The sequence below is a fragment of the Balaenoptera musculus genome, chromosome 10 (assembly GCF_009873245.2).
Source record: "Balaenoptera musculus isolate JJ_BM4_2016_0621 chromosome 10, mBalMus1.pri.v3, whole genome shotgun sequence".
NCBI lineage: Eukaryota > Metazoa > Chordata > Mammalia > Artiodactyla > Balaenopteridae > Balaenoptera > Balaenoptera musculus.
This window is the reverse complement of record NC_045794.1, coordinates 79365204-79437292: the sequence shown is the minus strand read 5'-3', so window position 1 is coordinate 79437292 and position 72089 is coordinate 79365204. Positions and strand designations below refer to the sequence as shown.

At 40.9% G+C, this 72089-nt stretch overlaps 1 protein-coding gene and 1 non-coding gene across 3 annotated transcripts; one reads left to right on the top strand and one right to left on the bottom strand.

Moving 5' to 3' along the window:
* Positions 1–42962: 42962 nt before the first annotated feature.
* On the bottom strand, positions 42963–43034 carry TRNAD-GUC. The gene has a single exon. It is a non-coding gene; the product is annotated as a tRNA-Asp (tRNA).
* A 359-nt stretch (positions 43035–43393) lies between these two features.
* LTA4H (leukotriene A4 hydrolase) lies at positions 43394–71282 on the top strand. Of its 2 annotated transcripts, XM_036865184.1 has the most exons (19): positions 43394–43713; positions 48085–48215; positions 49655–49775; positions 52084–52152; positions 54215–54319; positions 55984–56036; positions 58460–58532; positions 58804–58944; positions 59804–59827; positions 60325–60395; positions 60857–60968; positions 61523–61667; positions 62631–62734; positions 63172–63242; positions 65240–65294; positions 67006–67101; positions 69466–69548; positions 70203–70307; positions 70992–71282. In XM_036865184.1, exons 1-19 carry the CDS (start codon positions 43555–43557, stop codon positions 71107–71109), a joined length of 1836 nt encoding a protein of 611 aa, XP_036721079.1. In that variant the 5' UTR covers positions 43394–43554; the 3' UTR covers positions 71110–71282. The 2 variants fall into 2 exon arrangements, with proteins under 2 accessions (XP_036721079.1, XP_036721080.1); XM_036865185.1 differs by lacking the exon at positions 69466–69548 and having other exon boundaries at positions 43469–43713; positions 70992–71271.
* The last annotated feature ends 807 nt before the right edge of the window (positions 71283–72089 follow it).

Sequence of the window (72089 nt, the reverse complement as noted above, 5' to 3'; positions counted from 1 at the left end):
AAAGAGGAAACGGCTAACAACAGATGAAAAAATGTTCAACCTTTCCAATAAGCAAAGAAATTGGCCAATTTCTTGTTGGCCAAGATAATATTTTTGCCTATTAAATTGGCAAGAACAATCAAATAATAAATTCACTGCTGTTGATAAAGCAATGGAACTGGTATTTTCATGTATTATTAGCAACCAGCCTCACTGATTTATTTACAAGATATTTATTGGGTACCTACTATATACCAACCATTGTGCAATTTTCCAATATATACTCTAATCCATAATAAGGTTCAAAGTCTATGTATTGGTCAGGATAAACTAGGTTAGCTGTGGTAACAAAGTAACTCTGCAATCCTAGTAGATTACCATAACAAATTTGACATCTTGCTCATTCAACAAACCTACCCCAGATTGGGAGAGAGGTAGTATTTACATGTCACTTCCCTTCACATTTCATTGGCCAAAACTAGTCACACAGCCCTACTCAACAGCAAGAAGGCTAAGAAATGAAGTTTCCCACATGCCCAAAAGGAGAAGAGAAACAGATATTGGTAAATAGTATTAATATCTACCATAACCTTTGATCAAGAAATCTTACCACCTTACTGGAATAATCTAAAACAGTTAAAGAGCCACATTAAGAAAAAATGTTCATTGATGTCTTATTTATTATTTTGATAGATTGAAAGAATCTTAAATGTTGAATACTGAGGAAATAGATAATGGAACTATGGTTCATCCATATAATCAATTATTATGCAGTCATAAAAATGATAGTTAATGAAGAATATATATATATAATTATTATAAAATAGTAAGTAAAAATTAGGAAGTAAGTGAAATGGATAATGTGATTATACCACCATAAAAATATACCGAATAAAAAATATTCTAAACAAATACATTAAAATGTATTCATTTAACAAATACTCGTTCTACAAATACCTCCTAGATGTTAGGCTCTGTATATTCAGAGATTAAACATATGTACTGTTTGACCTGGAGATGCTACAGTCTTATAAGAATATTTAGGGTGGACTAAAAGAAACCCCTGTCTAAAATCAGAACAGTTATTCTAATAATTTTATGGTTACACCCAAGGATGAACTTTTATTCCATTTTGACTTGACATTTTACACACACACACACACGCACACACAAAATGAAATATTACTCAGACATAAAAAATCTTGCCATTTGCAATAACATGGATGTAACTAGAGGGTATTACGCTAAGTGAAATAAGGCAGCCAGAAAAAGACAAATAACATATGGTCTCACTTATAAGTGGAATCTAAAAAACAAAACAAAACAAAAACAGACTCATAGATACAGAGAAAATATTGGTGGTTGCCAGAGGGAAGGGGTGAGAGCTAAATAGGTAAAGGGGATTAAGAGGTACAAACCTCCAGTTATAAAATAACTAAGCCTTGAGAATGTAATATACAGCATAAGGAATATGGTCAATAATATTGTAACAGCTTTGTATGGGGTTACTAGACTTCATATGGTTACTAGACTTATCATGGAGAGCATTTCACAATGTATGCAAATATCTAATCACCAAGTAGTACACCTGAAACTAACATAATATTGTAGGTCAACTATATCTCAATATAAATAAATAAATAAATAAATAAGGTACAAATTAAGAGAAGGTAATCCATAAGAAAATATGTATTTTAACATTCAGGTACAACTACACTGGAAGTCAAAAACATCTCCATGAATTCCAAAAAACATTCACTATGAGATGGTACCACCCCACTGAAAACCACTGACCTTCACCGTCTGGTCTCTGACCTCAACACCAACTATCATGCACTTCACTCACTCTGCTCCAGCCATGCTTGTTCTCCCTACTGTTTCCAGACCGTGCAAGCCATGTTCCCATCTGGGGTCTTTGCCATTGCACTCTTTCTTCGTGGAGTGCTCACTCCCTCACTCCTTCAGGTCTTTGCTCAAGGGTCTCTCTCTCAGTGGAGACCATCCCTGACCACCCTCTTTCAAATACCAACCTCTCTCCCCACACAGCACTCCTGTCCACCCCCTCCCCGCCACTTAGTTTTCTCCATACCACTTATCATCTGACATACTAGGTATTTTACTTATATGATATTGTCTGTGTCTTCTCCATGAAGTCAGAGGTTTTTACTCTACTATATTCCCATTATATAAATGGGTATCTGAAACATCGTGGGTGTTTAATAAATATTTGCTGAATGCATGAAAACAATGAATGAGGGGTATACACTGAGCAATTGAATGGATTGCTACAGACTCTTAGCAATCACGGCACTGTTCCTGAATGAATCATTGCCTCCATGCCCCTGTACCTCACTCCTCCCCCAAACTTCTCTCCCACATGCTTTCCACTAGATACTTTCTCCATCCATCAGTTTAATGCTTGATCTGGCTTCCTTCAACCTTGGCATCATGTCTGGATTACGGATTTGTCTCACTCCTGGGTATGATCATATTGTGACAGCTTCCTGGCAACGCCCATCTTGTCCTCCTTTCACCTTCTGTCCTGTCTCCCTCCCCTCCACCTTCCCAAACACTCCATAGCTCTGTCCACAAATGTACTTCCCCTAATATGCCCATCCTTCCAGAGTAGGTTCAAATGCCTCCTTCTTCCTCAAGGAAGTTCCACCTTCCTTCCAACTTCCACCATTCAGAAGTTAGATTCATGCTCCAGAGATCTCATCATTATTTGTAACCCTTCTGCCCCCATTACAGCCTGTGCTGTGTAAAATCCTGGATTCACCTTATCCTTCCTGCCAGAGTTTAAATTAAGGGCAGGGAGTAAGTCTTACTTGCCTCTTGCTTCTCCCATGGAACATGGAAGACGGTCAATGAATATTCAGTGAGATAATTTATGTCAAGCCCTTATTACAGTTCCTGGCACAGGATGAATGTTCAGTCAATGCTGGCTGCTAATACTAGTTTGTACATGAGGAAGGCAGAGTTTGGTCCCACCCAGAGGAGAGGTACAATATTTGAGGTCCGCTAGGTGGGTTTTGAGAGGCTGTGATATGTCTGGGTCCTTATTTCTCACTCCTTGTGCCTCTTCCCACCTGTAGCAGGTACCCCAGCTTCCCTGGGCCACCCGAGTTTCCCGGCAGCTGTGGAAAGCTCCTGGGCCAGCTGACAGCTTCCCATCTCAAGTGCCTACGGATGTCTTCTTCTATGCCTGTCAACAGGAGCTTGCTAGGCTATTTGTAAACACAACCCATAGGTTGGGGAGAGGGTGCTTGATGCTCCTGGGGCCAACCATTAACCAACACAGATGGGGGTTGTTGGGGAGATGCCCCAGCCTCCTTGACTTCCAGAGGGACAGTTCTGAAGCATGTTCCACCTTGTTTCTCAGAAGGTCCCCACTGGGATTAAGTTGCCCCTGACAGTAACCTACTTTTGGGTTTTCTCTCTTCTCTGACCTACCTCCCCTACTTCCTTCAGTGTGCCTTCTGGATCACTCCCCCCAAAGCTACATATGCACTCAAGTCCTGCTATGGGGGAAACCACCACCACTCAACATTTCTGAAGGAATGGCTGCCCAACCCCTTAGTCTGACAAAGCCGGAAATGCCTCGCATCCTGACACTCCTTCCCTGTGGTCTATCAGCACCAGCTCCCTGGCACCAGACACATCAGTGGGCGGGGGGTGGGGGCAAGGAATCCTTGGGTTATCTGCAGAGATGAAAAGTGGAGGCAGGAGGTACATGTCAAGTTTACGCTAGGTTTGACTCTACCCTTATAGAAATTGCCCCCAGGAAATGGTTGCAGTGACCTACCATTAAAAAAATAAAATTAAAAAAACCCACAAAAAAACCACCTTACTCTCACTCTCAGATGTGATCAAGCACTTAGACCTCTGTAAGGACACATCTGTACATTATGGAGACCCTCATGCTATGAAGATACAAAGGACTCCCTGGTTTGTGGCTCAGTTTTCTTGGTGTTGTATGTGTTTGTCAAAGAGGCGGTCATGTGTTCACCAAAGCCCGGTCCTTCTCACTGAGCCCATGGCTAGATTATATCCCTCAGCCACCTCTGTGTTAGATGTGGACGTGACTGAGCTATGTCCAGTGGAATGTGAACAGAAGTGATGAGTGTCACTTCCAGGACTGGCCATTAAAACCCTCCCATCCGGGCTTCCCTGGTGGCGCAGTGGTTAAGAATCTGCCTGCTAATGCAGGGGACACGGGTTCGAGCCCTGGTCTGGGAGGATCCCACATGCCGCGGAGCAACTAGGCCCGTGAGCCACAACTACTGAGCCTGCGCGTCTGGAGCCTGTGCTCCGCAACAAGAGAGGCCGCGATAACGAGAGGCCCGCACACCGCGATGAAGAGTGGCCCCCGCTTGCCACAACTAGAGAAAGCCCTCGCACATAAATGAAGACCCAACACAGCCAAAAATAAATAAATAAATAAATTAATTAAAAAAAAAAAAAAACCCTCCCATCCTCTGTGTCTTTACTGATCTACTGACTGGAAGCAAAGGACTCCATGCCCCCAGGGCATGGCAGGACTCCAAGTGGCAGTAGCCTGAGAGCCTGAAGCACCATGTAGAGGATGCCTACACCGGCTTGACTGTGAGAAGAAAAAGCTTTCATTGGATTAAGCTACTGAAATTCCAGTGTTTGTTATAGCATCTAGTTACGCCAACCAATGCACAATTGGCAACTAGAAGTGGCATACTGCCATAACAAAAACCTAAAATAATATGGCATTGGCTTAGCAGTTCAGTGGTAATTGGTGAGGAAAGTGACATAAAATGCTGGAAAGAAGGAGACTTGTTTTTATAAAGTGGCAAAACATCTGGTAAAACTGTTGTCTTCAGTGGCAGACAGCATGCCTACTGAGCCTTTAGTTTCAGGGGAGGCGGTTAGGAAGAGTCAGAGTAATAGGGTGTGTCGACCCTTCCCAGGGCGGGGACTAGGGTGAGGTGAGTGAGGCACCTAGGGCCCAAGATTAAGGAGGCAGCTACTTGCACGACTCTGCTCTTAGCAAGGAATTACAGGAAAGAGGTGAGTTCAGGAAATATTGGCTGGTTTTCAAAAGAAGTAAAAGAGGCTTGAGAATCCAGAAACACAGGATCGCAAGGTTTATAAAAGCCTACTACTACTTCTGGATCCCACATGGTAAGATTATTTGAGAGGCAAAGGCCCTTTCTGATTCAGACCTACTAACAAAGATCTGAGTAAGAATGTGATTTTCCCATTTGCCTATTATTTCAGATGCTCTCAAGACAGGCACTCAAGAGAGAGGCATGCATGAGAAAGCAAATAAACAGATGAAACTTGAAAATTAGGTACAGGAAAAAACTTTGGGTATGAACCTCTGCTCATGGAATTGTTGAGAAGCAAAGATTAGAGCTTTCTAAGTTTTTAGGGAATTATATTGCCAAAGAAAAAATGAGCTTAGATTTAAAGGCCTTTGACAGTTAGAACCTGGAACCAAACCTTGAGTCTCCAAACTTGCTCAAGGAAGAAGTGGGCTTCAAAAGCTGTGCAGCCCTCTAAGAGGATGGGCTCCCCAGTGCCCCACAGGCTCCTAGGTGGCCGCGGAGGATAACAGTTAAGGAAGAGCCTTCCAGAGCACAGAGGTGGACCACAGAGAGCAAAGGACAGGAAACTCTTCCTGGAGGGACAAATCAGGGCGCAATAAGAAGGGTGCAGCCAAGGAACTTACTCCTACTCCTAGGACAGGGTCATCACATAATGTCGTCATATCAGGACTCCACCATCGCCAGGTATGTGTGCTGTGTGTCTCCATTCTTCCCTTTCCAAATGGGCATGTGAATCACTTTATCCCATCCTTGCCCAACACCTTATATTGGGTATGAATGGAGTAGAGATGGCAGCTTGTCCTTTCAATTCAGAGGTCAGTGGACAATGAGGTGAACACCCCAATCTTGATGGAAAAAGCCACATATCGCCCAGAAATCCTGGATTTTTAGCTGAATGTGATAACTGTAAAGGACATTGGGTTGTCTCCTTTGGGGAGGGGATGAGTGTTTCGTCTGTGTGGGAAGAAGGGTTAGGTGAGTCAGGTTATTTGGTAATCAAAGGGCAAACTGTGGCAGATAAACAGTTCACCAAAACTATTTCCTGTTTTACCTGGAAACACAGCCAGACCATATTTCTTAAACACTTGCAGTTAGATGAGGCCACGTGTCTGAATTCTGCCAGATGTCATAGCAGAAGATGTGCACTGCTTTCCGGTCTCACCAACGGAAAATGAAAAATCCTCCTTTTTTTGTTTTCCAGTTGCTGGCTGGAAGAGAAGGACTTTGGGGCTCTTAGGGTATCAGAAAGCTACAAGATGAAAGGAGTTTGGGTCCCTGAACCTCCTACCAAACACCTGCAGAGGAGTTACATGGGATGAGAAATAACCATCTCTTGGATTAAGCAAGTAAAATGTTAGGGTTTCTTTGTTACAGAAACTATCATTGTCCTCATACAACTTATCTTATAGATTTGTTATCAGGATTGAGTGAGTTAATATGAAAAATGGTGCCTGGTGCCAAACATATGAAAAAAGGTGCTATATAAGTCTTGGCTACTCTCATTCACTTGAGAACAGGCAAAAATTTGTCATAGACTATGGCTTGGCAAAGAGCAGCTGCAGCAATGGAAAGCAACATAATTCAGCATAGTATTCCAGCTTTAATTGGAAAGTCTTGGAGTCTATAAGAGCCAGACCCTAATCTGGGGGCACATTCGGGTATTTATAATACCTAGTCTAATCCATCTCCTGAGCCAACCCTAATTTCCACTCCTGTAGTGCCACGTAAGTTTGAAAGCCAAAAAACTATTTACTTTAGAATCCCTCAAACAAACCCAGGACAATGTGTGTTATGCAAATATCCAGGTAAGTTAAAGCACTTAACTTCACAGAACTAAAAGAAAGGTGAACACTTTCGATACTGCCTGCCACTGCAGCAGAAAATGGAAATCCATTTCTACCCGTAGCTGCCGAACTTGCTGAGTTTGGTCCCTTACCAATCTAAGAAAAAAGGTAAGGCATGCCATAATTTCTTTGAACACATTCTAAAAGGAAAGTCAATTACTGACACATTTTGCTTACATTCTGAAACAAGTTTTTAAGGTAAAACTTGCTATTTCATATCAGAATTTGTAGCTTTGTGATATTTTGAGAAGTTTCATTTCATTCAGTTTGACAGATACTTACTTATTTTTTTTTTTTTTTTTTTTTTTAATTTTATTTATTTATTTATTTATGGCTGTGTTGGGTCCTCGTTTCTGTGTGAGGGCTTTCTCTAGTTGTGGCAAGTGGGGGCCACTCTTCATCGCGGTGCACGGGCCTCTCACCACCGCAGCCTCACTTGTTGCGGAGCACAGGCTCCAGACGTGCAGGCTCAGTAACTGTGGCTTACGGGCCCAGCTGCTCTGCGGCATGTGGGATCTTCCCAGACCAGGGCTCGAACCCGTGTCCCCTGCATTGGCAGGCAGACTCTCAACCACTGCGCCACCAGGGAAGCCCCAGATACTTACTTATTAAGGGCCTAGTATGTACATGGCTGTTCTTATGCATTTCTGCAAAATGCTGTGATAATTACAGAATATATTGTTTTTAATATACAATATGCTTACAAGTGCTATAAGGAATGTTGTACCATGTGAATAAGCAGAAACGGAACCATTACAGAAGGAAGAAACTACTGACATAAGAAACAAGAACAATGTTGAAGTCCTGTGGTCTTATCAACCAATGACAGCTATTTGTGGATCTAAAATTATTTGAATAATCAGACCCCAAGGTATTGACTTAAAGACTCCAGTTCTATGAAAGGACAAGATTACTGTCAGCATTCAAGGCCTTCTGTAGATCTTTGGACAACCTCTCCCAATTCACCCAGCCATCAGCTCTGTTCTGGTTTATTTACTGCCCTTTCCAGTTAGGATTTCAAGGTCAGAGATGAGGACCACTTCAAAACATCATGACCCCTCGACTTCCTACCACACTCCCCTTCCCAATTCAAGTAACAGTCAAAGTCATTCATTGTCCTCTTCTCCTGTTTAGGTTTCAGAAATATAAATGACCTAGACCTTTGCAACGTAAGTGAATGACAAAAGATTACTAGCCTTACTAAAGAATTCCTACTAATCAATAAGAAAATGAAAATATTCCTAAAATATGTAAAAGACACAAACAGCAAACTCACAAAACAACACAATTAGTGAATAAACATTTGAAAAAACTTGACTTTACTGGTAATCATATTAATATAAGCTAAAATAACAGATATGATCTTTCTCTTCTCAAAAAGAAAAAATTTAGAAGAGGAAAATATATAGTACTATGAGGGAGTTCAGAAATGGGCACTTTTATAGATTGCGGAAGAAATATAAATTAGCACAAAATTTTTAGAGGTCAATGTGGCTATATAAAGCAAATGAATTTAAATAGCACATGTCTATGACATAACTTTTCTTCACCTAAGAATTTTTTTCTAGGAAACGGTCATGGCTATGAGAAAACTTTAGTTAGAAAGAGGATTATTGCAGAGTTGTTTATCTTTGTTAAAAGTTGGAAATATAGGTACACCTCAGAGACATTGCAGGTTCGGTTCCAGACCACCACAGCAAAGCAAATATAGCAATAAAGTGAGTCACATGAATTTTTTGGTTTCTCAGTGCATATAAAAGTTATGTTTACACTATGTTGTAGTCTATTATGTATGCAACAGCACTGTCTTAAAAAAATGTACATACCTTAATTGAAAGATACTTTATTGCTAAAAAATTCTAACCATCATCTGAGCCTTTAGCGAGTTATAATCTTCTTGCAATAGTAATATCAAAGATCACGGATCACAGATCACCATAACAAATACAATAATGAAAAAGTTTGAAATACTGTGAGAATTACCAAAATGTGACACAGAGACAAGACATGAGCAAATGACATTGATAATGACATGGAAAAATGACATTGATAAACTTGTTTGATGCAGGGTCGCCAAAAACTTTTAATTTGTAAAAATAAAAAAAGAAGTATCTGTGAAGCTCAATAAAGCAAAGCACAATAAAACAAGGTATCCCTCTAAATTAAATGTCCAACAAGATCAAATAAATAAATGAAGCTATGTCATTTTACAGACTACCATGCAACCACTCAGAATAATGTTGTAGTAGAATATGCAGTGACCAGAAAGATGTTCATGGTACATTACTAAGAGAGGGAGAAAGCAGAGTAAAAGAGATGCACATAAGTATCTGATTTGTATGTGTGATTGTGTGTGTGTTTCTAGCTATGTTTTGGGGAAGGATGTTCCCCAAAAGTTAACTGGTTATCCTTGGGTATTAGGATAGGCTCATTGATATTACCTTATTTAATTCTCACTACAACCCTATGAGTTAGGTTCTATGTTCTCCTCTTTTGCTGTTAAGGAAACCAAAGAGAGGTTTAGAAACTTCCCCAAGATCACACAGCATGTAAGAGGCAGAGCTAAGCTCAGATTGTTTGACCCTAAAACCTGCATTATTGTTGTATGAAGGAAGATGCAGTGAGTTATCTGTGATACTAAACTTATTCAATATAAATAATAAGTACTATACTATTTGAGATCAGCTCCTTCCTGCCTTTTTGAGATTAAAATAACCATTCTTTAATGAAAAGATAGAGATTATAAATAGTAACTTTCATTTTTTAATATCTTTAGTTAGGACAATTAAAAGTTGATAACCTGATGTCAATTCTTTCCCTTCTATTTTTAATTGCACTGGTACTGAAATTCAAAAGTTAGGGAGCCATGGATGAGTACAGGGGGTCAGTATCTGTGAACCTCATGAAACTAAATGTAAAATGATGGTTATATAGCTACATGCTTTTTTCTGGGGAGAGTCTCCATAGCTTCCTGGCTGATTCTCAGATGCACCCAGATTGAATAGATTAAGAGCCTCTATTTGATTTTTTCACCTTTCATAATCCAACACACACTTCCACCAGGCCATGGCATCTCATCCCCCTCCCTTTTCTGAGACCATCCTTCATGAATTATCTTCTCTCTTTCCTCTCCCTCCCCTTTATACTTTCCATCTCTTTCTTTCTTCTGGTGCCTTCTCATTATCCTACAACTATTCTCTAGTCTCCCTAATTCTTAAAAAAATCTCCCTGAGATCCTACCTCTCCCTTAAAGTATCCTCCATCTCTTCATACAACAAGAACATACTAAGTATCTACGCAGTATTCAACCCCTGGAAACATAATCATGAACAAGACAGACAAGGTCTCTGTCCGTATAGAAAATCATCTTTAGAAGAAGATATAAAAGAATTACCTTATCAGTTAAGAATATTTTGAGCTATAAGAATTGGAAACCCCACTACGTATGGCTTAAACTCTTCTCACATGACAGGAAGTCCAAAGATAGGCAGTTGTTGGCATCAGTTGCCACCAAGGACCCAAGCTCTTTCTATTTTTCTGCTCTGGCATCTTTAGCATGTTGACTTTTTTTTTTTTTTTTTTTTTTTTTTTTTTTTTTTAAATTTATTTATTTTTGGCTGCATTGGGTCTTCGTTGTTGCGTGTGGGCTTTCTCTAGTTGCAGCGAGTGGGGGCCACTCCTCATTGTGGTGACTTCTCTTGTCGTGGAGCACTGGCTCTAGGTGTGCAAACTCAGTAGTTGTGGCGCACAGGCTCAGTAGTTGTGGCTCGTGGGCTCTAGGTGCACGGACTCAGTAGTTGTGGCGCACGGGCTTAGTTGCTCTGCAGCATGTGGGATCTTCCCGGACCAGGGCTCGAACTCGTGTCCCCTGCATTGGCAGGCGAATTCTTAACCACTGCACCACCAGGGAAGCCCCACATGTTGACTTTTTAATACCGTGCTTGTCACTCATAGTCACAAGAGGCCACAGCAGCTCCAGGATTCCACTTTCAAGGTAGAAAGAAGAAGGAAACAATAGAACAACAGTGTCTATCTCTCTTGTGAGGAAAGCAAACGCCTTCCCCCAAACATACCAGACTTCCTTCTGTTTCATTGCTAGGAGGGAGACAGGAAAATAGGCCTCTGACATTCCTGCATCTGCCTGGAAGCAGCAAGTATGAAAGAGGCTGAGAGTGGCTGTGGGATAGCCCAGAACGGTGTCATCCAAAATGCATAACTGAACAAATAAATACAACAACTTAAAAAACAACAAGGGCTTGATGCCCCACTCCTTAAGTGTGGGCTGTGCATGCTGACTTCCTTCCATTCCTATCAAAATGAGGGGAAATGAGTAATTTTACAGAGAACCTGACAAGCACTACCTCAGGCAGGTGATCAAAGTCAACATCAACATTCATAAACCAAACCAGATCATAAGTCATAATGTGATGAAAATGACACTTACCTCCATGGTCTTTCTCCCCAGAATCCAGAACCCCAGAATGATCATGAGAAAAACACCAGACAAATCTCAATTGAGGAACATTCTACATAATACCTGATGTGTACTCCTCAAAACTGTCAAGGTAAAAAAACAGAACAAAAAAAAAAACAACTGTCAAGGTCATCAAAAACATTATCACAGCCAAGAAGAGAACTAAATGTACTGTGGTATCCTAGATTGAATCCTGGAACAGAAAAAGGACATTAGGTCAAGATGTATCAATACTGGTCCATTTATCATGACAAATGTTCTACACGAAAGATGTTAATAATACGGGAAATTGGGGACAGGAGCAGGAGTAAAGGGAACTCTTTGTACTATCTTTGGAATTTTTCTGTAAATCTAAAACTATCCTAAAAAATAAAGTTTTCTTTTAAAGTAATAAAGGCTATAAGTAAATAAAATAGGGTAATGGGAGAGAGGAGGGTAGGAGGGCGACTTTAGAAGGATGGTCTGACAAAATCTCTAAGGAGGTAACATTTATGCCAAGACCCGAATGCTTCAGATAAGCTGGCTATGTGAAGATTGGGGCGAAGAGCATTTCAGGCAGAGGGAATGGCAAACTGAAAGCCTGAAGAAGTTTAAGGAAGAAAGAAGACCCAAAGTAAGTGAAAGGGAAAGGTCAGGTGATGAAGTTGGGTGGGCAGACAAGACTGATGGAGTCTGCAACCTCCTCAGGTCGAGTTTTGCAATCGACAGCATACAAATATTAAATAATAATAATAACTGTATTGGTCTCCTATTGCAGCCATAACAAATTACCATATAAGTCAAATTAGTGGTTTAAAATAACCCAGATTTATCCTCTTGCAGTACTGTAGGTCAGAAATCAGACGCGAGTCTCACTGGGCTAAAATCAAGGTGTAATGGGGCTCTGTTCCCTCTGGAGGCTCCAGGGGAGAATCTCTTGCCTGTCCTTTTCCAGTGTCTAGAGGTCGCCTGCATTCCCTGGCTCATGGCCCCTTTCTCCACCTTCAAAGCCAGTGATCCCAGCATTCCAACCTCTGTTTCCATCATCACATCTGCCTCTGCCTCTGCCTCCCTCTTTCACTTATATGAACCCTTATGATAACATTGAGCCAAACTGGATAACCCAGGAAAATCTCCTCATTGTAAGACCTTAATCACACCTGCAAAGTCCCTTTTGCCATGTAGTGCTCACATGTTGCAAGAATTCAGATGGCCATATGATCATCTCAATAGATGTAGAAAAAGCTTTTGACAAAATTCAACACCCATTTATGATAAAAACCCTCCAGAAAGTAGGCATAGAGGGAACTTACCTCAACATAATAAAGGCCATATATGACAAACCCACAGCCAACATCATTCTCAATGGTGAAAAAGTGAAAGCATTTCCACTAAGATCAGAAACAAGACAAGGTTGCCCACTCTCACCACTATTATTCAACATAGTTTTGGAAGTTTTAGCCATAGCAATCAGAGAAGAAAAAGAAATAAAAGGAATCCAAATCAGAAAAGAAGAAGTAAAGCTGTCACTGTTTGCAGATGACATGATACCATACATAGAGAATCCTAAAGACTCTACCAGAAAACTACTAGAGCTAATCAATGAATTTGGTAAAGTAGCAGGATACAAAATTAATGCACAGAAATCTCTTGCATTCCTATACACTAAGGATGAAAAATCTGAAAGAGATATTAAGGAAACACTCCCATTTACCACTGCACCAAAAAGAATAAAATACCTAGGAATAAACCTACCTAAGGAGACAAAAGACCTGTATGCAGAAAGCTATAAGACACTGATGAAAGAAATTAAAGATGATACAAACAGATGGAGAGATATACTATGTTCTTGGATTGGAAGAATCAACATTGTGAAAATGACTATACTACCCAAAGCAATCTACAGATTCAGTGCAATCCTTATCAAACTGCCAATGGCATTTTTCACAGAACTAGAACAAAAATTTTCACAATTTGTATAGAAACACAAAAGACCCCAAATAACCAAAGCAATCTTGAGAAAGAAAAACGGAGCTGGAGGAGTCAGGCTCCCTGACTTCAGACTATATTACAAAGCTATAGTAATCAAGACAGGATGGTAGTGGCACAAAAACAGAAATATAGATCAATAGAATAGGATAGAAAGCCCAGAGATAAACCCACGCACATATGGTCACCTTATTTTTGATAAGGGAGGCAAGAATATACAATGGAGAAAAGATAGCCTCTTCAATAAATGGTGCTGGGAAAACTGGACAGCTACATGCAAAAGAATGAAATTAGAACACTCCCTAACACCGTACACAAAAATAAACTCAAAATGGATTAGAGACCTAAAGTTAAAGTTTTATAGGCCAGACACTATCAAACTCTTAGAGGAAAACATAGGCAGAACACTCTATGACATAAATCACAGCAAGATCCTTTTTGACCCACCTCCTAGAGAAATGGAAATAAAAACAGTAATAAACAAATGGGACCTAATGAAACTTAAAAGCTTTTGCACAGCAAAGGAAACCATAAAAAAGATGAAAAGACAACCCTCACAATGGGAGAAAATATTTGCAAATGAAGCAACTGACAAAGGATTAATCTCCAAAATTTACAAGCAGCTCATGCAGCTCAATGTCAAAAAAACAAACAACCCAATCCAAAAATGGGCAGAAGACCTAAATAGACATTTCTCCAAAGAAGATATACAGATTGCCAACAGACACATGAAAGAATGCTCAACATCACTAATCATTAGAGAAATGCAAGTCAAAACTACAACGAGGTATCACCTCACACCGGTCAGAATGGCCATCATCAAAAAATCTACAAACAATAAATGCTGGAGAGGGTGTGGAGAAAAGGGAACCCTCTTGCACTGTTGGTGGGAATGTAAATTGATAGAGCCACTATGGAGAACAGTATCACGGTTCCTTAAAAAACTAAAAATAGAATTACCATATGACCCAGCAATCCCACTACTGGGCATATACCCTGAGAAAACCATAATTCAAAAAGAGTCATGTACCACAATGTTCACTGCAGCTCTATTTACAATAGCCAGGACATGGAAGCACCCTAAGTGTCCATCAACAGATGAATGGATAAAGAAGATGTGGCATATATATACAATGGAATATTCCTCAGCCATAAAAAGAAACGAAACTGAGTTATTTGTAGTGAGGTGGATGGACCTAGAGTCTGTCATACAAAGTGAAGTAAGTCAGAAAGAGAAAAACAAGTACCATATGCTAACACATATACATGGAATCTAAAAAAAAAAAAGATGGTTCTGAAGAACCTAGGGGGAGGACAGTAATAAAGACTCAGATGTAGAGAATGGACTTGAGGACACGGGGAGGGGGAAGGGTAAGCTGGGACGAAGTAAGGGAGTGGCATGGACTTACATATACTACCAAATGTAAAACAGATAGCTAGGGGGAAGCAGCTGCAGAGCACAGGGAGATCAGCTCGGTGCTTTGTGACCACCTAGAGGGGTGGGATAGGGAGGGTGAGAGGGAGATGCAAGAGGGAGGAGATATGGGGATATATGTATATGTATAGCTGATTCACTTTGTTATAAAGCAGAAACTAATACACCATTGTAAAGCAATTATACTCCAATAAAGATGTGAAAAAAATAAATAAATAAATACCTTAAAAAAAAGAATTCAGATGGAACGTATTTGGGGGGCCATTGCTGAACCCATAATAATAACAACAACAACAACACAATTCAACCCATGACATTGCTTTTATGGAGATTATCGCTTAGGAAGGAGCTGTATGGTAAATGTATCATCATACAATTAAGTATGAAAATACCATTTGTGGTAAATGTTCTAATGGTAACAAGAAGAATAAGAAATTCTAGGGCTTCCCTGGTGGTGCAGTCGTTAAGAATCCGCCTGCCAATGCAGGGGACACAGGTTCAAGCCCTGGTCTGGGAAGATCCCACATGCTGCGGAGCAACTAAGCCCGTGTGCCACAACTACTGAGCCTGCGCTCTAGAGCCCGTGAGCCACAACTACTGAGCCCACGTGCCACAACTACTGAAGCCGGCGTGCCTAGAGCCTGTGCTCCACAGCAAGAGAAGCCACCACACTGAGAAGCCCGCACACCACAACGAAGAGCAGCCCCCGCTCGCCGCAACTAGAGAAAGCCCGCGCGCAGCAAGGAAGACCCAATGCAGCTGAAAATAAATAAATAAATAAATAAATAAATAAATAAATAAATAAATAGAAAGAAAGAAAGAAAGAAATCAACTCCTAAAAAAAAAAAAAAAAATTCTAACAGGAGAAGCTGACCTAAGGTTGAAGGAGGTGTTCAGCAAAAATTTCTGAGGAAGGGACACTTAAACTGAAGCCTGAAAATTCTCCAGGCTGGAGCCTTCCTGGGCAGGGGCATGACAGATAGGGAGCCCCGGGCTGAGGAGAAACTTGACAAGAGGCACATAAAAGACCCTCCACAAAGGCTGGCTAGAGAAAAGCTGAGAAGAAATAGTCTCTCTTGTATCACTTCAGAAATCTGAATTGTGTTGAGTAGGAGATTCAGCTACTCCGGAGGAGCCTCTGAAAGAAGGAAGGTCTGTCTTATCATCAGGTTCTCCTACTATTTAAGGGGTTGTTTTGTGTAGTCGTTTTAAGGACCATGTTGAGTAAGTCAAATTTCACTTACACTCTTCTCCCCTCGGGATCTGGCTGAGGCCGACGGGTGTTGTGTCTGACTGGGCAGATGTGATAGAGTCACTTCCAGTGTGAAACATTTGAGAAAAGCATGTTGTATTGAAGAGATTTCTGGATTAGTGGAAATCGATGCAAGTGTAGGATTTCAGTCGGTGCTGTTGGAATTACTGTGAGTTTTCAGCACAACACCGTTCCGTGAGCAAACCTCTGAAAGTATGCTTTTATACTTTCCACCCACCCCCCTCAAAAGTCTCCAAAACTCAGCTACCCTAAAGGGAGTTAAGACTTCCTGAAGCAGGAGACAAAGCATTGAGTGTTAGGAACCGCTAGGCCAGGTTCGGATTACCTACGACGGCGACTGGGTCACAGTCTGTGGCCTGTATTTTCAGAGCTATGTGGAGAGAAGGCACGGCCGTTGGCCCTGGAAAGGCTGTGCTGGGCCTGGGTGTGGTGGGAAGTCACCCTCCCTCTTTGGGGACAAAGTGTCCCACCCTAAGCCGGATGGTGGCATATCACAATTCGGCCTCCCAATTTCACCCACTGGCCCCCGTTTTCCATATCATCTGAGGTCAGAGAGACCCCAGCCAACAGACACGACCGCACAGCCTCGCAGGAAGCGAAAGCTGCAAGCATAAGGCTGGGCCGCCCCCGTGCACGGCCCGGAGGGGCTGTCTGTGCACCTGGCCGGGGCCGCTTCCGGGCCAGCGTCCAGGTCTGCTCCTGAGGCCCAGGTGCTGTTGGAGTTCGCCCACCACCCCTCCTGCGTCACACTTTCCAGGAAGGGGCGGGTGGGGACGGGTGGTAGGTGGGGACATTGTCGGCAGTGAATGTTGGTGGGTTTTTTTTGAGCCAGGGCCAAAGCATTGTGTGTTTCAGGGGTCTGGCCAACTGCCTCCATGAGGGAGACATCCTTGACAAGACTGGTGCCCCAGGCTGCAGCAGATTTGTTTGAACTTCGCAGGGGAGGCTGGCACGGGTGTGAGCTCCATCATGAGAGCCAAGCCTTTTTTTTTTTTTTTTTTCTCCTTCAGTCTTCAAGCAAATGAAGCACTGGGGCTGAATGGTGGACTTGATGAAGTGGGAGGGTGCTGTTTATTACCAGTCTTGCCAGCCATTTGCAGGGGTTAGAAGCCGACAGAGATTTCTTCTCTTGCTAGTGTCCAGTACTGGGGTCTAGGTCTGAGCCGAGGCAACTCAGACTGTTGTCCAGCTTGGCTGTCCAGCTTGCATTCAGGAGAGCATCACTAGGCTGTGCTGAGTTCCTAACAATTTATAAGAACTTTCCACCGTGGTTAGACTTCCTCCTGACATCACCTAGCGCTCATGGCCTAAGCATAACCAAGGAGGACAAAAGCAGGAGGAGAGTGTCAAAATCCAGGGTGCCCAACTTGCAGCAACTTTCTGGGAAGTTTTCCACCAGAAACGGGTTGGGCCAGCGCAGAGCACTTCTTACGGAGCTGGGTTGCTGCTTAGAAGTGGGTTGAGCTTGACCCTCTTCACATTCCACCTGATCACAGCTTATTTCCATTTGGAAGGTTCGTTGCTGCAGGCGGCTTCCACCTGGTGCAAATCCGTAGGGGCTATTGCGGCCACCGGCAGGGTATCAACAAGCAAAACCAGCCGCCAGCCATTTGTTACAAATTTGAGGCTCCTGGTACTTGAAGCTGCATAATCACTGGGGAGCCTGAGCTGGTGGGGAGATTGCGTGTCCCTGGAGGAGACTGTCCATTCTCTGAACACACAGCCTGGGTCGTCTGTAATCCCATCAGTTGGATTTAGCAGATTTAGCAAATAAAAATGCAGAACATGCCATTAAATTTGAAATTCAAATAAATAATGAGCACCTTTTTTTTCTTTTTAGTATAATTATGTCCCAAATACTGCACTGGAGATACTTACACTTAAAAAGTGTTTTTTCTTGATCTGAAATTCAAATTTGACGGACACCCTGTATCTTCTCTGGCAACTTGAACCCAGATGCAGGATACCTCCAGAAGCTTCCACTGAAGGCAGAAGTGGAAGGCAATCCTCTGTGAATTCTGCCTTCTTTATTTGATAATTAGCCTTTAAACTCTTCTAGGGGCTGGTTCTCAGACTCCAGAAGTGTTTGTTTATGGGATGAAAGATTTAATGTAGGGAACCCTAATGGCCGGTTATCACCAACCCAAAGGGACTCTTCACAAAAAAGAAATGCTGTTGTCATTCTATAATAATGAAACCTTCAGGTAGCATTATCTCAACAGCAAGCTGATGCCTTAGTGACGAAACACGCAGCCCTTTCTACACCACGGGGAATATGCATGCCTGGCAGGCAGCCGGCTGTGTTTTCTCTGCTCTCCTTGCCCTCTTAGCCTCTGCCTTGGAGCCTGAGAAAGGCAAGTCCCACTCGCTCCCTGCAACGTAGCTCCCCGTTCCTCCATTTACAGTATTTCCCTGAACCTGTTTGCCCAGAGAATGTGGGCCAATATTTGGTGGGAAAAGCAATTTAATTTTTTATTGAGGTGAAATTCACATGACACAAAACTAGTCTTTTTAAAGTGTACAACTCAGTGGTATTTAGTATATTCACAATACTCTGCAACCACCACCTCTATCTGGTTCCAAAGCATTTTCATCACCCCAAAAGAAAACCCCAGACCCATTAAACAACCTTGGCAACTTACTTTTGGTCTCTTCAAAGACGGTGCGCTTCCCCCGTGAGGCTTGGGTGAGGGGAAGGAGGGAAATGCAGGAACCGGCTTACAAGCCTCCTTGCACGCTTTTAATTGGCTTGCGCAATGGAAGGCTTCACAATTAAAGGGCTCTAGAGAGACAGGTGTGAGGATGAATGTGTCTCCAGGTGATGGAAGAGGGTGCACATTAGGCCAGGGCTCACCAGGTAGGAGGCAGGAGCTGCCAGGCTGTGAATCAATTGGGAAAGGAGTCACTGGGCACCAAAGGGTGTCTTGCGAAAGGTGTAGACCTGCTTCTTGGGGAGAAGGGGAAGGGAAGGCTTCCCAGGAAGGTGCCCAACTTCCGGGTTCAGTGGGAGCAAATGAATCACTCTGGGGAGGTACCGGGCCTCCCCTTGGCCAGTGACCGCTTTGAGGTTTCCTGATTTACAGAGGGAGTTAGTTCCTTCTCAAAGGAACCCTTGACTCTCCTCTCTAGAGGGACTGACGCTCCTTATTGTTTAGAAAATCTGGTGCAACTGCATTTTTGGAGACAGCTGCTATTTCCTGCAGTGACTTGCAGCAGTTTTATTTTCCAGCTGGTTCCCGCTTCCTTTACTCTTTTGCTGCCAACAGGGGTCCCCAGCTCACTGCAAAACTAGAAGTTTCCCAGCTTTGAACAGAGGTGGGAGGGTTGGTCCCTTTGTTCAAGATTTGGGGGTCAGGTGTTGAGCTAATGCCCCTTATGGTAAAGGATGCAAGAAAACGAATAAACAAGAGGAAGATCCCCCTGAGACTGTTGGAGCTGCCAGGGTGGCACAGAGTTTAACAGTCACTCATTCAGCAAACGTGCATTGAGTGCGTGTTTGCAAGGAGGCACTGCACTAGAATGCAGGTGGTAACCGCTGAGCTTTGGGCATCGCATCCTATGTAGCAGGCACTGTTTTAATGGCCTCACTTTTACTAACTCACTGAAGTACAACACTCCTGCGATTTTATTTGTGTGAAAATGGGCTTGCCTCAGGGTGGACTTGTCTACAGTGTGGTTCATCCTGGGTCCAGGTCTAATCCACCACCCCAGCTGAAGCCGAGTCCCCCCAAAACCAAGTTCCCTTACTGAGTTTATGATTAATCTCTCTATCCCAAACTTTATTCCCTTTCTTGCCCCACCCCTGTTCCCCTCAGGATTGAGAAGTATCAAAGAAAACGGGGGTTTGAAACCCAACAGGACCCTATGGGGCCTTCCTGGGTACAAAAGCACCTCCGTGTTCCCCATTTCTTGTTTTCAGAAAAAAAAGCCTTTAGTCTCCTAGGCTTTCCCTGAGTTCCAAAGAGCAGGCTCAAGCAGTTAATGATTAGGACAATAGAGTCACGGGACTCCTAGTTCCTGCTGCAGGGATATAGATGACAATTGGACACATATCTTTGAGTTGTTCTGCAGAAACGAAGACCCCCACCACCACCGCCCCTCAGGTGGAGGATGGTGACATGCTGACCACAAGCCTGTAGACCCCAGACTGGTTGGAACCAGAATGTAGATGATTGAGATTCCCGGAAACATCACCCTGTTACCTCCCCACCAACCCATCAGAAGAAGGTCCACGAGCTGATCACTCATCCTAAAACTGTCTTTAAAAACCCTTGCCTGAAAGCCATCAAGAAGTTCAGGTCTTTTAAGCATGAGCTGCCCATTCTCCCTGTTTGGTGCCCTGCAAATAAACCTTAACTTTGCTGCAAACACCCGCTGTCAGAGTTTGGCTTTCTGCACCTCTGGCACACGAGCCCCTGCTCTGCTCGGTAACATAACCATCAAGGGGAATTCAACCTCCTGCCTTCACTCTTCCTGGTAAACACTAATCATAGAATGCAAAGAAGTTGTGGTCATGACAGCAGAGAAGTGGAGGAACACAAATACACTTACCACTCTGTGCACAGAGCCCGCCCCACAGAAACCTTCACCCTCCAAACACCTCTCCATTGCCACCAGGGTCCACGGAGTTCGAGCATCTGTCCACTCTGCCCAGCCTATGTGATGGACATTTTGCTCAGGTATCAGAGAAGACACAGCATTCAAACGGATATCCTGAACAAATACATCTACTTCGGCCATCAGGCAGATGTAAAGGTGAAAAACCCTAGTACAAATCACAAGGTTGTGTTTCCATAAACAGAACTGGCCCAGCCTGGAAGGTAACCATTCATCCTGGGTTTGGGGGATGAAGGATCTCACAATGTAATTATACTCCTTTCTAATAAAGATAATTTGTTAAATTAACAATTTGTTAACTTAACAACTTGATTTTATGCTCACGAGATTTCTTTCATCCTAACAAATCCATAAATTAGAAAAAAGTCTTTATTGTGTCCTGCAGTGAGGATCAGGAAATATAGGTACTGTGTTTTTCCTTTCACACTGTACTTAAATAGAATTGTGTTCTCTTTAAATTATAATCCATCTGAAATTATGTCTCACTTTTAAATGCATTCTTGAATACTGCATCCTCTCACCTTGTTTCCTCTCTCGGATCAGGCTGTAGATGGGGTGTGGGTGGGTGTGTGTGTATGAGTGTGTGTGTGTGTGTGTGTGTGTGTGTGTGTGTAATGGAAGTCTTTCAAGGAAGGGTTAAAGAGTCATGGGCAAATTAGCTTCTCCCCCAGGCGGGCACTTAGATTCAGAGAGTTTAGAAGAAGTGGGATAATGAGGGGGTCGCTGGTTGTGACATTGCTTCCCTGAAAAGTTTCAGGAAGGGTGAGGAGACTAATTGGCTGGTCTGGCAAACAATTCGAGATGAGTCCAAAAGGAGGAGCCAGCAGCTGGCAGGAAGTGAATGGAACTTCACCTCCGCACTTGCACTTCAGTGGTTGGTGCACAGATGGTGAAAAGCAGAACCCCTGGGGAGAGAGCAGAGGCCTTTCTTTAAATCATCTGTCCAGAGGGGAGCAAAGGGATTTGCCTTCCCCTCCAGGGAACAGCCTTTGCTCTCCTTTCAAGATCATCTAAGGAGTTTGCCCACCTCGCAAACCTGTTAGTATAAACTTAGTGGCTTCAGGGAGTGTCCAGGCAGTGCAAATGAAGGGCTATGGGTGAGGCTTTAGTGGCAGCAAAGTAAATGGAAATAACTGGTTTTAGACGCTGGGTGGGCACGCTCTAATCTGGGATGACCCAAATTCTGGTTATGCCACTTATTAGGTATGTAACCCTGGGCAAGTCACTTTCAACCCTCTGAGTTTCATTTTTCTTATCTACTAAGTGAAGCTATTAATACTATCCACCTCTTAGGGTTATTTTGAGGATTAAATGAGGTATACTCCTTAGCTAAGCACCAAACACATAATTGTCTCTAAATAAGTGTTAGCTGGGTTACAGCAAAAAGCACTGGACAGGGAGTCAGAAGTTTTTCATTCAACAAACATTCGTTGCGCATATACTATGTGCCAAGCTCAGTTCTAGATAATGGGCATTCTGGAGAGTCAGATAACTAAGACATACACTCTGTCCTTAAAGGGACAAGTTCAATGCGGTGGTGCTGGGGTGCGGGGAGGGGAGTGGGAAGATGAATATAAACTGGGTACAAGTCCTGGTTTAAGCCTACAGTTTTCTTTTCAGCTTTTGGATCGATGCCTGGCACATAGTAGATGCTCAATAAAATATTTGTTGAATGAATGTCTCTATATAGTGAGAATTAAAATTCTGACTCACAAAAATGTTTTGAACTACAAAATCCTATGTAAATGTCAGTGAAGTCAGGAACACTGATAATCATTTGTCATTATCAAAATAATTGCTTTATATGCAAATTAACACTATCAAAGTTTCTTCAAGTGCTTGGAAGCCATTTGACTTCTTAAATAGATTGAAATCTTATTTACATTATTTTCCTACTGAACTCATTCCCCCATGGACTGGAAAAGAAAACTTTGAACCAATTCATATCCAAATCATGGCAAATATAGGTAGGCTCCAAATGAATGGGATTCCACTATGTAATTTTTCTGTGTTTTAAATTTCTTTAAAGTTATGTTAAATTCATTGATTTCATCTACAAAAATAGAGTCAAATTTGTTAGAACTTGTTTTGGCTGAAAAAGTGGAAACAGAGTAATAACAAATGACAGTCTAACAAATTCTAAAAATTATTGGTGACAAAATTGAGTCTGTTCTTCCAATTTCCTTGTAATTATGTTATTCTGACTTTTACTATATATTTTTTTAGAGAATCAAGCTGTTTCCACTTAACTTATCTCTAAATCTTCAAATGTAGCTGTATTTAATATAAATCGGGGGGCAGTTGAAAGTTTGAGAGAAAACAGAGGACGAAATTAATGTCATGCTGTAGGGGAGGGCTGCAGGGACTATTATCACATGCCTTGTTTCTCTAAAATGTTTAATTTAAATCTGGGAAAATAAAAAAGTAAAGTGTTGTTGAATGCCCAAGGCCAGAAGTGGAAAAAGCAAAGGTAAGCTATACAGAGAACTAAAGTTGGCAGGAAATTGCAAGATGAGATTTGGCTTGAAAATATAAGTTTATTTACTGAGAAGGAAACTATGAAAAGATCAAAGCACCCATTCCCCCTTGCACATTCTCCCAGTTGATTCTGGGTATGAGTTGTGAGGTTAGGGTAACCACTACTATATTAAAACTAGAGGAACTTTAAACTTTCCCCTTGCTGCTTTGCCTGAAATACGGGTCACTGTCCCGAGGTGTACGGCAGCGCTCAGTTTATAGCTTCTGCCAATTAGATGGGTTTTTGCATGCATGGATAACTGCATTTCTTTTTTATACCCTATGCTCCATTTATATGTTTTTTTCCATTAAAAAGATCTGTTGAAAGAAGAAGCATAAATCGTAATCACTAAGAGCTTTTTTACATATTCAAAACAAAGTAAAAGCTAGATCAAGGGTTAAAGTCACATAAATAAACAGGCAGGTCTAATGGAGTTCCTTCCTCATTAAGTCAACTGTTAACATTATCTGGTTGGGCCTCAGAGGATGAGTTAGGAATTCATTGTGAAACTCTGGGACAGAAGTCTTTTATGAAGAATTCTTCACCATCAGAGATTATTATATATAACGGAAACCTTTGGAGGATTTGCCACCCATAGCCCCACCTTTGTGGCCACAGCTCCTGTTGGGCGGCCTCTTTGTGACCCTAGCTCTCACTGGTCTCCAGTGACACCTTGTCCTTCAGACCTCACGATGGTACCAGCTTCCTGCTATTATTAATCCCTTAAAGCGTCCTCATCCCTTTTTTGTGCTCTTAACCCTGCCCATACCTACATAAAATATAATCTTTAAACTTTTGTTACTTAAGCCCTATATGTATGCCACTTGTTTCTAGCAGGGACTCTGACAATCACATTCCTTGTAGTATTTCCTATTGCTGTTCTAACAAATTCCCACTCTTTTGGGTTCCTGGACCCAATTTCAATGTGTGTATACCGGAGGGAGGGTCATTCTCCCACACCAACAAGCAATTCTCCAGACACCTGCTGGGTGTCCTACAATTCAACTCAATTCTGAAACTATCTACCCAGAAATAGAATCAGGTCCCACAGGTTAAGGGCTCAGTCCCACAAGACTGACCACCCCTCTTCAGATACCAGTGGCAAGCTCAGGTTATCACCTGTGCTTCTGACCCACCGGCTACAAATTAGAGATTCCAACGGCCCCCTTCTTGGATTTGATTAATTTGCTAGAGAGGCTCACAGAACTCAGAGAAACATTTTTCTTACTACATCACAGGTTTATTATAAAAAGATATAACACAGGAACAGCTAGATGGAAGAGGTGCATGGGGCCAGGCATGGGGAAAGGGTGTGGAGGTCTCATGCCCTCTGCAAGCACACTGCCCTCCCCAGTCTCCCACGTGTTCACCAACCCAGAAGCTCTCTGAATCACACCCTTTTGGATTTTTATGGAGGTTTCATTACATAGCCGTGATTGATTAAACCATTTGCCATTGGTGATTGATGCACCCTCCAGCGCCTCTCCCCCCCCCCCAGAGGTGGGGCGGGACTGAAAGTTCCCACCCTCTGATCACAAGATTGGCTTCACCGGCTCACCCACAGGTAGAAAGCCATACATTAACATAACAAAAGACACCTTTATGGCAACACTTGGGAAATTCCTAGGGTTTGGGGAGCTGTGAGCCAGGAACTGTGGAGGGAGACCAAAAGTATGTGAGAAATATATTTTGCTGATCTGAATGACCAAATATACATTTTTCTTGTAAATCTCAATATCACAACCATAAAGTTGGTGGTATTTATTATCTTACAGTGCTGGAGGTCAGAAGTCCAAAATGGGTTTGACTGGGTTAAAATCAAGGTGTCGGCAGGGCTTTATTCCTCTGGAGGATCTAAGGGAGAATCTATTTCCTTGCCTTTTCCAGCTTCCAGAGACTGCCCACATCCTTACCTCACAGCCCGTTCCTCCCTTTTCAAAGCCAGCAGTGTAGCATCTTCAAATCTCTCTCCCTCTCTCTCTTGACCTCTGCTTCTTTTGTCATATTTCCTTCTCTGACTCTCATTCTTTTGCTTTCCTCTTTCCTTTATAATGTTAGGTAGCTAGTCAGACATGAGCGGGTCCCCGCCCCATCCTGGATGGGGTCATCTTTCCCTCCCCCACCTGGACACTGGTGATCAGAACATGCCCAGAGATCCTCCCTCTTGTAGTCAAGGACCACCGCTAGGTTTCCAGCCATATCAGCACCAAGCAAGATAAAACTGCCAGTACAGGTTGGTGCAGGCGCATCAAGACCTAAAACGTGACTCAAAGTGACCCAGGGTTCATTATGCCGTAATTGTAATAAATTAGCATTGCAGTTATACGCCTCCCATCCCCGTGGGTTTCACTTCGATGCTTATGGGTGAGCGCCTGTGCACTAGGAGAAAAGTTATATAACCTAAAGCTGTCAATCAACTTGTCACTCAAATGACGCAGGATACAGGGAGGGACCACCACTCTAAAAAACCCAACTCTACCCCGTTGCAGGGCTACTTCTGGTTTCCAGACAGCTCGCTCTCATCCTTTCTCAGGAGTGTACTTTTGCTCTGCTTAATAAAACTCTTGCTACTTAAAACTGCTCTATATCTCTCTACTGAATTCTTTCTCTTTGAGAGGACAAGAACCAAGGAATCGCCGTTCTGCTGGTGACAATAAGGCTCCCTAAGATTAGGTTGAGTCTGTCCAAATAATCCAGGATAGTCACCCCATCTCAAGATCCTTAATCTGCAAAGTCCCTTTTGTCATGTAAAGTAACATATTCACAGTCTGGGGATTAGGACATTGCCATCTTTGGGGTGGGAGGAACATTATTCTATCTACCACACCTTCCTTCAAGGCAAAGGTTCTCTCTGTTTTCTTTCCCAGTAATCTGTTCCCCCATACTCTATTTTACCTACCTCCCTCACAGCATTCCACCAAATTTTATCTGTCCCATGTCTTACGCTATCTCCACTCTGAGAGGCCAGAAAGTCTGAGGAATTAACTAGTACAAAGGGGTCCAAAGGAGAGAATAGCTTTCGGTGCCGCTGCTCCCACCTTGTGTTTACATTTTAACCAGATTGCTAACGCCTCAATGAAGAGAACAATAATGGGGCTTTCAGGTAGTCCGCGAGGAGGTTATACAAATGGTGTTTTAGAGCCCACTTGACTGTCCTTCAAAGCCCAACATAGGATGTTGTCTTCCTGGAGATTATGAACTTTTGCAGGAATAAGACATTATTGTCCAGTTACTGGTTAGGAGTTTGGGCTCTGGATTCAAATCCTACCTGAGTTTAAATCCTTTTATTGCCATTTACTAGCTGTGTGGTCTTGGGCATGTTACTTAACCTCTCCATATTAGTTACAATATAGGCTAAGCTGCTGTAATGAAGACACCCCAAATACATTGGTTCAAGTAAGAAAGAAGGTTATTTCTCATTCACATAATAATCTATTACTGAGCCTGCGCGTCTGGAGCCTGTGCTCCACAACAAGAGAGGCTGCGATAGTCAGAGGCCCGCGCACCGCGATGAAGAGTGACCCCCGATTGCCACAACTAGAGAAAGCCCTCGCACAGAAACAAAGACCCAACACAGCCATAAATAAGTAAATTAATTAATTTTTAAAAAATAATAATAATCTAAAGGTAGCTTTAGGGTAGGCATGTGGCTTTGTCCCATAAACTCACCCAGGGACCAGGTTCCGTTTATGCTCTTTCCAGCCTTGCTCTCATGGGCAAAGCTGGCTCACTACTGCCCCACCCTCGTCCAAGCCTGGGGACAAAGAAAAGAGGATGCAGAGAGCAACCAGCTTCCTTTTAAGAATGGAACCCTAAACTCACAAATGTCATTTCTACTCACATCCAATTGGCCAGAATTTAGTCACATGGCCACATCAAACTGTAAGGGAGGCTGAGAAATGTGACTGTTCTTGGGCAACCCTGGACCTGGTCAAAATTCATGGGCTTCTATTATTTAAAGAAAGGAAGAGAAAATGAAAATTAGGTAACAATTAGGAGTCTCTCCCACATTCTCTGCAGCTTAGTTTTCTCAACTACAAAATGAGAGCGTGGTTTTAGTGATTAAATGTAATACATAGAGAGGGTCTAGAACTGTGTGCAGCACATAGTAGGTGTTTAGTAAATGCTAGTTTATATCATAATACTATATGCCTCCCTTCTCCCCCTCCATGCTTGGGTTCTAATGTCTGCTCCAAGGTAAGTGTAGACCATGAATGATCCAAGGATGTTGGAGGCTCATTCCATTGGGTATCGGTCTCTTGGATGTGGAAGGACTCGTTTAAAGATGCAAGGATAGGGTGCACCCTCTGGCGCTCACACAGAGCCTGGCTCCCCCAAGGTACTGAGCCAACATATGGTGTCATGAATTACATCATCTCTTTATGAACATGGAGCAGGTTCAGCCTGAAGAGGAGAGTAAAGAAGGACAGAAGCCAAAGAAAGAAAGTGATGGGGAGGAGGAAAGGAAGACAACGGAGGGAAATGAGGGAGGCCAACACTTCATGTGAATTAGAAAAAGACTTCCCTTCGTCAAGACATGTTACTGCCATCTGTCTCAGCACAGTCATAATATATGAATATATGCTGAGCATGATATGAATGGTGCCCCCCAGAGTTGTTCAGTTTACAACCTGTACAACCAGTCCTAGAAAAGCCATACAAAGGTTGAGGGATGGGGATGAGGATAGGAAATAAGAAAGAAAAGTCACATTGGTAAGAAGTACAAAAATAGAGATTAGAAATAAACATGATGTTATGGACTGAACTGTGTCCCCCCCCAAATTCATATGCTGACTGTATTTGGAGATATGGCCCTTAGGGAGGTAATTAAGGTTAAATCAGGTCATAAAGGTGGGGGCCAAATCTAATATGACTGGTGACTTTATAAGAAGAGGAAAGATACCAAGGATCTCTCCCTGTGTGCATGCACAGAGAAGAGACCATCTTCAAGCCAAGAGAGAGGCCCTACTGGAAACCATCCCTGTAGACACCTTGATCTTGAACTTCTATCCTCTAGAACTATGAGAAAATAGATGTCTGTCACTTAAGCTACCTAGTCTTTTGTTATGGTAGCCCGAGCAGAGTAATACAGTAGGAAAAAGAGAAAAGGTTCATCACAGTAGAGAGAGAGCAGAGATTAGAGAAAAAGGAGGGGCAGGAGAAAGAAGAAGTTCAGTTCTTTTCTTCATACTGTGCATCTGGGACTTCCGGAGGGAGTTTCAATGAATCTCTCCAAGCACAGTCCCTGGGTTTTGGTTCAATCCCTATTAGTGAGGCACTACTGCCACCTGGTGGCAACATACTTAATCCAGTCATTCATTCACTCAGCAAATATCTATTGAACACCTGCTCTGGGCAAGGAAGGGTGATAAACAAAGGGAATATTAGTAAATACTGATTAACACCTACTATGTGCCAAGCTCTGTCTCATTGCTTGACACAGAAAAATGATTTAAACTTCATTACAACCCTCAGGGTATTGTTTTCTCTGTTTCACAGAGGAGGAAACTGAAGTACTGAGAAATTCGGTAACTTGCCCAAGAGCCTACAGCTAATAAGTGAGACAGTCATCTTGAACAAGGGAGTCTGGCTCCAGAACTCTTTACAGACGTGTTCTCTGCCCTTACAGTTTCTTCTTAATAAGAGATAAACAACCAGTTTAAAGGAGTTGGGTAATATACTAATAATTTAAAATGTCAGCATATTGTTTTATTACGGATTCTGTTTTTGATTCACCATCAAGAATCCTCCGCTTCACTAAAAGACGTCACATTCAACTGACTCATTGTACATCCACTGGGTTAGGGCACTGGCCCAGACTGGAAGGGTTTTAAAAAATAGAAAGTCCACATTCCACAGGAGCTATTTTAGCAAGAGGGAGACGGATGGGCCGGAAGATAAGTAGAAGGGAGAGCAGGAGAAGGGAGAGAGAGAGAGAGAAAGAAACTAGAGAGCTGAATTATCCAACGGGGCAGCCTCTAGTCACTGCTTACATTTTAACTAATTAAATTAGACTGAATTAAAAATTCAGTTCTTCAACGGCACTAATCACGTCTCAGGTGCTCAGTAGACACACGTGGCTGACGCTGCCACAATGGACTGCGTAAACATAGAGCATTTCCATCGTCACAGAAAGTTCCCATGGGACAGTTCTGCTGTAGATCCCTTATCCTGGAGAGTGGGGTCTTCCCCATGGCCGATCCATGCATGGGTCACAAAAAGACCTCACAGCTGGGAGTCTGCAGATCAGTGACAAAGTCGGAGAGCAGAAGTGCAATAATCCCAAAGCAAAATAGACAGAGCCTCTCCATCCTGCTGACCTGTCCCAGGGTTGGGCTGAAAGTGAAGAAGTTGAGTCTCAATAGGATTCGGCTCCCTTTTTTTTTTTTTAATATCTTTATTGGAGTATAATTGCTTTACAATGGTGTGTTAGTTTCTGCTGTATAACAAAGTGAATCAGCTATACGTATACATATATCCCCATATCCCCTCCCTCTTGAGCCTCCCCCCCACCTTCCCTATCCCACCCCTCTAGGTGGTCACAAAGCACCGAGCTGATCTCCCTATGCTATGCAGCAGCTTCCCACTAGCTATCTATTTTACATTTGGTAGTGTATATATGTCAATGCTACTCTCTCCCTTCGTCCCAGCTTCCTCTCCCCCCACCCCTGTGTCCTCAAGTCCGTTCTCTATGTCTGCGTCTTTATTCCTGCCCTGCCGCTGCGTTTATCAGTACTGTTTTTTTAGATTCAATATATGTGCATTAGCATACGGTATGTTTTTCTCTTTCTGACTTACTTCACTCTGTATGACAGACTCTAGGTCCATCCACCTCATTACAAGTAACTCAGTTTCATTCCTTTTTATGGCTGAGTAATATTCCATTGTATATATGTGCCACATCTTCTTTATCCATTCATCTGTCGATGGACATTTAGGTTGCTTCCATGTCCTGGCTATTGTAAATAGTGCTGCAATGAACATTGTGGTACATGTATCTTTTTGAATTATGGTTTTCTCAGGTTATATTCAGCTCCTTTTTAAGGTGATAGGATGGAAGAAAGAGGGGCCTTGTTCCTCCTTTCCACTGGATCCTGGAGCTGGTTGGAGGGCGTTGTTATTCATACCTTTCACGGGTCTCCTTCTTGGCTGGTGGATAGAGAAAGCAAGGGCAACCTCACCTCCCAATCTCCATTTCACTCAGGGCCTTTGCTCGTAGTTGATGCTCCATTAAATTGTCCAGGAGCTGCCTGTCACTGCAAACTGAGTTCTGCAGGCCTCTGAGCTCCTGGCCCTGCCTTTATGAAGACCTGAAGGTGTCTGTTTAGTAAAAGCTCTTTTTTTGTGACCATCAGGCTTGTTTGCTCATAAGCGAGCCTCTGATTCTCCAACATTAATTTTTCCACTTGCGATAAACTGGCAGAGATGCGTGTTTTAGACAGGCTGGTAAAACTCAATGTTAATTTAGGCCAGCAAAAAGCTTACTAAAACAACACAGACACAAACACACCAAATGGGGTAGCACCTAAGCTAACTATTGTTCCACCCCACTCTGTATCATTGCCTTGAGAATTTCTTATCTGGTATCTGTCCCTTCCCTTTCAATCCCACTCCAACCTGATTGAGCCCCTTGATCACATCTTGCACCAAGTTCATTATCCTCCTTAAAGATGTCCGTGCTCTTGGGCTTCCCTGGTGGCACAGTGGTTAAGAATACGCCTGCCAATGCAGGGGACATGGGTTAGAGCCCTGGGCCAGGAAGATCCCACATGCTGTGGAGCAACTAAGCCCGCGCTCCACAACAAGAGAAGCCAACGCAATGAGAAGCCCGCGCACCGCAGTGAAGAGTAGCCCCCGCTCGCCCCAACTAGAGAAAGCCCGCACGCAGCAACAAAGACCCAATGTAGCCAAAAATAGATTAATTAATTAATTAATTTTAAAAAAACGATGTCCCTGCTCTAGAACTATATTCAATATCTTGTAAGAGCCTATGATGAAAGGAATCTGAAAAAGAATATATATATTCAGTTATATGTATATAATTGAATCACTTTGCTGTACACCTGAAACATTGTAAATCAACTGCACTTCAATTAAAAGAAAAAAAGATGTCTCTGCTCTAGGCTCAGTCCCCTTCAAAACACTCTTCAACTAAATTCATTCAACAGGATACTCATTGAGCATCTACTGCCCTCAAAGAATTATGGTCAAGTAGGGAGACATATTGATAAAATGAAATAGATATGCACATATAGATATATAGTGGAATATATCTGTTGGTTAGTATTCCTTTGGTTGCAAATGATAGGAAACTCCAACTGGCATAAGCTGAAAAGGGGAATTCATTGGCTCATAAAGTCCAAGAGTATATCTTGGATTTAGGTGGGGTGTGATCCAGAGGTTCTAACAATGTCACCAGTAGACTCCCACTCTCTCATTTCTTTCTCGCTCTCTTTATTTTGGTGTCATTCTCAAGCACAGCATGATGACAAGAAGGCGGCCAGCAGCCTCAGGCTTACGATGGGAACGTGTAATGCAGCACAAATTTTGTTTAAAAAAAATCACAACAAAAGAACGACAAAACTTTATCTTTCACGTGATCATTTATACAGGTGACATTATATATCGTATATAATCCCATTCCTTCTCATATATGAATTGGCCTCTATCCAGTCATACTGTTGTCAAAGCTGTTATCCCACGGTTCCGCATTTTATAGGAAATGTAGTTGCTCTTTCCGGCTTTTGTTTCCTAAGGTCTAATCTTGCAGACTTTTTTTTAGCAAAATGTTGCTCAGTTGAGCCCACCCAGCCACATGAGACAACAATCTGACCCAAACAACCATGAAGAAAAGGAGTTTAACAGAATGTACACACAACCTACTTTCTGCCTGTGTACGTTTTGTAAATGATAGGCTCTGAAATTGGGCCAATGATCTTGTTATTTGTGGTCTGTGTGTTACATCTTCTTAATTAATTAATAAATGTGTGCACATTAGGGACTTTGGCCAGATGTTTTCATTATATTTCATTCTTTGGAAACCCTCCAACCTCCACCCTGAAGAAACAATGACTTTCAAAATGGTCTAAGCAAAAGGAAATATACCTTATTCCCAAGGTTTGATGCAGTAGGGGAAAGAAAGGAAGTTAGAAAAGGGCATGTGGTGAGGCCAGAGTATAGGGTAGTGCTCAAAAAAGGATGTGCTCTGGGGTCACACTGCCTGGGTTTGAACCCCAGCTCTGCCTGTTGCAAACTGAGTGACTCGAGCAAATTATTTATCAGAGCCTCAGTTTCCTCCTCTATAAACTGAGGGTGATAATAATGCCAACCTCATGGTAGTAGCCAGCCCCCAGAAAGGCCCGCAATAATCCCCACCTCCTAGTATTTCTGGCTTTCTGTAGTTCCTTCCTATTGTATCAGGGGTTTTCTATGAGACCAACAGAACATTGCAAAGTGGTGGTATGTCACTTTCAAGGCTCAACGATGCTAGCTTAAAGCGGGAAAGATAGCTTTCCAGTGGCCGCTAATTTCTCCTCTTCTAGGGTACAGGAAACCTCAATGAATCCCTGCCCTGATCACCAAGGCAGGGTGGAGCGGACAGTCCCAGGGCACATAGTCATCTCGTGTAAAATGCAGTGGAGCCATCCTTTGGAAATACATCTGGAGGTTCAAGAAGTGTGTTATTTTTCTGAATTTGCCTTTGGTGTCTGACTTTCCTCTTAACCATCAACCTCATTGGGAGTACTTTGCCTTTCAATTACCCATCCAAACTTTACACATTCATCCAGAAAGGGTTTCCAGAGTGGGACGAACACATACACACAGCAATCATTTGGGCGTGGGCAGAAAATATTAAATCTCTAATATTATTTATGTCTCTGCTCTGTTTCATAGGCATGACTTCCGAGATGTAATCATATGCAACAATATTCTGTTCTTCCACTGTTTCTTTAACTTCTCTCAGTGGGTAGTGTCTCCCCTGCCCCTGGTTAAAACCTCCTGCAGACTCCTGACTTTTCTGGACACTCAGGTCCCTCAAAGTTCTAAGGTCACGTTTCACAAATTGCAGACTCAAAGCAGAAGGTAGAATGTAGCATAAATGAGCCACAAGAAAATGACAGAACTAAAGATTCTCCTACTCCAAGATGAAGTAGGCTCATTGACTTAAGGAACAAAACAAAACAATGATGATCAAAACCAGATCTGACAAGAAGGTATCCATCCCCCCATGCCAAATCAATATTATCAAGATGGTTATTTAAAATAAATATTTATATTCACGATCCCTGACAATGAACTTTGCCCTCAGTGTATTTTGTGCCTTAGATAGTCATTAATTATATTAACACATGTAGAGAAGTTATACATGAGCAAACATGTATTGAGGGTGTACCCCAAATTGTTACTGATATTAGTTAGCAATTTAAAAATTTAGAGACCCCTGCATTATGGTTCAATGCAAGCCTCACTGCTTCCAGGAAGATGCCCACTGATCTCTCTATTGAATTCCTACAGCATTTGCAGACTGGTCCACCTGAATGCCCGTTAATTACTCAGTCTCCCACACTGATCTTTAGCGGTTTCACTTTATGGTCTCCATTTTCCCAATAGGTTTATGAACTTCCCAGGGACAAGCAGGCATCCATGCTGCTTGGTCCCCACGAAAGGTGTCTGATGACGCTGCCAAGTTGTGGTTATGCCCGCTGTGAGTACCTAAGTTTGGGAGTTCTGTGGTTCTCTCTCTCCAAGTGAAGACCAAGGTTGAGGGTGGGCGCGGGGGGGCAGGGAGGTGAGGAGAAGGAAAATAGAAAAACTCAAAAGAATCTGGAAGATTTGCTCTGTTTGATTCCTTCAAGAACAGAAATAAAAGTCAAATCTATCACAAAATATCACTTAATTTCCAATTTTATATTATTCTAGTTTAATGACTCTGCTCAGAAATAAAGAGGAAGCATTTGAGGACTGAGAGACTGAGAAATTCTGGGGACCCAAAGCATCTTAGATGAAGCAATAACTTCAGCTTCCTTGATTAGGGCTTTTCTTTCCATCCTTCTCCTTCCTTTGTTCCTCCCCCCTCCCCTCCCTTCTGTTTCTCCTTCCACATCCACTGAGGACCCACCACGCTGTTCATACTGAGCTGGGTGCTGTGAGACAGTTAAGGTAGGCTTGGAAGAAGCCTACCAGCTAACTCCTCTGGGAACAGAGGGAGAGAAGTTGAAACAAACAAATGCAAACTAACTGAAGGAGGAGAAGTATATACAGTTGATTGATTCTCCTTATTTGTAGCAATTATGTTTCATAAAGTCACCTTGAACACTGGATTAGTGAATTCTGAACCATGGCTCCCAGGGGAAATGCAGTAGGGTTCTGAGAGCCTCTGATCATAACATTTTCATCAGCCAGTGAATATATAACCTTGTTTCATATGTGTTTCTGTCTAAAGGCACCTTATTTACTATACAGTTGATTCACTAACATTGAACTCACGGCCAACAGCACTTGAACTCACACCTGAACAAAGTTCATCTATAACACACGTGCGTTCCCCATGGGGCACATCGCAGCCTTCTCGCGCTTAGGAACACGAGACAGCACTCCAGCATTGGCTTGGAGGATATTTTAAACAGCGAAATCACCAACAAAAAGCACGAAAATGTGAAAAACGTGAGACTAAATAAACCACAAAAATGACACGCATTCACAGTATAAGAAGCAGAAACAAGAAAGCTGAGCTCAACCTCAGCTGTGCAAGTCGAAATTTTTACAGCTCTGTTTGTGTGCACAGATGACCGCAAGTATTGATTTAGGGGCAGAAAATAAATTTTAGCAAGTAGACAAACTCACAAATACGAAGTCTGCGACCAATGAGGGTTGACTTGTGTGTGTGTGTGTGTGTGTGTAAAATTTGCACTGAGAAAATTTAAGGACCCAAAGGGAAAAGAAAATACATTAGGAAAATATTCATGGAGAAAGGGGGCGGTGAACAGAGGTGAGAGAAGGGGGGTCTTCTAGCAGGGACCTGGATGAGTACAGCTGAGCACGGTGAGGTGTGTCTGTGGGAAAGGAAGTGGGGTCTGGCTGGAGAAGTTAGCTGCGCTTGGGAGCCAAGAGGAAGCAGCTTGGAAGGGCGGTGGGAACCAGGTGGAAGAGGAAAAATGTGCCTCAGCTTGAGAAATACCGAGACATGTCTGCGGGAGAAGGTGAAGACTAAGTCAAAAATGTGAGCTTCTTACACGAGTTGCTCAACTCCAAATACTAAGGAAGAGGGGCCTTTTATAAGAAATGACAGAATAATAGTTCCTCAAACACAGATTTGTAGATGAGAAGAATGTTTAGGAGGAAAGCCATTGTGGCGGGGGGGGGGGGGATCTTTGCTGAAAACATATTTCACCAGCAAGTAGTAATAACAGGCTCTGTTGGCAAAACAAGAGAAATTGGGCTCAAAGCCAATCAATGTGAGACCGAAATTTTGCTTTTGAAAACGCAACCCTGTAGACACTTGTCAAATCCAACTCATGCTTTAGAACAAAAGGTGGAAGTACCTGTTCTGATGAAATACCACTGGCCTCTTTGTAGGAAAATTGTAAGTAGAGCTGGAATCTCTGAGTCAGGAAAAAACCCGGTAGAGCTAAACGTTGCAATCAGTCATACCTAGAAAAGAAACAGAAGTGACCGAGGGGGAAATAAAGTATGAGCTAAACCAGTACTTGCGAAGAATTTTATTCTTATAACTTGAAAACAACTTCCCTCCCTGCCTGATCCACCTTCACAAGTTGGAGGGTTGTTGGGTTTGTGTCCATGACTAGAGATCCTGTGTTGCCCCACTGACTGATTTTTCGCTTGGTGCAGGGGTCCCACAGGAAATTTCCTGGAAAAAAGCTGTCCAAACTTCAAAGCAGCACATCAAAACCTGGCTACAATATGTTCACCAAAGACATGTTCTGGAATGTCCATAGCAGTGTTATTCCCAGAACTGAAAATCACTCTAATGTCCATCCACAGTAGAATGGATAAATAAATTGTGGTCTGTCCACACGTGTCATACTACACAGCAATGAGAACGCACAACCTGGAACTGCACACAACAATATGGAGGGTGCACAAACGTCACGAGCTACAGAAGTCAGGCACGAGTGGACCTCCTGCACGTTTCCATTTATATAAAGGAAATATAAAGAGCAGGACAGGTAGAAGTAATAAGTTACTGCAAGTCAGGCAGCGGTTACCCCTAGGGAGTGAGATTTATAGAGACTGGAAGGGAATTTGACGGGGCATCTAGTGGGGTGGAGGTCATGTTCTGTGTCTAACCTGGCAACTGCTTGCACCAGTGTGTTCAATTCATAAAGTTCAGAGAGTTATACACTTACGTTAGGTGCAATTTTATGAATGGATAGTTTGCTTCAAGAAAAATGTTTTTAAAGTGTATACCATTAGCAAGAGGGTGGTAAGCGCATTCCCTGTTGCAAGCAAACATATTGCCTGGTGACATCAGAGGACAAGGAAGTGCTCAGAGGGCAGTTTTCTCTCTGCCCCAAAGTCAACACAGCAACGCACTGCCTACAGGGATGCCTGGAACCTCATATGAAATCTCATTCATTCATGTACACATTTGTTCATTCATACTACAAACATGCTTTGAGAGAGAAAATATACATCTGGGACTTATATTTACTGACAGTTTTATGCACAGTGCAGCCGGGTGCTGTGCTGGGGATGACATTAAGGTGTCATGGGAGTACTGATTTGAGGGTCCAGGGCTGTGAACTCCAAGAGAAGGAGTCCTGCCAAGGCTGATTAACTCTGGAACTGAATCTCCTCTGACTTCCAAAGTATCCTTTGAGCCTATAAGGCAGTGGTTTAATTTAATGCACACATGAATCACCTGGGGATCTTGTTAGAATGCAGATTCTGATCCCCTAGGTCCGGGATGGGGGCGGGGCTGACAGCTGCTGGTGCTGGAACCACTCTGTGTGGGTTACCAGACACGGTCACGTGACCAGAGTGATTCTTGGGCTCGAACCCAGGACAGCTTGACAATCTCTCTTGTTCAGGCTGGTCTCTCCTGAGAGCACAGGCAGAGAAAAAAGACAGGCCTTGGTGGGAGACCAGGTAACTGATGAGGCTCTCCTGACCCTGCCTGCTGTCAACCGTGTGAGGGAGGGAGAGAGAGAGGCGGTGCAAGGAGAGGGGGCAGGTGGAGGGGCGGGTGTTTTACGAAACCGGAAGAACTTTGTCTTGTGTTCCTTTCATTTCTGCCTCCCCAGCTGCCCAAACCTTTTCTTGACAGGAAGAACAGACTGGAGATGAGAATGTAAATCTAAAATTCTTGCACAAGGCTGCACAAGCAAAACCAGATTTGACAGAAAAATGCAGAAACGAGTCAGGGCTGCCTCAACCCTTTTGGGAGCTAAGTATAAAAAGAGGTGGCTGAAATCTTCTGTTTTCTCACCCACTGGAAGGAGGATGTGAAGGGCATCACATATACCTCGTTCCATTAGGGAAAGAGATCCTACTAGACTCCCACCCAGACCCAGGCTGGAGGGAAGGGAGGAAGAGTCCTGAGGAGGCAGGGGAGGGCCCCGCCGTGGAGCAGTGGGGTGACGGGAGGGTGAGGAGGCTTCCAGCTCAAGGGAGAGCAAGAGAGAGCAGAGATCTTGGGCAAGTTGCGTTCAGCACGGCTGAAGCGCGGCAGGCGGAGGTGACTGCAGGGCTCCAGAGCCGGGGAGCTTCACGTGAATAAGAAGTCACAGAAGGCTGTTTTTGGTTCTGCTTGCAGGTTTTGGGTCTGGTGACATTATTTTTTTAAATATCCACAAATAACTTTTTTTGAATAGGTAATATGTTCACATACATCAAAATTCAAAAGGCTTAACAGGTTACTTGGTTGAAATATCTACCTCTCACCTCGGTTTCTTCGCCACCTCACTTCCCCTCCCCACAGGCAAACCATGCCATGAGTTTTTTGAGATTCCTTCCGGAGTATTTTACATAGGTATGAGCAAACTTTATATATATTCTCCTTCTCCCTTTTATATAAAAATAGGCAGTCATCCATCATCTTATTCTGTCAGGCTCCCCGACCACACACAAGCCTTTATCTTTCCAGTTAGGGACCCTGATTCCAACCGTCCTTTGGCCCGCCAGGGACTCTAATCCGCCGCCTCTACCTCTTCATGGTCTCTCACACCTCTGGTGTCTGCACCTTGCCACGCTTCACTAAACCACCCCTAGGCAGCCACGTCTACCCAAAAGGTAGAGAATATCTAGTGCAGATACTGATGGGACCTTGAAGGCTTTTAAGCAGGGTAGTGAGGTGATTAGAAAGAATGCTCTAGCAGAAAACACAAGACAGAGGGAAGAAAGCCGATCTGATAACTTTTTTCAAACTTATGCAATAGTCCACGATAAAGTGGTGACAAATGGATGGACAAAAGTAAGTATCTGGGGCAAAACTGATAAACCCATCCAACAGAGACCAGGTGTCTCGGGAAAGACTGAGTTCCCAGGAGATGATAGAAAACCCAAAATAACTGTCTTAAACCAAGTGGAGGTTATTTCTCTCCTAAGGAAAAGAAATCCAGTCCACAGGGGCCTTCCACGACCACCAGAGACCTGGCTACTTCCAACCCATAGCTCATTCTACGCTGCTGCTCTCCCATCCTCGCAATGGTTCCAACCTCATGATACAATGTGATAGTTAGAGCTTTAGCCGTCAAGTCTGCATTCCAGATAGCAGAATAGGCAAAGCGTTTATTAAAGATATCCCTGTTAAGGACACTTCCTAAAAGTCACAATTGACAATTCTGCTTACCTTCCATTGGCCAGAACTTAGTTACATGGCCATAACTTCAAAGAAGGCTGGGAAATGTAGTCTTCTGGGAGGCCACGTATCCAGCTAAACATTGAAGGTTTTACTACTAAAAATGAAAAGAAATATATCTATTGGGGAACAGCTAATGGTCTCTACCATGTCAGATGTATTACCTGGAGAGGAAAGGAGAAAGGCAAATTGTTAAGGAGTGTGTGAGGCATTGGATTAACTTTTAGATTCTCTACCCCCAGAATTGTTCTTTCCCAAACACATCTCTGTTTTTTGCCCCATGCCTTGATTCTTTTTTTTTTTAAATCAATCAATTAATTAATTAATTTTTGGCTGCATCGGGTCTTCGTTGTTGTTGCATGCGGGCTTTCTCTAGTTGCGGCGAGCGGGGGCTACTCTTCGTTGCAGTGCGCAGGCTTCTCATTGCCGTGTCTCCTCTTGTTGCGGAGCATGAGCTGTAGGTGCGTGGGCTTCAGTAGTTGAGGCGCGAGGGCCATGCCTTGATTCTTGCTACTATTTCTACCTGGAAAGCTGCCCACCTCCCATTCCCCATGCTCAATCCTACAGCCCTTACCGCTTTTCCTATTAAAATCCTACCTGTCCTTCAAGCCTCATCTCAAATGCTACACCATCCATGTTGTTATTCTTGACCTTCCCTAAAGGTAAAGAACCTGTCCCTCTAGAAATTCATTTATAGTTCTCCTTGGGCCTTGGCCTTCATCTCAACATCATGCTATCTTAGGTCATTGGCATAGCTTATAACAGAGTGTAAATTATCCAGCAGGTAGGACAGAAACTCCCCTCACTCTATTCTAGGTAGCACAGTGTAGTAGAACACACTTAATATCTGCAAACTGTACTGACTATTTAAAGAAGGGAAAGGTCTATGTGAAGTAAGGGGGAAAAGAAATGAGAAGTCTTTATACCCTTTTAAGGAAAGCGTTAATGCACCAATTGCAATTCCCTGAATTTCCTGAATGTAAATGCATTTCAAAACATATGATCATTGCTAATGTTGCAGACTGGTTTTAGAGGTCTAATTCAGTGTGATTTGCTTCTCATTTCCCAGGTCTTCCTAAAAACTCACACTAACAAAACAAGGGAAAAATAAGTATTAAAATTATCAAAATAGACAAAATAAAAGCCAGCCGAAATAATGATACTAGCTAACACATAACAAAGGATCATTCTAGGCCAAGGACAGTGCTGAGCATTTCACAGACATGGTCTCATTTCATCCTTTCAACAACCCCATAAGGCAGAGGTATCTCAATTATCCTGAGGGGACTGAGGCCTAGAGGGATTAAGTAACTTTGCAAGGTATAGTTGCAGGGCAATAGAGCTGAAATACCTCCTGCTCATATGGCTCTGTAAATACATGTGCATTTCTTTTCATAAAACTTTATGTAACTCATCTTTCTCATCCTTAATAAAATCTCCTTTTGATGGGAATTTGGGATTAGGATGGATAAACAGGATGGATATATATACAGGATGGATAAACAACAAAGTCCTACTGTATAGCACAGGGAACTATATTCAATATCCTGTGACAAACCATAATGGAAAAGAATATGAAAAAGAATATATATATAAAACTAAGTCACTTTGCTGTACAGAAGAAATTAACACAACATTGTAAATCAACTATACTTCTACAAAATTAAAATCTCCTTTTGTATATACACCCTGATATTATCCTTATTATAAAGAAGCATGGAAAGCTTCATTTAAAAAACTCAATCCACCATTGGATATGAATAACACTCCTATTGTTTGTGAATTGTTAATTTTGTACACTCTATATTTGGGAGTCAGTGGTATCTTAGAAAACAATTCCTATTGCATATCTATCTTTTGATTCATCTATTAATCAATTTGAGGAATTCATTTGTGGTTGTCTGTGGATATCTCTTCTTGAACACAGAGGTGTAAACTCCCTGGGTTACTGGTAATCAATAATGGAAGATGATGATATTGACGTTCTTTTATTAAAACAAACAAACTATCCTTTCTCCAGTAGGAAGATAATTTGATTGTGTATTCTTCTACTAAATCAATTCTACTGCATCATATTTGTCACCCTAGATCTGGTGACACCAGGAACACTTTTAGGCCTCAAAAAGTGTTTGCTAACATCGATCATGCCATGGATTCTTAGGCCCTATGGAATCAGGATTTATGCACGTGTAAGGTATTCCATGTCATAGTTTAGGATGTTTTTATTTTGTTTTCCTATGGCTTGCAGGGGCCAACACAAGGAAACCCAAATGTATAGCCTCTTTTTCTGTTGCTGGGATCAGATTTAATTGTTAGATCACTTCGATACAGAATGGAGTGATGCAGCACTTTCCAACTGCTCAATTCATCTTCTCTAGAAATCCTTTCACCTCTAAACATGTTAGTTTCCCTCTCCCTAAAAACATAAAAAATGCTTTCTCAGCACCATACTCCTCCCTATTCCTCTTTTTTTCTTCCCTTCTCACACTGGCCACACGTCTTGAGAGAACAGCCTCTGCCCTATTTCCTCTCTGCTCTTTTATTGCTCAGTCACTGTTCTGTGGCGCCCACCTTCAACTAAACCACAAAAGTCAACAAAACCACCATCTTCCCACCTCCATCCCACTGCCAAATCCAAGGAAGACCTTTTACTTCTTATTGTAATGGCCCTCTAGGCTGTATTTGACATTGCTGCTTGGCTCTTTCTAGTTTATTTCATGAGTTCCTCTTACTCTAGCACCACCCACCCCCCGTTTAAATAAAATTTCAGCTTTATTGCAGTATAACTGACAAATAAAATGTTAAGATATTTAAAGTGCGCGTCGTGGTGACTTGGTATACGTATACATTGTGAAAGGATTTTTCCCATCCTCTAGCCTTTTTTTCTTAAATTCTGGTGTTCTCCCAGCTTCCCACCTGTTTTCACTGCTCTTTTTACACACTGTCCTTGGGCTGAGGTTACCCACTGTCATAGTTTCACCCACCACATTATGTGATACTCTCATATCTACCTGAAACTTCCCCAGAGCTACTGACTTAAATACCCAAGTGTCTCAAGGAGATCTCCACTCTGACTTCCATACATTCTCAAACTCCATTTGTCCCAAATTAAACTTAGAGCTTTCCCACCTAAATCTGTCCCCTTCACGTAGTCTCTTCCTTTGTTTAATGATTATCCAGCCACTGAAGCCAAGAATCTGAGAAATCATCTTAGGCTCCTTCTTAATGTGAAACCACTTATCTCTTACGTATTCCTTCCTCTCTATCCGTACTTATTACATATTACATATGACCTATGTCAGGCTCCCAGCATCTTCTTCCTGGACTATTTTAACAGTGGTTTCCCAACTCTCCTGACTCTGGTTTTGATACCTCATACCCATTCTCTGAACACTACCAGTGTTCGTTTGATAACATGAATCTGACCATGTCACTCCCCTGCTTAAAATTCTTCAATGAGTCCCCCATTCATGCATTCAAGATTAAAGGTCCAGCGGTTTAAGGTCCTTTGACACGCGTCCTTTTCCAATTTTGCCAGTTTCAACTCTGAGGTTCCATTTTTTAGGCAAGTCGTCCTTCAACCCTTCCTCACTTCCAGGATGTCCCAGCTCTGCACTCCCCTTGCGGCCACTGCACACTCATATCATAGAATTCTCTCATTACGGCATACTGAGGTAATCCTTCTAAGTTTCTAAGGCGGGAATGTGGCTTGTTTCCATTTTAGATCTCCAGGGCCTGGAAATGTACATAATGAGCACTAAATAAATACTAGTTGAACTGACAGAACTGAGCTCATTTGTACTGGGTTGCCAACATGGAAAGCAGTAACAAAACAGCTTTAAAATATAAATCTTGACGTTGACTCTTTCTTTCACAATTGCTTTTGAAATGTTTGTATGAACATTTTCGTTTTATTAGCGAAGAAAAAAAAAAAACGAAAAACACTCACGTGCCTCCCCGTCGGGGAATCGAACCCCGGTCTCCCGCGTGACAGGCGGGGATACTCACCACTATACTAACGAGGAACTGCACGGACGTTGGCTTTCTGGGAGGCCTCTTATCTCTTTTTACCCCGCCCCTCCCTTACCATTTGCAACCACTAGTAGGCCTGACATTCTTCTACTGCTATTGCAACTTCCATCGAAGTTGAATGGAACTAAAATGGAAGCGTTCAGTTTGATCTCCCCGCCGCACTTATTTCCATCGGCTTACCCTTCCTCTAACTTCTACTCCCTTCCTTTTCCTCCTCCTCCTCCTCTTCCTCCCCCTTCGGGAGCAATATCAACCCACCTCTGCACCCCTCAGCAAACACACTCCCAGAGAGCAAAGCGCACGCCTTGTCGCGCTGCACCACGGGACTTGTAGTTCCATCCATGCCGTACCGCACTTCCTCCGACTTTAAGGAACTTCCTTTCCCGGCGGGCGCCGCGAACTCCTCCTCCTCTGCTTTACCTCCCTCCCGCCTTCTCTTGCTCTCAGTCGAGTAGTCAGTCTGGCAGCTGAGTGTTGGGGTGCTGATCGCGTGCAGCGGGACCCCGCACAGCCATGCCCGAGGTAGTGGATGCGTGCTCCTTGGCCTCCCCGGTGTCCGTCTGCCGGACCAAGCACCTGCACCTGCGCTGCAGCGTCGACTTTACTCGCCGGGTACTGACCGGGACCGCCGCACTCACCGTCCAGTCCCAGGAGGACAATCTGCGCAGCCTGGTACGGTGGGACAGTCTCCCAGTGCCCGCCTCTCGTCTCTCACCCCGCTTCGGCCCCTTCCCGGTCCCACACCCCCGCCTGCTTTGCGCATCCCTCGGTGCTCCTCCGCAGCCCGCAACCCGTGTTCTGCACCTCCTCTTCAGCCCACACTCATTTCTCAGCGTCCCCTTCAGCCCCCACGCACCCCATATCGATCCCTCCCAACCCAACTTGAGTCTCTGCAGTCCTTCCTCACCCACTACGTATACCTGCCTTCTCCTCCACCCCTTCCCCCAAAGCCTCCTTCCCAGTCCCTGGACACATCCCAGGGCCCATTCCACGCCTCGCTTCTCACCCAGCGCTCAAGTTTCATTTTAGCACGAATCCCTCTTCCGCCGCTAATCCTAGTTCCCAGCGCTAATGCCCCCTGCGGTCTCCCCCTATCCTCGGCCTGCAGCCCAGAACTCCCTCCTCAGGCCCCAGAATTCTTTCAGTCCCCAGTGCACCTTCCTCAGTCCACAGTCTCAGCTAAGTCTCAGGCCCTGTATCCTGCCGATTCTCAGTCCCACCTTTCCCTCCCAGGCCCCTTTATTTCAACCCGCAGGTCTGCCGGATACGACCGATCACCGTCTCCCTGCCAGTTCTCAACCCCCCTAGAGAATTCCCAGCCCTGCTTTGATCCTTGCAGTCTCTACTTTCTAACTCCAGATGCAGCTCTCTCCGGGTTCATGGTCCTTCCTACCTTTGATTCTTATCACTCTTCTCTTCTAATAATTTAAGCTCTTCAAGCTTTCTAAGGATGTCTCAATACAATTTGTTAATAGTTGGTCCCCAGAAGCAAATCATATTGCGCTTTTTAGAAAATGACTTCTACAAGCTCTCTAGCCACTTGAATGACGAAAAACTTGTTTAGATTTGTGGAATGTTATTAAATTATTTTATCTGTACAACATAACCTGTTTTCAGTGTTCTTACTCAAATTGTCTGATAGTATTTGGATTGTACCTTTCACCTGAAGAATTTCATAGATAAGCATTTTAGAAATAAGAGGAACAAGAAAAGGCCAGCCACAATGTATTTGCATAGAGTAGTGTGGCAATAGCTACCAAAGCCCAGCAATAAGCAATCAGATAATGTATTTTGTAGACTTGATGGAGGGAAATGAATAGGGTCAGTTAATTGGGCATAATAAGTTTAGATAAGAGTTGGTTGTTTTCATGATTTTTTCCTGCTTGAGTAATAGGCCTGTATTTTGAGTTCATTAATATGAACTAATATAGCATGTAACTTTCTTACTTTGTGATTTAGCAATTTGCTAGACTAATTATGATTTGAAAAATAGGTCGACTCCTCTATGTATTGATTTGCAGTCACCCCAAGCACTATAAGGAAAATAAATAATTAAAGCATTATAAGCAAGATGATAACTATTTCCCTATAGGTTGTACTTTGGTCTGCTTCAAGTGCCAGGCTATCGTTTATTGCAGACAGCTTTGCCCAGGCAGGATCGGCTGAACTTAAGTCCTGTTTCAATGCAATCTCTCTTTTTATTAAAAGAAAGTGAATTTTGATAGTTTATCACTGCTTAATATGACCTTGCACTCTCACTTATTTATGAAAATAAAACGTTTACCTCTGTTCCATGAGTAAGCAAGAGTCAGGGTGCTTAAATTTTGAAAAGAATGTCCCTTCAATGTCCCAGTCTAAAAACCTGCCTGTTTTTGCATTCCCCAAATCTCAAGAGAAGATTTTTAAATGACTAATTCTAAATTGTCAACTATCCAGTTTCCTTTGTTTTTCTTTCTTATTACTATTTTTGATCAATTGCTTAATAACATTTATCAGTGAAATTTGAAGGGAAATTTCTTAAGTAATTTGGGAGTGATGGCTGAGGTCAGGACTTGAGATACACAGGTTAAACATTGCATTTTCTATTTTCTCTTGGTCCAGGACTTGTTTCATGCATTACTTGGCACCTGCTGTTTCTCCGGCACTGTGTTAAACCCTGGGAATGCAAGCCTAAGTAACTTTTTCTTTTTAAGAACCCTCAGTCTAATGGAGAAATAAATCACTATAATGTGGTACAGTAAGTGCTACTGGAGAGGGTCGGGCCAACTGCTATAACAAACACAGAAGATACGAAAATGCTTTCACAAAAAAATAGGTATAGTAGTCTTCTGATTCAGAACAGATTTGAAAAGTTTAGGAAATACAGAAAATAGAATGTGTTCCACTGGGAAATGACCCAAATAATTCACCCTTATGGTTATGAGTAGTATAAACGTAAGTAGTTTATATACATAAGATACTCCAATCAAGTTTTTACAACAAATCAGATACTCAGAAATAGGTGCCAGAATATAACAAAGGAGTAACTTATTCTTAAGCTATAAAATCTAATGTTTCTGAATATGCAAATGCAGGAAGATATATCAGTCTAATTCAGAGTAAGGGCAACAGTTGAGGGACCCTAAAAAAAGAGAGTACCCCAAAAGAAATAATTGCCCATTGGGAGGGAAACAGGTGATACTCATAACAAATTTGGCTGCTCTTAAAAAAAGAAAAAGAAAGGGAAAGAATAATACAACCAGGATGGAAATCTCTTCCCAACCAAAAATTGTTGACTCTAGAGAGGTAAGAATAAAATTGTTAAAATTTCCTGAGTTTATCACCGTAGTTAACTGATACAAAAGAAAGGTGACTGGAAAGTGGCTGTTTCTTGGCAGTCTAACTCCTCATGCTATTCCAGGCCAGATTTCAAGGGAAAGATGCCAGAGGTAGGAAGGTTAGTGAGCAGTTCTAGTTCAGGGCCTGACCTAGGGTGGTGGTAGAAGAAAAGAAAAAGTATGAGGACAGTGTAAAAGAAAAACTTGTTAACTGGCTATGGGAGATTGGGAAGTGGGATCAGTTGTGGATTAGTTGAATGTTTCAAACCTCAGGTAAGTTGAGGAGTTTCATCAACGAAATAGAGAAATCAGCAGAGAGAGCAAACTTAGGGGACACAGTGGTGGCTTTGTTTTTAGAATTTTTAGAAGCCTATTGAATATGAGATGACATTTCCCATGGAAATGTCAAGCAGGCAGATAGAGATATCTGCTGAAGTCCTGGGCAGGGGGTGAAGCTATGAAATAGACGGGTAGTCATCTGCACAGAGGTTCTAGGTGAAGATGTGGGCATGAGCGAGAACTAGGGAATGAAGAATACGGTAAGAAAACCAAAAGGCCAAGGCTAGCACATAGGGACATATCCATATTTAGGAGTTAGAAAGGAGGGGGAGGAAAAAACCATTAGACAAGGAGGAGAACCATTGATGTGTAAAGTCAAAGCAGCCAAGGAGAGGGCTTCAAACAGATGCTGCGGTCCATTAGGGCTATGAGCGGCAGAGGTCAAGGTTACTGAACAGAAAAGACCTGTTGTTCAGGAGGACTGCCCTTTCTGTGGCAGAGGAGCTAGAAGCCAGATTGAAGAGGGGGAAGGGAGGAGAGATTGATGAGGAATTGGAAATAACAGCCATAGATTGCCCTTGAAGATTAAGAAAGGAAGGAGAAAAATAGAATAATTATCAGAGTGGACAGAAGGATTGAGTGAAGTTTTAAAAATAATATGGAAGGCTGGTTTAGGTTGATTGGAAACAGTCTTGTGGCGTAGAAAGATTGAAGATTCTAGAAAAGTAGTTGAGAGATAATGAAAGGGTATGGTTTCTAGGGCTCAGATAGAGGATTATTGGGATGGAAAATCCTCAGACACTTGCTGACCCTCCCTTCCTGCCCAGAACAGTTGTCTTTAATCGGCCATAGCAAGTAGATATGCTCTCCCACTCCTCTATAGGGTCATTTGGTTAGAGTTGCCATACCAGGTTGGGCTTTTTCTAGATACACAACAGCAGTGAGGTACAGTCTACTTATTTGCCTAACAGGTGCCAAGGTTTGTTTTAATTTGGGGATATATGAAAGTAGTACAGAACAGTAGGACTATATGAATTCTAGGTAGAAATATATGGTAAGATATATTGAGGAGTCATGATGAAAGAAACAAGTTATAGATGGATTTTTTCCTAGTAGAGAAGTTAAGTTTTAGGAGACAGAAGCAAAGGCATTTTAATTTAGATCTGACTTTTACTTAAAGCTGGAAATTTGTGTGACTGTCCCAGAATTACCTAACAATATATATGCAAATCTTAGAGCCCCCCAAAAATTTCAGAAAGTTTAAAGTCCCATGAATTGGGACCTATGCTAACTTTCAACTCCGTTAATTCCTGTCTTTCACTATCTTACTCTCCCTAAGCAACTAGTTCTACTCTGTAGTCATTGTAGTTAGCCTATATGCTATATTAGTTTTCTCTGGTGCCTAAAACTATATTCTTATCATATAAAAATATTAATTTAATTCTAGATTCTGGATACAAAGGACCTTACAATAGAAAAAGTGGTCATCAATGGACAAGAGGTCAAATACGCTCTTGGAGAAAGACAAAGTTACAAAGGATCACCAGTGGAAATCTCTCTTCCTATTGCTCTGTGCAAGTACGAATGTTCTCATCTTTCTCTTTTATAGCTAAATAAGGGGGATATATATTTTTATGTAATTTAGATATTTTTTTCATTTCCTATTTTTAGTTTGTGTGTGTGTAGTAACTGATACACTACTCCTACCAATCTGCTGTTCCGATTGAAGCTTATAGTGAAAATTACATGTTCTTAAGATATTAAAGAAGTTCATTGTATAAGGTACTCCAGAATAGGACTTTTGATAACTGTTAACTTCTTTACTCATCATTTTAGTAATACCTAGAGTGATGGTGGGAGCATGCCACCTTAAGGAGGCGTTTCAGGATCACCTGGGAAGCTTTACAAGCTGCACATTTTTCACCTTCTCCCCAGAGGCCAGCCGCTTTTATTAATGGAATAACAACAGTGGCAAACATAGAACCATTTCTATGTACTTAAAAAGTGCTGGAGATGTGTTCTTTCATCTAATCCTTATAGTAACCCTTTGTGGTATGATCTGCATTTTATAGACGAGGAAAGGGAACCTCAGAGAGAGAAGGTAACTTATTTAAGAAAGCGGTAGCCAGAACTGTCATATTGGGAGTATATCCCACTCCTAGATATACTGGGGAGGGAAAAAAGGGTGGAAAACCGTTGGCCTAGAACAAGGTCAATCTACCCCACCTTTCAGCGGTCAGTGTTTTCATGCCTTCTCTTCCCATTTAAGAAAAAGAAAGAAACTCTCACACATAATTTGTGAGATCTATCATTAACCATATTGTACAGATGAAGCACCTACCACATAGGGAGGTCGAATAATTTGTCCAAATTCACAGCACCAGTTAGTGGTAGGTTCAAGCACAGGCACAGCCGCTGGTCTCCAGGGCTCTTGCTGTTTCCTCGTTAACAGTACTGCTCAATCTGTCTGGGGTGAAGGACCAGTTTTTGTTAGTTCCACTCCGCCACAGGCTGATACTTTTGTGAAATGCAGTAAAAATGAATTCCTAGGAAGAAGAGATTAAATACAAACACATATATTTTATTATAGGTTCAACAGACATAAGAATTTATTCTCAAGTTCTTGACTTAACTTGTCCAGTAACAGTTTGCAGACTAGCACTGCCCTATGTTATGCTCTGGCACCCACCACGGTGGTAGGTGAAGTTCCAAAATTATTTCTTCTACCTTCCCACCACTATAAAAGATTACATGATATCACAGAAAAAAAGTTGGGGTATTCAACTAATATTAGTTCCTGTTACATCTTCATAAGCAGTTACCATGTAGAGAAAAGAACCCACAGGCTGGCATTCAGGTAGGAACATGTGAGGCAAACATTCCTAAAACTTACTCTCAATCAGTGATGAGACCTTGTAAAATATTATTTATATTATTTGTGTTATTTATGTATTATGAATTCAAATTTTAGTTAGATTGAATTGTACTCTACTAATGTATTTGTTCCTTTCATACAGAAATCAAGAAATTGTTATAGAAATTTCTTTTGAGACATCTCCAAAATCTTCTGCTCTTCAGTGGCTCACTCCTGAACAAACTTCTGGGAAGGAACACCCCTATCTCTTTAGTCAGTGCCAGGTAAAAGGACTTGGAATGATTTATTATCCCCAGCTCATGCAGCTGAATGAAGCAAAGTGGACAGTGGTCTTATGGATACATGGGTCTTACCTAAGATAGTACTTTATTTTATCTTATATTATTAAAACTACATATATTTTCATTTATACCTGTCCTTATTGACACATTCATATATTACTTTTAAAAAGAAACTTCCTTCAAATTTGAAAACATGTCTACCTAGATTGGACTATCTAGGTCATATTTATATTCACATCCTCAGCACCTAGCATAGAACTTGGCATAGAGTGGGAACTCAATAAATGGTCATAAAATGAAAGGAAAACACTGTTAAACAAAGTAGGTACCGGTTATGAAAATTGCTAACAATAAAGAAGGGGAAAGGGAAAGATCAGATTTCCCATTCCTCTCCAGACACCATTGCCCAGAGGTAACCATTGAGTTGGCGTGTTGCCTTTCCAGATTTTTTCTTATACATTTACAAGTGTACATATTATGTAAATATATTGAATGTACCTTTAAAATGATATGGTTTAGACTACATCTGTTTTCTGTGTAACAACTAAGAATAAAGAACCACATAATTAGAGACAATCTGTCACAAGGATAATAAGTATCAAACTTTCTTCTGAAAAAAAAAGACTAATTCTTTTAGTAATCAAATAGTTTACAATTAAAGGAACTCGCTGCATTAAACATTGACTATATTTCCAAGCACTGTGTAAGGTACTTCACGTATTTAATCCTCTTAATATTCCTCTGTGATAGATACTATGGTAGGCTCACATTTGAAAACAAGTCTATCAAAAAGAAAGCAATGTTGACACCTGTATAGACGTGTTTACTTTCTATTGCCAATTGAAATTTTTTTTTTTTCTAAGAAACCCATAGTTCACTAATCTGGAAGAGATATCATGTCCTAGGCAAGAATGTACCAATTATGTACTCTCTGTCTCTTATCTGATTTTCATCAGTAATTCGTATGGAATGTCCGTTGGCAAGAAATGCAAGATTTGTGAGTCAGGAGAATGTGAATTTTGAACATACTATTGCATTTCTTGTTGGACACAGTTTTTGAAATAGAGGAAAGAGATTTCAGTTAAATTAAGAAATTATTATAGTTGATAGGAAGCAGGTACACATGATTTTGTTTGATGAGTTTGCTTACGGCCATTCTCTATGCATATTTTTCTGGGTTTGGTCTTATCCAGTGAAATACATATAAACCCCACCCCTGGCATTGCTGAGCCACATAACCAGGGACTTCAAGGAACCCTAAAGGCATGGTCTTGGAACCTTATTTTGGGAGAGAGAACCAGGTGGTTCTTCTAGTTCTACTTAATCCATCTAGAGGTCATTTGGGATTTCCTATCTATGGAGAATCTATTAGATTTGAAGTGAAAAGGGCTGGAGTTTGGAGGATAGAAGGAAGTTTGCAGAGGCATGAAGTCGGCCTGGGATTTATAACAACTTCAGAGAGAGATGTTAGTTCAGGGTTCCTTTAAGCTCAGTAGACCATCTCAGTGAGGCTGGGGTTCCTTTGCTCACCAGCAATAGATGCAGACTTATCTGTAAACAGGCCAGGGTATAAAATCATAGGTACTCTGGTCATTCTTCTTAATGGAACTGATCTTTATGACAGATTGATACGGAAGCAAAGAAACACTCTACGTATTATGTGAATGAATATGTCTAGATGGTATTGAAAGAGACTTTTCTTTCTCCTTCCTTGTCTTCCTAGTGTTTACTTTCAAAGTTTGCTGTAAGATCAAAAGGTCAAGACTCTAACAACGTTTCCCAATCAGTGTTCCTTAGAACACTGGCGCCCCATTAGATGTTAATAATTAACCAGAGGAAAATGGGTTTCGTGTTGAAATAAGTATGAGAATTCAAACAGCTTTCTTTATTATCGGTCTTTTCAGAGCCTTCAGGAGGCTAATGTTCCGAGTGACTCTCCCAGGCATGCAGTATGCCATGGTTCTCAAATTTACTTCACCAAAGAGCCCTTTTTTGTCAGGGTTCCTAACAGCTTCTCACTGGGCACTACTATTACTCAGGAATCACTGCTTAACATTGCTTCATGCGTCAGCTGAAATGTGAAGGTTGACCATTACCTTAAAAGGGAAAACCAGATTTTTTTAATCCACAGATCTACTTTTGCTACGTTAAAAGAGCTGAAGAAATGTGAGACACTTTTATCTTTAAAAAGAATGTGTCTAAGAACAATGCTGCAATTGTAATGATTTCTTAATGACTTGATTTATGAGACAGGGAAATAGCCGTTTCTTTTTTTTCCTCCCTCTCCCAGGCAATCCATTGTAGAGCGATTCTTCCTTGCCAGGACACTCCTTCTGTGAAATTAACCTACAGTGCAGAGGTAAACATCACTGAAATTATTCACTGAATTAAATGATCCATACAATTATTTTAATAGGGATTACATTAAATCTGTGGATTTCTTTGGGTAGTACGGACATTTTAACAATATGAATTCTTCCAATCCATGAACACGGGATATCTTTCCAAAATGATCCGTATAAGTAAATGTGGTATAAATGATAAGCAGAGATAAGAATTGAATTTGTATAGCTAGAAATACTTTACTTAATTAAATTCTACCTGAAATATGTTAGAAAAAGGCTATGGATCCCATTTTGAATCTCTGTTTTAAAGGCAGTTTCAAACATAAGTATAAAAAAAAGGGGTATCAGAGACTTCGCTGGCGGTCCAATGGTTAGGACTCCACAGCTGGGGGTGCAGGTTTGATCCCTGGTCGGGGAACTGAGATCCCACATGCTGCATGGCACAGCCAAAAAATGAAATGAAATAAATCATTCTGATTTTAAAAGGAATTCAGAATTCTGGACCTAAAAACAAGAATTTGGGAGCAACTCTTTTTAACTTAAAAAAATTGACATTTGTAGGATTAAAGTTTCTATAAATGCACTTTACAGCCATGTAAAAATATCTATCTAGGTATCCTAATGGGCATATATTGCAGACTTATCTGTATACATTTCCAACTTATTCTTGTTGTAGGTACTGCTAATCCTTTTAGGAAAAAGTAGACTATAATTAATAAATAAATACTATCCCAGAGGCTAGACTTACTTAGACCAGGCAAATAGAATTGAGGATCAACCTGTATTTATGGGGCCTTCTTGATTCCCACATCGTTCCACAACCAAACCACCCCTAGCATAGTGCTGCAGAAAACTTTACTTGGAGGCCAAGAATCCCTGGACTCCGGTGCTTTGTGACCACCTAGAGGGGTGGGATAGGGAGGGTGGGAGGGAGACGCAAGAGGGAGGGGATATGGGGATATATGTATACGTATAGCTGATTCACTTTGTTCTAAAGCAGAAACTAACACACCATTGTAAAGCAATTATACGCCAATAAAGATGTTAAAAAAAATTTAAAAGAAAAGAATCCCTGGACTCTTCTCCACCACTTAATAACTGCATGACCTTGGGCAAGTCTTATGACCGCACAACCTCAGTTGTGTCATCTGTATAACCTATCACTGCCTAAATGAAGGGAGGAAGCAGAACCAAGGTATTTCCTGAATAGTTTTTAGCTCTAGGATCTGTGGTCGTTGCAGTACTGATTCTGGAGGTCCTGATTCTGTGCCTGCCTCAGTAATAGCTTTGAGGACTGGGCCATGCAGGAGGAACATGAAAGCCTAGCATTGTTGGAATGGATGTTTGCTAGATCATTAATACTCAGGTGATGGTCCTTTATTCTGGCATTCATTAGAGGTAAGACTTGCAGAATCATGGAGATAGGGTACACACTTAAGTGACCATACAGTTTGCCCCGTAAGGATCTTTTCCATACAAACTTCCAGAGAAAATTATTTCACATTTCTCAGCAATAAGTTTAAAAGTTTCTCACACTCATGACCCTTAAAAAGTAGAATTTGTAACTCCAAGTTTATGTGTTAAATATTAAATTTTTCAGAATTGTATTCTCTGATCTAAAGTGAGTATAACATCCTTTTGAATCTCTTCTGAGGGTGTGGAGGGGAGCAGGGCTGGTGGCTGCCATTGCCAGGCATGGTGCTGAACTCTTCATTTATATTATTTATTCCTTGCAACAATCCTATGAAGTTATTACCCTCATTTGATGGGGGAAACTGAGGCTCAGGGAAGTTATATGCCCAAGTGCATGAAGTTAGTAAGTGGCGGAGCTGGGATTTTAACCTAGTTTCTACCAAATGCTCTTAATATGGATGGATGAATGGACAGGTAGATATGTCACCATCATTTTTAAAGAAGCCAGTTTTACATATTGCTAATTCTATTTATAAAAGTGATACAGAGGAATGTACTGGGTTCATAGTCTATTGTATCAATAGTCAAAAAGCGGGGGGAAAGGTTATTTTACATAGAACTTTTCATTTATATCTTTATTTATATCTTTTCCTTCTCAATTAGGTGTCTGTCCCTAAAGAACTGGTTGCACTTATGAGTGCCATTCGTGATGGAGAAGCACCTGACCCAGAAGACACGAGCAGGAAGATATACAGATTCAGCCAAAAAGTAAGATCTTAGGGTCTAGATTTTGTGTTTTAGTTGGTGGTGAACTACAAATAGCTTTTACCCATCCAGAGAGCAAAATGGCTTTTGAAATATTTCAGAATTTAGAAAGCAGCTCCTGCTCCTGCTTTTTGTTTTCTGCATTTCTTTTTCTTTTGCGCTTTTAAAATACTTGGTTCTGCTCGCAGCGTTGTACTGAAGCAGGAGGGTGCTGGAGAGGCATGGCAGGGGGCATGCCTGATCCCATTTCCCTACATCCCAGTCAGTAGCAGGTTTCCTGTTTCTAAGTTACACTTTGACCTGCCCTGGTACCAGAGCTCGGGCGTGTGGTGGTGTAGTGTTTACAGATGGAAGAACTGTCTTAGACCAAAAACCACTCTGTTACAGTCCTTTTAAGTAAAAATTCCTAAGTAGTTGGTAGTTTGACTTGTATCTTTGACCTTTAATGAATTGTGTGTGTGTGTGTGTTTACTGATGCTTTTTATTTTTTTTTATATTTTTATTGGAGTGTAATTGCTTTACAATGTTGTGTTACTTTCTACTGTACAACAAAGTGAATCAGCTGTCTGTATACATATATCCCCATATCACCTCTCTCTTGAGCGTCCCTCGCACCCTCCCTATTCCACCTGTCTAGGTGTTCACAAAGCACCGAGCTGATCTCCCTGTGCTATGCAGCTGCCTCCCACTAGCTATCTATTTTACGTTTGGTAGTGTATATATGTCCATGCCACTCTCTCACTATGTCCCAGCTTACCCTTCCCTCTCCCCATGTCCTCCAGTCCATTCTCTAGTAGGTCTGCGTCTTTATTCCCATCTTGCCCCTAGGTTCTTCAGGACCACTTTTTTTTTTTTCAGATTCCATTTATATGTGTTAGCATACGGTATTTGTTTTTCTCTTTCTGACTTACTTCACTCTGTATGACAGACTCTAGGTCCATCCACCTCACTACAAATAGCTTAATTTTGTTCCTTTCTATGGCTGAGTAATATTCCATTGTATATATGTGCCACATCTTCTTTATCCATTCATCTGTCGATGGACATCTAGGTTGCTTCCATGTCCTGGCTATTGTAAATAGAGCTGCAGTGAACATTGGGGTGCATGACTCTTCTTGAATTATGGTTTTCTTTCGTCCTCCTTAGCAGAACAGGAACCTAAGCCACAGTGGACAATTTTGCCCCTACCCCAGCTTCTAGGATTCCAAAACCTTCAGCATTCTCTCGTTGCTAGATTATTTTGTATGTCTCTCAAATATACAAGGAGTGGTTTTAAAAAGGAATTTAAAACAAAGTTTTTTAATTCAAGAGAAAATGACAAAAAACTTAAAAGCATAGTTGCCTTTTCATACGTTAATTTTTGTGAAATGCTTAAAATGTACCTCGTAATACTATGTGCAATCATGTTTTTCACATTTCAGAATCTTCCCTTGCTAATGGGATAAAAGGGAAATAGACGTATTGAAATGTTTTTATAGCGCAGTTTTGAACTATTTGACCCCCTCAAAAATGAGAACCATTTGAGAAGTACAAAAGGAAAGTAATCCACACTAATGTTTGGAGATTTGAAAGGAAATTTACTTACTTCTGAATATGAATTGTCTTATTCTGTAACATTTTTAAACACTAATTCGAGCATTTGGTGTGTGGTTTTTTGCCCCCTTTAGGTTCCGATCCCCTGCTACTTGATTGCTTTGGTTGTTGGAGCTTTAGAAAGCAGGTGAGCCTTTGAACACATTTTGAAGTTTATGAAAAGATTAAACCTTAGGTGTCTTGAACCTCTGTCAGGATTAATTGGTAGATCATTTTTGTATTTCTCAAGAAATCAAGCCAACAGCTCTAGAAACATTCAAATCTAATCATGAAATGTAAGTAACAAATTAATTTTAAATTAAAAAAATCTTTACCCCTCACCCCTTAGACTTTCCAAGTATTACAGAATGAGCATGGTCTTACCTTTATAGATCTGGAATCTAAGTTTGAACAAGTCACTTCTCATAACCTCCATTTCCTCATCCTCGAAATTATAATATCCCCTTTCCTACTTCATTGGGTGGTTATGTGCAACAAATGAGATAAATTATTTTAAAGCACTAGGAAGCCTATAAATATTACAGAAATATAAGATATTTTGTTAAAATTTTACCAGCAGCTAGAGTGCCCTTCTTTCTTAATTTCTTGTTTGTTCTTATTTCTAAACAACTGAAAATTAAGAATGGCTATAGTAATCACATTCTTTAAATTGCCAGGGATGTGGACACAGTGGACAAATCAGGCAAATATAGATTCCGGTTCCAGCTGTAGCAGTTAACTATCTACATCCTTGGGCAACTCACCTCTCTGAGTTTAACCTTCTTCGCCTAAAAACTAGAAATAATCATGTTTACTTCAAGGGATTTTTGTGAGGATTAACAGACCTAACATATGTAAAGGTCCTGGCCTATAGGAGGCACTCACTAAATGATAGTTGTAATAATTGTCACAGCAGCTGACAGTTATCAGGTCTCATTAGGTACCAACTCCAAGGCATTATGCCCTTGAATCCTCGCAACTCTGTGGAATGGATACAATTACTCTTTCTCATTTTACCAATAAAGAAACTGATGTTCGGTGAGTTTAAATAACTGGCTCAGAGTCACAGAGCTAGGAAATGTCAGAGCCGGGACCCATCCTAGACCATCTGACTTTAGAGCCCATGCGGCATAGAACTCTGCTGTCTGGAGTGGCAGCCACTAACCACATGAGGCTTGAGATGTGCTGGAAGTGTAAAATAAACACTGGATTTCTAAAGACTTCATATGAAAAAAAAGAATGCAAAATATTTCATTAATAATCTTTTATGCTGATTACATGTCAAAATGATACTATTTTGGATATATTGGTTTAAACAAAATATATTATTAAAATTAATTTCATCTGCTTCACTTTGCCTTTTTTAAAAAATGTGGCTACTGGACAATTTAAAATTACGCACGTGGCTCACATTTGTGGCTCTCATTCATTTATATTGGCTAGCACTGGTTACCATTGCTTCTCACTGTGGTCTACAAACCAATAGCTTTGGCATCACCTGGGAGCTGGTTAGAAATGAAAGTCCTTGGGTCCTACCCCAGACCTACCGAATCAAAATTTGTATTTGAACAACCTCCCCAGATAGTTTGTATGCACATTGAAGTTTGAGAGGCCCTGCCCTAGAATCCACTGCCTCTCTGGGCCAGGATATCAAGGCAAAGACTTATTGTTTGGGGTTTGGCATTGCATAACAGTTTTAAGATGAAATTTACATGAAAAAAATATTTTTGAGTTCTAGTCCTATATAAGTGATATATAGTTCTATTTGTTTCTTCTTTTTTAATTGTGGTTAAAAAAAAAAACCCACAAAATTTACTGTCTCAACCAGTTTTAAATGTATAGTTCAGTAGTCACTAGTGTTAAGTATATTCATGTTGTTATGAAACAGATCTCCAGAACTTTTTCATCTTGGAAAACTGAAACTCTGTAAACTCTGTACCCTTTAAACAACAACTCCCATTTCCACCTCCCTCCAGTACCTGGTAACCATTGTTCTATTTTCTGTTTCTCTGAGTTTGACTACTTTATATACCTCGTAAGTGGAATCGTAGAGTACTTGTTCTTCTGTAACTGCCTTATTTCACTTAGCATAATGTCCTTAAGTTTCTTCCATGTTACAGCATGTGACAGGATTTCCGTCTCTCTCTGTTTGTTTCTTCTTATTTAAAAGTGTTCAACCTTTAAGTGCATAACAGAGTTTACATCCGCCCCCTTCTGGAATAATCTCTTAACTGAGCCGTGACTGGGGTTTCTATAGTTGTAAGATTGAGGGAAGAAACTAGATCCCTAAAGGTCTTACCAGAGCCAGTAAGCTAACCTTTGGGGGCGCTTCACGTCAAGTTTTCACGTGGCCCAGACTGCACCCCCTTATAGACATGCAGACTTATTGCCGCATTCACAATAGGAGGTTTGTACCTCAGAGAAGCCGTTTCGCCTCACCTCCTCCCCATAAGCACGTGGTACATCACACTGCTTCTGTAAGGATTTGTGTACAACAGTTTAAATCGTTCCTAGAACCAGGTGAGTAATTTGCTTTGAATTTCATTTTCATTAAGCTTTTCCATTTTGCAGGCAGATTGGCCCAAGGACATTGGTATGGTCTGAGAAAGAGCAGGTGGAAAAGTCTGCTTACGAATTTTCTGAGGTTCGTCATAAAGTTAACCCTTTTTAATAACTGTGGTAGATGGTAGATTTAAGATTTTGAGTATGAAATGCGGTGCTTTTAAGTAATGTGGTAAAAGAATCAAATAGTATATCTTATTTTAGGTGTTTGCAGTTGATGCATTTTTGGGTATCATTTTCATTTAAAATAAGCACCATTAACTCATAGCCTTCACAGAAAGCAATGTACACTTTTAAGAAATTTATTATGGCAATGATTAAGACATACAAATATATATACATTAATTTTCCAGACTGAATCTATGCTTAAAATTGCAGAAGATCTGGGAGGCCCGTATATTTGGGGGCAGTATGACCTATTGGTCCTGCCGCCATCCTTCCCGTATGGCGGCATGGAACATCCTTGCCTCACTTTTGTAACTCCTACTCTGCTGGTAAGTGTAAATTTTTCTTCATTTGAAGTTGACTTTTCCTCAAACATAAACCTAGGTATGAAGAACCTTAGACTCCTAATAATAAAAAGACTTTTTTAAATAATAAAAGGCTTTTATTTATGTAACCCTTGTTTCTTATTTGACTGCTTATTGTGATTATTATCATCACCTCAACTTTCTAAAGAAAATAATTTGGCCACTTGGGAGAAAAGAATATAGTGTTCAAGGTGCTTTGGGATGCTGGGGGAGGGAGGGCTGTGTAACAACAGTCTATTGATGAATTGTGTGTCCAAAGAAACTATACCAGTTACACTTGGCATATAGGTACTGGTTAAAAAACAAAACAAAACTCAGTTTACCATAACTAGGAAAGAATTAGCCCACAGTATATAGCTATATTTTATATGCCTTTGTTCGCTACTTTAAATCCTTCCTAGAACCAAGTGAGTAATGGATTAGCAACTAAATAAGTAAAACACGCTATAGGACACTACAGACTTTTCTTAAATATACTGCAGGTAATAAGGAGAGAATGAAGGTACCTAAGAGTGAATAAGAGTGGATATAAAAAAATAGAAGAGGAGAAATGTTTCCTGCAAGTTAATTAGAGACAGGTATACTGGTTCCTGTGGTATTGAAAAAATTCCCAAGATTAGGGAGAGAAAGAATAATGCTATGTTTTAATCCTGCATTTTAAAAAATTTCTTCAGTACATGTTGCTTTTGAACTCTTTGGAGTGCCACAGCAGAAATACAGTGGACCATAAATGCTGGAATACTGTGTCTTGACATAGGCAGTCTTTTAGATATAGTCTCTAATTTGATTTCTGAAATACTAAGGTAATTTTCTTCTTTTTTAGGCAGGTGACAAGTCACTCTCCAATGTAAGTGAAAATTTATTATCATGGTCTTATCCTCAAGAAGTATTAAGTCAAGTGATTTTAAAATATCCATTGTGTCATTATATCGAAGACATGATTATAAGAGATAACTTGGGGATTCTAGTTGCAAGACATTACTACATAATCAGTAGGATTTAACAGATTTAAGAACATTTTATGGTTTGATCTCTTCATATGTTTATGAAATATTTTTTAATAGAGTGATGTATCCATTTATTATTTTCTAAATAATATTTTGTTTCTAATTTTGTAAACTATACTATACTTTTTTTATCTTTGGCTAAATTGTGATTTTTTTTTTTTTTTTTTGCTGAACTGAATAATTCCTTGAATATCTCAGCTAATGTTAAAAAAAACTTGAACAATGTGGAAAAAAATAAATTGAACAATGTGGAATTGGAAGAACTAGAATGCATAATGAGTTATTTTAGGTTAAGATAATCAATTTCACCATTAATCACTTCCACTATTTCCTTTAGGTTATTGCACATGAAATATCTCATAGTTGGACAGGAAATCTAGTGACCAACAAAACTTGGGATCACTTCTGGTAAGATTTATTATTATTATTTCTTTATGGGTTCTTGTTATTGATTTCTTTCCCTGCCTTCCACCACCTTGAATTGTTTTGTGTGTATACCTTTGTTATCATCTCTTTGGTAGACAGGGATTTTTAAAAAATTCTGTAATACTTATCACAATGTCAGGTAGAATAGAGGTTTTCAGTTGATGCTGTTTAGTTCCTGGTATGGTCACATTTTAATACATGGACACATAAAACCAGAGCCCTGGCTTCATTTCCCCTGCTTCCATCTGCTGGGCTGGGCTTCCCATTGTTCTGAACTGAATGCAAGGAAGCCACGCAGAGCAGTCTGCTTAGACTTGAGTATTCATAGTCAAGTCTTTACAATTGCTTTGCTCTGTAGAAACACCAAAAAGAAAATATCTTGTTGATTGCAGTGCCTTTTTCTCTCAGCTGTGTCAGTGTTTTTATTTTTCAATTATTTTCAGGTTAAATGAAGGACACACTGTATACTTGGAACGCCACATTTGTGGACGGTTGTTTGGTGAAAAGTTCAGACATTTTCATGCTCTGGGAGGATGGGGAGAACTCCAGAATTCGGTAAATGAGTCATACTTTTAAAAGCATTCATCCCAAGTTGTGTAGGTGTTCAAAAATTCAGATTGTAAAGCAGCTTTACTAAGTAGCAGTAAGAAAGTCATTTTTACCAGTGTGGGAAATCAAGCAGATGCTGGTGTGACGTTCTGTTGTTACCTGTTAGTCGTTATCCTGTGTAAGGTCATGTTCATGACCAGTAGGACCTCACTGGGGCTTTGCAATAATATAGTTGGCTACTCTGTTTGAATTTTATTTGGTGTATTTATGTCATTTTTAAATGCTCTCTCCTGAGAGCTGAATTTGCTAACCAGGCATTAAAACATTTTTCTAGTCTTTTATTGAGCAAGAAATATCACGGAACCTTACGCTAGTAGGCATTCCGTTAATAGACTTCCAGAAATGTGTACTAACATATCCTACAGTTTCCAGTCTCTAGTTTAAGTTCTAAATTCCCCTAAAGTTATGCCACTGAGTGTAGTAACACTTCTTACTAGCTTGTGTACATGGTGGTAACCAGACTTCATATTTGAACATTCCTCTAATTTTGCATCTCACAGATAAAGACTTTTGGAGAGACACATCCTTTCACCAAACTTGTGGTTGATCTGACGAACGTAGACCCTGACGTGGCTTATTCTTCAGTTCCCTATGAGAAGGGCTTTGCTTTACTCTTTTACCTTGAACAGCTTCTTGGAGGACCAGGCAAGCAGTTGGCATTTTCTGATTTTTTTGCTTTGAGGGTAATAGAAAGAATTTTTAACTGTTGCTTTTGCTCCATTTTATCCTTCCATTTTTTATGTAGCTGCTAAAGAAATCTGTATCGTTTTCTAATGTTACCTCTCTACTTAAAACCTTGACTAACCTCTGCGTTCTAAATTATGCTGCTTGACTTAAAAAAAGCTCATCAGTATTTTAAAAATTAGGAAACTAGTATGTGCTCATTGAAAAAAATGTTGTGTGGTACAGAAATTTGTAAGAGTCATAAGTGAGGGTCCTTCAGTTTGGTGTGTATGGCTCCAGATCTTTTTCAAAGTGTAAGTGAACAGACATATATAGATATATATACACATAGTTACTTTAATTACAGAAAATGGATCATACTATATGTTTCTTCAACATTTATTTTTTAATTCAACAATATTTTACATACATCCTTCCATGTCAGAACTTACAAATCTATCTTGTGCTTTTTAATGCCATCATAGTATTTCATTATATTTGTGTGCTGAGTTTATGTAACCTTCCCCATTGGTGGGCATTTAAAAGTACTCTCCTTAGTCAATGGACTTTGAATGCCCTCCCTCATCTGGATCCATTCTGTCTGTCGAATCTTATTTTCCTCTTTTCAAGTTATACAAAGATCGTTGGTTTTGGAACCTGTGTTGTGTATTCCTTTTTTGTGTCTTGTGTCATCCCCTTACCTCTAATTAGGATTTCTCTTCTGCCTTCCAACAAATTACATATGTTCTTCAAGGTACAACTTAAGTCCTACCTCTGTTTTTGAACATTCTTTTACTCTTAAAGTCCTCATTGGTTTCCCTATTTTCTGAATGTTCTCTGTTCTCCGTGGTTTGGTACAATGCAAGGCACCCAAAAATGTGTTAACTAATTACCTTTCTATTAACTGACTTCTTTTTTCTTTTCTTCTTTTTTAAAAACTCTTAGAGGTTTTCCTAGGATTCTTAAAGGCTTATGTTGAGAAATTTTCCTACAAGAGCATAACCACTGATGACTGGAAAGATTTCCTGTATTCCCACTTTAAAGATAAGGTTGGATTTTAAAACCTTTCTTATTGTGCGTGCTCAATATATCTTCATTTAATGGCTATTTGTTAGGTTGATTTGAATTACTTAATAGTAGTGTTAGTTTAGAATTTAAGATTCAATCTTTCATTCAGTGTTTTCCTGTTTAAAATGTGATCTCAACAGTATGAACTAATGTGTAGAATTTTCCTTTTTCAGAGCAATCTACAGTGGTATGTTTCAGAAATTTGTGCGTGTACTTAATTTTCCTATTTTAATTATTTAAAAGAACATTACTGATTAACATAAATTTATTTTAGAAAAGAGACTTAGAAATTATCTTGACATGTCAGTGTAGACAAAATTATAGATTTGAGGTCCTAAAAGTCAGTTTTAAATTTTTTTTTTTTTTTTCAAGAGAAAAGATTGTTCAGTAGCAAACTGGGTGTTCCTTCTGTTCTCAGGTTGATACTCTAAATCAAGTTGATTGGAACGCCTGGCTGTACTCTCCTGGACTGCCCCCTGTGAAGCCCAAGTCAGTACTTACCTACTAATGCTTTTCCTTCTCCTTCTCCTAAATCCTAGAGCTCCTCAAAATATCTGAAAGGGTTTTATGCCTTCCTTAAGCTATGACTAGTTTGTGATGAGAGTTGAGTTCTTAGGAGTTAGAACCTTAACCCTGAGGTCAAAAAAGTCATTTCGATGATATTATAAATATAAATTAGTTCAGTTCATTGCAGGTAATTATCGAGTGCCTCCTTTCTGCACAAGGATGGTGAGAGATACAGAAAAGAAAAAGATATTGCCCTTTCCTTGAAAACGTTTGCAGTAAGAAAAATAACATAGAAGCATCATGTTCCTCATTACAGCAGTGTCGTAAGTTACCACCCTCACTTCCAGAGGAGGCACATGAGGCTTAGCTAGGGTAACATGTCTTGCTGAATGCTGCACAGCAAGTCATGAGAGTTGAGATTCAAATCCTCATCGTCGTAAACGCTCCATTACACTGTCTTTTAAACTAAACACCTTCCTCAAATCAGGGACCTGAACCCTGGTCTTCCAAGAATCGTATTAGGAGGTGCTAACTACCCCATGTTGCATCCAGGAACTTGCTGTTCCCTCCACCCTGAGTACTCTTTACCCACTTAATTCCAATCACAACTCAAGAGCCACTTCCTCACGAAAGCATTCCTTGACCTCTCTAACTAGGTCAAGTCTCCCGTTACGGGTTTCTCGGTGCTGTGTGTCGCCTCTTCACAGCTCCACAGTCGTAATCTTAGATTTGTGTGAGTGAGTATTAAGTCTTTCTCCTTCACTACGTTGAAGCACCATGAGAACAGGGCTCATACCTGATTCACTCATTACTTTTCTTAGGACCTTGCCCTAAGTAAGGGTTGCTTCCCCTCCCTGGGCTAATCCTTATTTAATTTTTTTCATTACAATGAGATGGAAGTTTCAGGCACCAAGAAACAGACCAGCCAAAGGTCTTTTTTTTACTCTCCTGGTGTTCCTTATGAAATCGGTGCTAAGTCATGTTCTAATTGAAGGTGATGAACTGCCTGCACAGTCAAGGACCTCTGGTCCCACTTGGTCTTGAGGGCAAACAAAGGGCTTGCCTACTGTCCACAGCCTACTTCATGAAGATAAACTGGAAGCTGATTCAAAGAAGGTCACTGCTTTGACCCCTTTATTATCTCCCCCAGGGCACAAACTCTCTGAAAGCAAGTTCAGTGGTCACTTCTAATCAAAACTTACCTCATTTAGGCCCTGCGGGGCAGGTACCCCTCTGTTCTCTAACAGATACATTTCACAGCAAGTAAGCATGACTTATGGACAAAGAGGGATGTTTTACAAGAATTTTGCACACATTACGTGGTCTCTTCCATTGCTGCAAAATGTATGATTTGTCTTCCAAGTTGAGAACACATAAACCTTAGCATAACTTGCTTTGCTTAATGGTCAGAGTTTGTGAATTCTGCTTTCTTCTGAAAAGAGAGGATCAAAATCACATGATTTCGGAGTCTCCCAAGGGTGTCACTGTTATTTCCCCATTGTCTAGAACAGTGCCTATCACATAGCAGTTGCTCGCAGATCTGTTGGATGTTTAGATGGTTGGAACGACAGAAAGGAAAAACCACGAGAGCAAGGACTTTGTGGTGTTTACCATGTTGTCCTGAGTGCCTGGAACTGTTCCTGCCATCCGGGAAACAATACGCTCAACTCAGCCCCAGCCCCTTCAGCATACACTGCAGAAGCATGTGACGGTCTCTGCTGAGATGTTTGGCATTCTCTCCAAAGAATAATCCAGGGTTTCATTAATTTGGTATCCAGTTGGATTTCTGTGTTCTTAGAGGATACCAGTAATCTTTAAGTCAGGTAGAAGATTTCCTATTTCCATCACTCTGGAGTTGTTTATCTTTATTTTCAAAGAACTTTGAAATTTAAGTATGTTCTGTAACTTCAAAATGGCATTGATGCAAAAGCATGTGCCTTTTTATAAAATGTAATCTCTAATATTCTGAATCTTTGCAGTTATGATATGACTCTGACAAATGCTTGTATTGCCTTAAGTCAAAGATGGATTACTGTGAGTAGTAATGTATGATTTTTGACTCCTTTTTGAATTGTACAAATGTGTCTCTACTCAATGAAGTGGGGGAGTGGTGCTTTACTTATGAACTCATGTATTTGGAGTTACTATTCCTAAGTCAAGTTTATCCAAAATGATATTATACCAGCCCTTAATGTGTAAAGTTAAGTTTGAGGGGGAAAACAAATGGATGTTGATGGTATTAGTTCTGATTTTTCTTGCTCTTAAAAGGGAAAGGGGTGGGGGAATATAGGCCTCTTAGAGAAGAGTAAGTGATTTTTAGGAAAGATGAATGGGCTCTTAGAAGAATAGATAGGGAGGTATGATAGTTTGCACCAAAGTTTGTCTGGATGTGGAGAATAAGAGAGAGGAGTAGAAAGCTCCAGGTATTGGGAGACCCATTAAGGGTCAGAGGAAGGAAGAGAAACCAAATCAGGAGTAAGGCAAATCAGGAAAATGGAACAAGAAACCATGGCAAAAGATACCCTAATTTTAAATAAAATATAAACATCTTTTTGGAGATTCTCATAACATCATAACAAAGTTAGAGCATTACTGACTTTTTAGATCTAAGTTCAAGATTTTTTTGTAAGCAAATATAAAATCTAACAACTTCTTATCAGAGCAGTAGGCTGGTTGTACACATATGTACCTCCTCTGTCAATGCTTTGCCCTCCCCATCTCATCCTTCTCTCCTCCCATCTTGCCCTGCCATGTAACCATGACCATGAATTTTGGTTTATCATTCCCCTGCTCTTTGTTTTTACCACTAATAAATATATCCTCAATAGGTAGTTTAAATTTGCATGTTTTTGAGCAGAGAATGAGATCTGTAAGTTCTAATATTTAGGTGAGGTTCTAAAGAGGGAGGAAGTTCTGATATTAAGGGTGTTTTGAAGGGGGAGGAAGATGTAAAATAATGATTCTTTACAAGGATGTATATGCATACATTAAATTTTCTGGAAGGATATACATATTAATATAGGTTCCTGAGGAGTGGGACTTGGAGACAGGGAGCAAAAGCAAAGGAATTTTTCATTTGGTCCTATTTGATTTTTTTTTAACCTTTGCATATATTTCTTTTAAAGTTAAAAGAAACCCTAGTTTAAAACTATTTTAAAAGATTTTTAAAATACTTATTTTGATAAGCTTTTTTTAATGTTCCTCAATCATTTCCTCAAAGATAACTCGCAATGAATCCTAAATTGAAAAGTACAGACCCTCTTTTTTTTTTCCTTAAATGATCTCCAAGATTAAGTGGGGAAAATAGAATGTGTGAAGATGAAGGGAAAGATCTGTTCGTGGCCTTACGAGTTCATTAGTTTGATATTTAAAAGAATATGCAATTTGATTATTTACCCAAATTTTTGAATTGGCCTATAAATAGTTGACATGCTTTTTGTAGCATTTCTTTGCTTTGGAAATCTATATATAGTGAATTGTACAGATGTTGTCAAAAGTTTCCTACACTGTTACTATTAATAGTCTAATTTTTCTTAAGTAATATAGATTTATGAGTCATATCAGCTCTTTAAGTTATAGTGATGCCATCTCAGAATGATTAAAATAGCTAATGTTCAAATTTATTTTTTATAGTCTTATGCATCCTTGTATTTCTCTTTCTTAACTTTTACTTTTATGTCAGATAAACCAATACATATTATTGAATCGTTCATGAATGGCAGTAATCAGGCAACATTTATTTCAGGGCAAAGAAGATGATTTAAATTCATTCAGCTCAGCAGACCTAAAAGACTTCTCTTCTCATCAGGTGAATGAATTTTTAGCACAGATGCTCCAGAAAGTAAGTACTAGCTCAAAATATTAGAAATTAAAATGGGCATAAAGGCACAGCACTTATGGTTGAACCCCACTTGGAAAAAATATCCATGTGGAAACTAACAGAAAAAATGGTTTGGTAAAATCCATTCATTTACTTAAAAACATTTATTGAATGCCTGCTATGTTTAGTATTGTGCTGAATATAAAAATACATAAGAAAGAAATATGCCGGGTCCTCAAAAAGTTTATAATCTAGTAGGAAAGGTCACAAGTGCAAAATTTAGCAATAAAAGGAGGGATTTTAGGTGTCATTTGAGAAAAAAGCGAAGAAGGACTCCCTTCCAACTGGGGTAATCAGGAAGGATTTTGGAGGAGTGGGGCTTGATTTGAGAAGAGCAGAGTCAGCAGGGAGATAGAAATTCAAGTTGGAAGAAGCAGCAAGTGACAGAGCGTGACAGGAGGAGGAAGTCGTGGCCCTGGGAAAGAGGTTAATGAAGAGAACGCTAGAAAGACTGTTGGGATCTGATGTGCTGTGTCTTGAATGCCAAGCTAAGAATGTAGATTTGATTCCAGGCAGTCGCAGAGGATTTAACATTTTTAACAAGAGAGTCATCTGATGAAATGATGGATCATGACGACTATTCCGCTGGTGTTGGGGAGGCTGGATTGACATGAGGAACGCTGGGGGTGAAGTTAGTTGGGAGACTCACGGGAGTCCAGGACAGGCAGGAGGGAGCTGGCGGGAAGGGATAGAACAGGACAGTGAGAGGGAGAACACATAGCACGGAGCATGGGGTTTGGGGACTGACCGGATTGGGGGTTAACGGGAAGGAGTCCAAGCAGATTTGAAGGTTTCAAAGCCGGGTAACTAAAAGAATATGCGAAGCTGCGAGGAGATGGGAGAGGGAGATAGTGATGGGGTCTTTACTATTACATGACAGGGAGCTCTTAGGTCTAAAGACCTTGAGAGGGATGGAAGAAGACTTTGAACAGAATTTCCTATGGAACTGATGCAAAATGAGGAACGGGGGGGCTTCCCTGGTGGCGCAGTGGTTGAGAGTCTGCCTGCCAATGCAGGGGACACGGGTTCAAGCCCTGGTCTGGGAAGATCCCACATGCCGCGGAGCAACTAGGCCCGTGAGCCACAACTACTGAGCCTGCGCGTCTGGAGCCTGTGCTCCGCAACAAGAGAGGCCGCGATAGTGAGAGGCCCGCGCACCGCGATGAAGAGTGACCCCCGCTTGCCACAACTAGAGAAAGCCCTCGCACAGAAACGAAGACCCAACACAGCCTTAAATAAATAAGTAAATAAAGGAGTTCCTTTAAAAAAAAAAAAATGAGGAAGAGAAATTTAAAGCAACGGGAGTCTTAGCGAACCCATTAGTGCATGAAGCCATCACGGCGGTTTCACACATTTCTGTAGCCCCGCCTGCCGTGTGGCCTGGAACCACGAAGAGAGAAAGCATGATGGGCTGACTGGCGAGCAGGCACAGCACACATTGGGAAAGTAACGAGGTGACCTAGGAGGTGACCTTAACCAGCTGGCCCAGCCGGCTGGACTTGGAGATTGGTTGAAACGAAACAATCTGGGAAGGGAGTGAGAGCCGAGTGTGGGTGAGCGTTCTGGAAGACGCGGTAGCGGCTGGAGCGGGAGGTTTCCATCTACCTCCTGATTCCTCCGCCTGCATCCCGCGGGCACCTCCGGCGCTCCGCCTGGCCAAACTGAGCGCTGCTTTCTCTCCTTCACCCAAGCTTGTTCTCCCTTTAGCGCCGGTTAACCTGGGCACGGGAGTTTATGAGCCCCCTGAAACAGTACATACAACTTTGTGTTTATATGGTAAATGTATCCCACCCCCCCTCAGGAAAGGGTCCGTATTAGTCATCAGATTCTGAAAAGGGTCTGTAATATAAAAGTTTAAAAACTGCTATTTTGTAGGGGTATAGATCATTCAAAAGGGATTTCGGAGGAAACATACAAAGATAAAGCTGGGGGAATCACTGAGGAAAAAAATTAACTGTGATTGAATCTGGAGAACAGAATAAATTTAAGATATTTAAGGTATAAGGAAGAACTTGAAAGACTCTGGAGAGGTTCGGAAAGTTAGTATTTACATATACCAGAAAGTCTGAAGAGAGTACTTCTCATTTACCTCTCCATGTACCTAGCAAATTAAATTATCCCTTGGCTCCTAGTAGAATATCCTTATTCAGAATAAATTTGCACAAAATTTATTTTAGTGTGCATTTATTTCTTTCATTTTTATCTAACTTATTTCTATTTTATAAAATATTGAGGATTTTAATCTGGCTAAGAATTTCTCTCCAGCTCCTTTCTTCCAAGGAATCCTGTTGAAATGATACATTATACTTCTTTATTTTGCTCTAGGCACCTCTTCCATTGGGGCACATAAAGCGAATGCAAGAGGTGTACAACTTCAATGCCATTAACAATTCTGAAATACGATTCAGGTACATCATTTTAACTTGTCTCTGTGGAAGAAAGTGGGAAACTAGTTTAAAAAGCGGAGAAAGGGAAAGCAGCATATGAGACATACATGAGTCTTGAAAAATCCTTTTCAAATTTACTGCATCTACATACATAATTATAATGGTCTTTAAGGAATAGCTGCAATATCTGTAAGATGATAGTACTAATTTTTTTGTTAGAATTTATTCTAAGCTTCTCTTGACTTTAAAAAAAATTAGAATTAAGGATTCATTGGTAAATAGGCATTCTTCCTATTGGACTCTGAAATGGGAATAGTTAGAAATCTTTGATTCTGTTCATCTTTCTTAATTCAAATTTGTAGCGTGAGCTTAAATCAAAGTTTAATTCCTTCCGAAATTGCATATGTAAGGTCTATGAGCACCTACATAATCCAAACCTTTTAAAACATATGATCTTTTTCAAGAACAAACTCTTCTTCTTTCTCTTCTCCAATTACTGAATGGTATGTATAAGGATTTGAGATTCTCAGAATAAAGACATAATATAAAGTGGTGTACAGTGTAACTATAATGGGATTATTCATCATTACAAAAGTAATTTTCAGATATACCTGTCATATCCTGCTTCTTCCTCCTCATTTCCTACCCTATACCCCCTAAAAATCCTCCTTTTAGATGGTTACGACTCTGCATTCAATCGAAATGGGAGGAAGCAATTCCTTTGGCTCTAAAAATGGCGACTGAACAAGGAAGAATGAAGTTTACACGACCCTTATTCAAGTAAGAACCAAGTCTCACTATGCTTTGACTTTATATAAGGAATGGGGAAGAAAAATCTTAAACAGATGTTTTTAATGTTGCTAAAATACTTTGTAAAATGCAGTCTAAAAATAATATTTTTAAATCTGTTAAGGATTATAGATATAATTTTGGAATAGGAATTAACACTTCTAAATATTTAAAATTTGAGATGATTTCATTAGTTTTTTAGAAGGATTATATATGGATTACCTATTATGGGCCAAATAGGGTTAGACCCTGGTGAAAAGGAAATAAATCAAAGATAATCTTATATACACAAAAAGATCTTTAAAAGCAAGTAGAAGATAATTGATGAGTAGGGAAGGACAAGAAAAAAGTGTCTGAAGTTAAATGCGAGAAGGATCAAACAGGTAAAGCCAAACCTTTTTGATTCAAATGTTGCAATAAGGTAGAATAGGTTGCTTGACATATAATAAAGGAATGCTTGGTAAAAGTGAAAGAAGTTGTATCTTGGCCACAAGATACAATTTAAGAATATCTCGGTGAAGTTGTTTTGACTGTGAATTTGGCAGGAATTCTGAAAAAAATATAACCAACACATAAATATCTATTATTAATCTGTTTGCTTTGCAAGTATAATAAAATTTGCCGAAATAAGTCATTATCCATCTTTCTTTTTTTCTTTTTTTTTTTTAAATGCAGGGACCTTGCTGCCTTTGACAAATCCCACGATCAAGCCATCCGTACCTACCAAGAGCACAAGGCGTGTATGCACCCTGTGACTGCCATGCTTGTGGGGAAAGATTTAAAAGTGGATTAAGGACCTGTCCATTGCTGATTTCAGACATTTCTCTTTTTAAAATTGAATTCATAAAGAAATACAAAATTTCAGCTCACATTGTAACTAAAAATGTCTTTTTAGTTTGGGCTTTTTATTGTTTGGTCAGTGATTTTTTTTTTTTCATAAATAAAGCTGATCTATCTCCCCTCCCACCCCTGGTGGCATGTTCTTTGTAAAGTGAATTTTAGCAAAGCTTAACCTTTTGATTTATAAATGTTGATTTTTTCATTAATTTCATATTCATTTTCTCCCACTATGGTCACAAGATATGTCAACATGTTATTTACCTCTTATTTTAAGCTCTTTAATTTGCATCTGCTGCACACCAAAAATTCAACATAATTAGGATTTTGCTTTTTAAATAACCTTAAAGATGAATACTTGGTTAGATTTGCTCATCACCCAGCTGGTGGACATAGGATGAATTCCCTTACCAAAATGTATAAACTAGTGGGTGCACTCTGCTTCTTATACCTGGATCCACCTGCTGTCCTGCTTTCCTGACTTTAGGGTCAGATGGCCAACCTGAATACCACTGCTTCTCCCCTCAGTTATACCTGACAGTCTATTCAACCAGCCTCATCTCCTTAGTGGTCAGCAAACATTCTCCACCCATAAACAGCATACAGCACAGAGAAAGAAAGAGTTAAAAATAACAACAACTTTATCCAAGTGAGAGAGTAACAAAGAACCCCTATGAGTGTAATGCAGTGCCCCAGGGTGCCTCAGCACACAGTTTGGGAACCACTGTTGTATTAGTTAGGATTCTTTGATTGTAAGTGACAGCAACCCCAATGACTAGAAGTCAGAAAGGGAAAAGGAGGATTATATTAAGGATACAGGGTAGGGGGAGGTTACCAGAATCTGAGGACGGACAGAAGGGAACTGACACCAGGACAGCAGAGACATCAATACTCTTATCTCCCATTTCTGTCTCTCTGGTCTACATTGTATAGTCT

Excerpts from the sequence above, each read along its gene's own strand:
- LTA4H (XM_036865184.1), top strand. The coding sequence starts at position 43,555 with ATGCCCGAGGTAGTGGATGCGTGCTCCTTGGCCTCCCCGGTGTCCGTC. Across the intron at positions 56,037-58,459 it reads GTTGGAGCTTTAGAAAGCAG|GCAGATTGGCCCAAGGACAT; the intron begins GTGAGCCTTTGA and ends TCCATTTTGCAG. Across the intron at positions 59,828-60,324 it reads GTGACAAGTCACTCTCCAAT|GTTATTGCACATGAAATATC; the intron begins GTAAGTGAAAAT and ends TATTTCCTTTAG.